Source organism: Mesocricetus auratus, unplaced genomic scaffold (assembly GCF_017639785.1).
Source record: "Mesocricetus auratus isolate SY011 unplaced genomic scaffold, BCM_Maur_2.0 Super-Scaffold_2245, whole genome shotgun sequence".
NCBI classification, from domain to species: Eukaryota; Metazoa; Chordata; class Mammalia; order Rodentia; family Cricetidae; genus Mesocricetus; species Mesocricetus auratus.
Window position 1 is genome coordinate 51619753 of NW_024429180.1, and position 70853 is coordinate 51690605.

General features: G+C 47.4%; 2 protein-coding genes and 1 pseudogene across 5 annotated transcripts; all 3 read left to right on the forward strand.

Annotated features, from left to right (window-relative positions):
• The first annotated feature begins 8069 nt into the window (after positions 1 to 8069).
• On the forward strand, positions 8070 to 9926 carry Synb (syncytin b). Its single transcript, NM_001305226.1, has one exon. It carries the CDS (start codon positions 8070 to 8072, stop codon positions 9924 to 9926), a length of 1857 nt encoding a protein of 618 aa, NP_001292155.1.
• An 8803-nt stretch (positions 9927 to 18729) lies between these two features.
• Slc25a37 (solute carrier family 25 member 37) lies at positions 18730 to 56347 on the forward strand. Of its 4 annotated transcripts, none has more exons than XM_005071019.4 (4): positions 18730 to 19123; positions 48791 to 49019; positions 50678 to 50734; positions 52950 to 56347. In XM_005071019.4, the coding sequence occupies exons 1-4, from the start codon at positions 18917 to 18919 to the stop codon at positions 53468 to 53470; spliced, it is 1014 nt and encodes a 337-aa protein (XP_005071076.1). In that variant the 5' UTR covers positions 18730 to 18916; the 3' UTR covers positions 53471 to 56347. The 4 variants fall into 4 exon arrangements, with proteins under 4 accessions (XP_005071076.1, XP_040593879.1, XP_040593910.1 ...); XM_040737945.1 differs by lacking the exon at positions 18730 to 19123 and adding an exon at positions 19224 to 19409; XM_040737976.1 differs by lacking the exon at positions 18730 to 19123 and adding an exon at positions 41567 to 41599.
• On the forward strand, positions 19255 to 41529 carry LOC110341022 (annotated as a pseudogene).
• Positions 56348 to 70853: the final 14506 nt, after the last annotated feature.

Below are 70853 nucleotides of genomic sequence, written 5' to 3' on the forward strand. Positions count from 1 at the left end.
TAATGGCAGCAATAAATATATCTTATCGGCCTCAGAGTTGATTACAGAGGTGAGAATATCGACCATGCGGGAGTGGCTCACATCTATTTCAGCATTCGGGAAGCTGAAGCAGGAGGGTGACAGCAAGTTTGAAGCCACCCTGGATTATGTAGTGAACTCAAGGCTGACTTGGGATACATAAATTAAGATCTTGATTGAAACAAAACAAAACAAGAACCAAAATACTACAAGACAAAAGAAAGAGTGAGCGTGTGAAGGAGCTGGAGCCCACACCTGAAGCTTGGTATCAACAACGTCTTTTGTACTCCAAGACAAGTTCCTTTACTTTGGGTCTCTTTTGCTGGCCTGTAAAATGGGATACAGAAAGTAGATTATGTTCTAGGTCTCATCCAGGTCCTTGGTTTTGTAACTCCATGTTATCCTAAGAGAAGTGGCCTCTTAATCACCTTTTGTAATAGAGACTTTGGAAGAATTAAATATGGTCTCCTTCTGTCTTGTTTCTCCATAATCTATTCAGAGCCTCCAAACCTGAGTTACAGCATTCTTTTTCATCTACAAACCATGGATGCCTACAATACTAAAGGCCATTGTAAAGGAATGTGGAACTCTTTCTCAAATAAATTCTTATTGAGTTAGGAATATTTCTTGCCATCTCTGTGTATGTCCCTACGGAGCTGAGCATGTACCCGGAGTGGTAAGACATACCTGAAATATACTATAGAGTGGAAGGTGTCAAGGGTAGGGGGATAGACAGGGTGGTATGTCAGGGCTTATGTCCCTACTGAGAGGTCAGAGAAGCTCCATGGAAGATGCACCATGTGCCTGGCATTGGGGGCTGCATATTAGCTACAGATGTGATGGGTAGAGGTATGTGTGTGTGGGGGGTGGGTTCCTTCTAGTATGTGTGTGTGTGTGGGTTCCTTCTAGTATGTGTGTGTGTGTGGTTCCTTCTAATATGTGTGTGTATGTAGGGGTTCCTTCTAGTATGTGTGTGTGTGGGGTTCCTTCTAGTATGTGTGTGTATGTAGGGGTTCCTTCTAGTATGTTGGGGGGTTCCTTCTAGTAAGATGTCAAGAGGTATAGGAAGATGGTGGGAGATTAAAGAACAAAGAGTGGCTAGGATTATGGTGACTTGTGTCCTGGTTTTCTCGGGACACTCAATTATCCTTTCTGTCCTGAAGTGATGAAGATGTCTTTTTCCTATCTCCAAGAGTGACCCATTTTGGGCAATGAGTTCCAGAGTCAGTGTGACTCTAGGGGTGCTGTTGTGGAAGCAACAGACACATCTGGCTGACTCAGGAAGAATAGGGAAGTTCTAAGTTTGCCAGCCTTAGATTAAAAAAAAAAAACCATGGAAAATGGTGTTGGAAGAAGTTGGTGCCCAGGCCTGTAATCACGATACTTGGAAGGCTGAGATAGGAAGACTGCAGGTCAAGATTTGCCTGAACCACAGAATAAATTCAAGGTCAGTCCGGGTAATGTAGTAAGACTCCATCTCAAAATGAAATCTAAAAAGGGTTCTGGGGATTTAGCTTAGACTATTTGCCTGCTAGGTGCTAGGTACTAGGTTCAGTTCTTAGTATTCAAAAGGGAAACATGATTGTGGAGAAAGGTGATCAATTTAGTCTGAAAACAGTTGTAGTGGGCTTTGCCCCACTGAGCCCAACCCCAGATTAGCATTATTATTTTTCTTTTTTTGAAAAGGGGATAAGGTTAGAAGTTAGGACTAGAGCCCAAGATCCTTGGATTCTTGTTGTAACCCACTGTGCAAAGCTGACTCATGTCCCTCCAGATTCATACCCACCTATGAGTGTGACTTTATTGTCTCTTCAGGTATTTTCATGGATGATGAGGTCATAGTAAGATAGGGTAGGCCGTAAGTCCAGTGTGCCAGGTACATATATAAGAAGAGCTAGAAAAGTCACAGGAGGTAGGCACTGGAAAGATGTGCTCATGAGCTGCAGTGTTTTCCTTGGCCACACTATTTGGTTAAACATTAAAAAAAACTCTCCCATTTTGTTTAAACAATTCCCCAAACCCAAATGAGTTGGCTTATGTAATTAGGTTCTTACCCTCCCACCATCTTTATGTCATGGCTGCCATTGATGTTTTTACATCCCCTGACAATTTTTTATTTAATCCATCACTCACCTTATGCCTTAGCTGCCCTTACATGGGATGAAAAATTAGTCCCTCTCTCCTGTTCCCCCTTCTGTCCTGTAACTACCCCAACCTGTAAGCAGAGAGGGCACTCACTCTCTGGTTGCCTTGAGACCCCAACACTAGGCAGAGTGTTTTCTGGGGACTGTGTTCCCACTCAGCATCATGACTGTCTCTCACCAAGCAGAACCACTGGGCAGCAGGGTAGCCACTTCCCTTTGTCCTGCTTCTTGCTGAGCAAGACCCCTTTTCACTCCTCCTCTCACTCCTCAGTCACGGCTAGTCATCCTCTAAAATGCCTAGTCACTCGCCTTTGGCACTTTTACTCACACAGCTATCAACCCTGTGACTAAATGGTTCTATGAAGTCAAAATGTCTCATGTCATACTGTATTATTGTCCTGGCTGAAGTATTCCCTTGACCATGGCTGCTGCTGGCCAGAGGCAAGTGTGCTTGGCCATCAGATTCAAAAGAACCTTGAACTTTTCCTCCAGCCCTGTGGGAAACGGGCCAGGGTTCTCTATCAGCCTCTGTTGGCCTCTGCTCCTGGTGGGAAACGGGCCAGGGTTCTCTATCAGCCTCTGTTGGCCTCTGCTCCTCCATTCAGGTCCTTCTGCCGGTCCAGTTAGTCAGTTCTCTCACTAGTTTCCTAAGTCTGATCCCGTTCTTCCCAAACGAGCACCTGGTTTGCCTTTTTCCTTGGACTTAAATTCTGAAGACGGGACTTCTTGCCTGTGCCTGACCCACCTCTAGCGACAGCACCCTGGCCCTGCCGCTCTCCTCCTTCCAACCCAGCCAGACCTCTGAGGACACCATCCCCCACAGGCCTGGCACTAACGGTTAACCCACTAACCTCTCCTCCTTGTACCTAGGCTCCTGCCTTCCCTCCCTCACACCTGTTCTCCTTCCACAGCTCCTCCTGGCCAAGTTTGCTCCCTTCTTCTGCTCTGTGAGGTGGCCCTTGCTGAAGGCCTGCCCAGTGCTTGTCCATATTCCCTTTTATGTCCCTGATCTACTGCAAACATGTTTGAACTCCTTTGCCTCCAACTCAGTGCCTGTTTCAAAGAATGTCAATATCTTACGCAGTCCTTTGGCTGAACCTGACATGGCATTTGTTCCTTTGACCGCCCCCCCTTTCTTAGGAGGACAGGGAGTGTATCTGGATGGCAACTCATGTACACACCAACAGTCTTCATGGCCAGGCTAGGGATTATAACCCCGTTGGTGCTGTGGCAATTCCAGCCATCCACTCCAATCATCATGCAGTTCAGATGGGTTCCCAGATGGCTACATGACACAGGCTGGAATGGAAAAGGTGCCTTTAAGGCAGGCAATTATGACAAAAATCAAAGAGATTACTCAACAAGCTGCTTACCTGAAACCATGACCCAATACACTGCTCTGACCCCTGACCCCTGACACCCATGATGGGAGATCCTATCTCCACCTTCATTTTATCTCTCTGCCAGTACCTGCATTAGGAAAAAACTTCAACTATTAGAGGAATGCCCCTCATACCCCTCAAAGAGACTTTACAAAATAGCCTCTAAGGTCTTTCATAACAGAGAGGAGAATCTTAAACTCAAACACTCAAAAGAGATCAAGCAGAATGCCAAATGCTGGCAGCAGCCTTACGCCAGGATCCATTGCAGGGTAGCTCAAATAGGGGAGTGACACCATCCACACTCAGGGCTAGACCACCCAGGGTCACAGAGCAAGGACCTGCTGCAGCCTACAACGCTGCTGGCTCCTGCTCCCCTGAGGGAGAAACAGACAACAGTTCCGGTCAAGTCCCAATCACCAGACTCAAGCTTGGTGAGTTTGCTGGGATGGACAACAGTTGACTGCTGACTAGGCCTGGGGAGGTACTGCTCCCACCGACACCTTCTCTTGATCCAGGGAAATGCTGTCTGTAACTGGTAAGGTTATTTATCTTTTATCTGATAAAAGAGGGAATTGTTTGGTTTTACCAGAATTTTCTTGATCTGTATGGGTCACCCCTTCCTCTATGATGGGGGTGAAAATCATTCCAACCTTACCTAAATGACTGTGTAACCTTTTGGGTCATCCCCTTCCCTGTTCCCAGTTGTCTGATCACTCTCCTGGGACATGACATTCTTATGTTTCCATCACAAAGTCCTTCCAAAGCAATTCCCTTCCTACCTACTACTTTGTTATCAGTTCTTACTGGGTCCCAGGACACCTTCGTAACTCTTCATTCTCCACTCATCCTGTGGCCTGGGATACTGCCTACCACACTCCTGCTACCTTCAACCCTCCATACTGATTAGAGGCCCCCTTTGTTTTTGTTTGTTTTGTTGCATGCCAAGCCCAATACCCTCTTTTCCCTACTGGCCTCAAGGAACTTAAACCTATAATTATCTGAGTCCTTAAAGCCTACATTTTAGAACTTAGGAATTCTCTCCACTGCACGCCTATTCTGGCAGTCTGAAAGCCAGATAGATGGTTCTTATCATCACCTAGTCCAAGACTTGCCTGATTAACCAAATTGAAAATTTCTCTTCCCCTGGTGATCCTCAATCTTTAGACCAATCTATCCCTCATTCCTCCTTCCACCTGTCAGTTCTCTGTCCTGGATTTCACAGACACATTACTCTTTCTCTCCACCTGTTTTTCTGCAGTTATGTAGACAGACCCTGTCACCCAAATGTCCACCAAGCTAACCCTGACAGCCCCTTCCCCAAGGATTCCATAAGATCCTTCATTTCTTTGTTCTGAAAATCTTCTTCATGATCTGCAAAGCCTCAAACTCCTACCTGCACTCTTCTCCAGGGTGTAGAAACATTCTCCTCGGCAGCTCCTCTTATGACCTGTCTCCACAATACATCTCCACCTTCCTTAATTTCCTGGCTGACCAGGGATGCCCAGAGTCTTCTCCAAGGTAGCCTACTTTGGCCTCACCCTACCCCCTTTCTTCCTGTGGCATACTCAAAACTGCAAATCTACAACCCAGGACATACTCCCTCTGTCAGAAAACAAAACAAGACAGCAGCAACAACAAAACTAAATGGGATCTTCTCTCCTTTCTGAGCCTAGTGGGTCAGTTACTTTTTTTATATGGATCTCCCACTTTGGGGTCTTATCCAAACCAATTTATCAAACTGCTTGTAGTACTCCCTCAGAACCTCTGGACCTTTTCCAACCTATCTGACCTGCTCTCTCCAAGCTTAAGGAGACTCTGACTACTTCTACACTCCTTCCAACATTTTGTTCTGTCTGTACACTCCTCTCATAACTTAGCCTTAGGTCTCCTTTGTCAATTTTATGGGGAAACACCCCCAAGTAGTAGCCTGACGGACTAAACACACCTCAATGGCATAGGTTTGGCCCTTTTGCTTAAAGACCCTCAGAGATTCCTGTCTTGATGATGCAAGCCCTCAAACTCATTTTCTAACTCATTATTCATTAGGGTCTCTGCCTGCAACAGTCTCCTTAGGATCATAAGTCACTGCTTTTTTCTTTCCCTTTCACATTATATAGACACATACATTCTTTTATCTCTCCACAGCCCCAATCACCTTTCAAAGATATGAAACTTTTAATCCAACCACCTTCCTTCATGAAGACTTCACAGAGTCAAAGGACTCCAACTCTTACATTGATCTCCTTGACTCTTTTTTTTCTTTTTCTTTCTTTTTTTTTCTTTTTTGGTTTTATGAGACAGGGTTTCTCTATATTGTTTTGGAGGCTGTCGGTCCAGCCTGTCCTCGAACTCACAGAGATCTGCCTACCTCTGCCTCCCGAGTGCTGGGTTCAAAAGTGTGCGCCACCACCGCCCGGCCTCCTTGACTCTTTGCTTCCCACTTTCAGCCATTTGTCATGCGCTCCCATTGCTGAGGCCTCTAATTAGCTCATTGGTGAGAGCCCTTTCTTTATATAATACATTTTTATCAATTCTTTGGGAATTTCACATCATGCACACCAACCCCACTCAACTTCCAGCCCCTCCTTGTCCTCCCTTCACTCCTGTAACATCACCCACCCCAAAATAAAAAACAACGGAAAACAAATTAAAAGAACACCTTGCTGGTGGGAGCTCTTTTTTAAGGATTCGTTTTTTTAGTATTTGTAATTATGTGTAGGTGTGTGTGTCTGCATGTGTGTATGGTATATATACATGTGGGTACAGGTGCCTGTAGAGGCCTGAGGCATTAGGTTCTCCTAGAGATGGAGTTACAGATGGTTATGAGGCACCTCATGTGGGTTCTGGAAACCAAACTCTGGGCCTCTGGAAGAACAGCAAGTGCTCTTAGCAACTGAGGTCCTCTCCAACACCACGGGAGGAGCTGTCTTAAAGAATCCCATCAAGCTTCAGGCTATGACACTGCCGCAGATGATGCTATTAAAATAGTTCTATCTCTACCCTTCCCTTCCCGCCACCTCACAGCAAGCAGTACTCTTTGCTCTTCCCTGGCCCTCACATTAGCAGGAAACCAAAGGCTAAGGCTAACATCTACATCAATTCCAAATATGCACACCACATTCTAATTCTCATGCCGCAATTTCGCAAGAGAGAGAGGCTTTTACACATCACAGAGCACCCCTATCATTGACAACCAAGTCCTTCAGGATGCCTTCCTGCCCCTGACAGCAGCAGTCATCCAATGCACTGGCCTCCAAGGCATTTCTGATCAGATAGCCAAAGGCAACTCTTGAAGCGGACACCCTCAGCAAACAGGTAACACTGGTCTCCGCCTCAAGTACTCCCAGTCCTCTGGAGTCTACTCGCACAGAGCCTGTCTTTTCTTTTATTTGCTTTTGTCTTTCAGGTCCTTGTCCCTTTTCAACCTGTCCACCCCCCCCCGTGTGTGTGTTTGTGTGTGTGTGTGTGTGTGTTGGGAATATCAAGCTATCCTCAAAGATTCTTGAGATTCCCATTGTCCCCTTTCCTGTTCAAGAGTGGGCCCCCCTTTCCACCCTACATGATCACTCCCATGCGGGACATCAACCTCTGCCCACCTTGCTCAAGACTTATCTCCACTCTACACCTTGCCCCACCACGCCCCCTTCCTCCCTCGCCAAGGCCCAGGACATTTCCTGGGACAGAAGTAGCAGATAGACTTCACTCACCATGTTGCCTTCTTGGTGACAGCAACTTTCCCCAGTAAGTCTAAGAGGACACAAGAGGTTGCTCAGATCCTTCAAATCACTCCTTGCCTTGGCCTGCCTTCATCTCTGCTATCTGATGATGGAGCCATTTTTTATTTCTATGAAACACTTGGCTCCCTCCTTTGGCACCAGATACTCTTTTCATGTTCTCTATAGACCTCAGTCCTCAGGAAAGGTGAGCCTCGGCAATGTTCTTCTCAAATAACACTTAGCTCGTGATTGTGGTCAAACTGTCCTGACAGCTCCTCTACCTGTTTTTCTCCTTCATTTTCAACTTCTCCCCCAGAAAAGTCCCTTAACCCCAGCCGCTTGGGATTCCAGTACTGCGGGCCTACCACTACCTTCTCTCCAGCACCTCATTCGCCTTTCTGGATGTGAACTGCTTTACGTCTAACCAACCACATTCTGCAGGCATTTGCCTCACAAATACGTTCCTGAACTCCCATCCATCCTGAGTCTTCTGGTCAGGGACCTCACCAGGTAATTGTGACCACCAACGGCAGCATAGGTCGAGGCCATCTCTCACTGGCTACACCACTCTGAGCTAGAAAGAGCTCTAGGTCCTAACTTTAAAACTCTTAGTCCTTCTGGTGACCTTCCCCCTATTTATTTATACCTCTTCTCTCATAGGTCTGACCTCTCAACACCTGCACGGCCTGGAGCCGTGGGGACTTACCAGTCACCTTTGAACACCCTGATCGAACTTGTTTCAGGACTCAAGAATCCACAGGACCAACATCTCTGCATCCCACACTACTGCCGTCCACTCCCAAAGCACCATGGCATGCTTTTGGGTCCTCTGTTTTGTCCTTTTCCCCTACTCCTGGTCCTATCCCGAAAGCTGGATGCCACTTATAAACCTTACCCACCACATCCTACGTGATGCCAACTCCTCCCTTTTTTCCAACTGCTGGGTCTGCTTGTCCACCCAAACCCAGCGCTCTCTAGCGGTCCCTGCTCCTCTGTCCACTTGGACAGACTCACCCATGAAGCTTCACCTCACCTACTCAGTCAAGCCCTTTCCTGGCTCCTCTCCAATCACCGACATCGAGAGACGCCTCCAACTCTTCCATCCACTGACGGCCTCCTATTCTTTCCACAACCCTGAACGACGGGCCATTGCTTTTCTTCAGCTCGTCAGCTCAACAGGCATATTCCCCATCATTACCCGGCTCACCTCTGTGATATACCCTGAGAAGGACCACTTCTTCGAAACCGCCCAACGCCCTTTATGGGGACCACTCTTCACTGAGACTCTCCTCACGTCACAGGCTCCTCTCTGCATATCCCGCTTCTTCAAGGTCTCGGCTTATGCCACCTTTGTAGGCACCCTCTCTGCCTCTCTCTGCAACTATACCCTTCATATAGCACCTTCCACTAGTCATGAAAACCTAGATCTGTCCACCATCCATCCATTCAAACAGGCAATGAAAAGACCAGATGCCAAGTGGAAAAATCCACTCCGCTTTTCGGGACCCCCCTCCCTCATCTCCACAAAACCTTCTTACTATGCCTGCTCAACAGACATGAAACACTGTCACACCTCCCCAGCCACTCCCTGGATGCGCTGTCCTCTCTCTCCCTCGGGTACCTGCTACAATGTTACACTATTTGAATCAGGCAATTTAACCCACCCTGTTACTGTGTCAGTGAACCCTACCTACTTCAAGATCAAACTCCAGGGACAGAGGGACCCCTATCCACGCTCCCACTACCAGCCCCTCACAGGAGCTGCCCTATCTGGACAATATTCTGTCTGGGAAAATGAGGTCACTATTCACGAAAACTGGGCTGTTACTTCAAACATATTCTCACACCTTCTTACCTTCTCATACGCCTTCTGTCTCAACTCTTCAGGAGTTTTCTTTCTCTGTGGAACATCAACTTATGTCTGTCTCCCCGCCAATTGGTCTGGGGTCTGCACCCTTGTCTTCCAATACCCAGACATTGAACTCCTCCCCAATAACCAAACGGTGCTCGTCCCCCTTTTCGCTTCAGTTCTTTCCTCAACCTCAGCTTCTCGCCCCAAGCGGTCCCCTCACCTCCTCCCCTTCCTTGCAGGCCTGGGTATCTCTTCTGCCCTTGGAACCGGCATAGCTGGCTTGGCCTCCTCGATTTTTTATTTTCAACGGCTTTCTAAGGCTCTTTCGGATACCCTGGATGAAATAGCTGCCTCTATCACTACCCTCCAGAACCAAATAGACTCGCTCGCAGGTGTTGTTCTTCAGAACCGCAGAGCTCTGGACCTCATCACTGCCGAGAGAGGGGGCACCTGTCTCTTCCTCCAGGAAGAGTGCTGCTTCTATGTAAACCAGTCTGGAATAGTCCGAGATGCGGCAAGGAAACTCCGAGAACGGGCGTCAGAACTTGGCCAACATTCTGACTCTTGGGGACAGTGGCCAGACCCTGGATACTGGCTTCCATGGCTGACTCCCTTCCTGGGACCTCTTCTGTTTGTTTTCTTCCTACTGATGTTTGGGTCTTGCCTTCTTAACTGCCTAACCCGTTTTGTGTCACAGAGACTTGGCTCCTTTGTGCAGGACACCACCAACAGGCATATGGACAGAATTCTGCAAAATTTCCAATATAAAAGACTTCCCCAAGACCCCCCAGATGAAGTCACCACTCCTATGTAACAGGAAGAAATTGTGAGAGGCCAACTATGCCATCCTGTCTACCCAGTGAACAGAAACGAAGTCAGGAGTGTTAGTCATGGCCACAGTGTTTTGTATCAATGACCATTCCAGAAACTCAAGTAATTTGGCCTTCAGAACTAAAACTACTTATTTTTCCAGATCCAAGCCCTTTCTGCCTTACTCCAAGCCCTTACTCCCTCCCGGAGATGTGGACATGAGAAATAGTTCTCTATCACCTGATATTCTTAACTCCACCACTCAACTTAGCTTCTACATTATTCCTAGAAATGGCCAAGTGGAGGCCAAAGAAGGAACCTTTTCAACGCCCCGGTCTATAAATGGAGAGTAGACTTTCTAGTTTCTTATTCTAGAGATCTCTGTTCCCAAGGTCTGTTGTGTCATGGAGTGGCTTGTTCCCCTGTCTATTCGCTTTCTGATCTCACACTAAGAACATCAAGGTGGCAGGGAGTTTCCAACAGTTGGAAGGGGCTAGCAAGGCCCTTCTTTTCTGCTTTCAGAGAGAGTAAGACACTGTAGTCCCCTCAACCTTGGACTTTACCCTTCATAAGATAATAAACTTCTCTTGTTTCAAGCTGTTTCCCCTAGAAGCATTTTGACATAGCAGGCCCAAGACCCTAATCAACTCTGAGCTGTAGGTGTGGTAGAATATTCGGGTGGGGCTGCCTGGGAGTACATGGCCCAGGCCTGGAGAGCAGAGGTTGGGGTAGGATGCAAACTGAGCTGGACTTGGTAAGTGGGATGGGCAAGAGGACCACAGGGAAGGGAGGGAAGAAGGACAGAACCCAGAGAGGAGCGAGGAGTAGAGTGGGCGGGATGCAAGAGTGGAAAGCAAGGGAGGAATTCCACAGGTGGCACCTAGAAGTCCATGCTGGGGATGTCACCAGAGTTGTTGGGGGCAGAGTTGGGGCCCTAGCAGTACTAACAAACTAGGTCTGGCCAGCTGTCCTCAATAGGCCTATTTTCATCACAATAATGGTGAAAAGCAGAAAAAGACTTATTCAATGTGGCCCCCTCCCTCCCCAAGTCCATGTTCTGGGTCCTGACATGAGCTTTAGGTTTAAATAGAAAGCAAGAGGTATACATAACTAAACAGTCTTGTGGTTACAGTCTCACTTGTCACCTTGTCCCAGTTTGTCTCTTCTGCTAGGTGGCCTGACACATTGCCATAGCTGTGTGACATCTCTTCCCAAGAGGCAGATTTCTCCTAGCTGGCACCCAGGCCACAGCCATTCTTTTATCAGGAGTGAGACTTCTGGGGAGATCCAATTTCTTAAGAATCCTTTCAACAATCTGATAGGAAAATGAAGAGGTATAGCCCCCCCCCTTTAGAATACATTCACTCCTCCCAGGACAGTGACAGGAGCTGGGGGTCAGGACCTGACTTGGAATTGAAGTCATCAGTGAACCTTCTAAGACTGGGAACCCACAGAAAATTGCAGGGGTTAAACATGTTACTATGCAGGGTTTTGAAAAGTGTGCCATAAAGGAGGGAGGCAGAGGAGGTAACCCACCTTTCCAGAACTTCGGCAAGGAAGACGGGGATTGGCAGCAGTTTAAAGTGTGAAGCTGGGAAGAGAGACTTTACTAGGTAAAGGAGGCACCAGTATATTGGTGGAGACGGGCTGGGAGGGGGAAATATGGGTGCCAGCTGACATGGTGGACAGCTAGGGTGGCCTGTGGTCCACCATGCAGAGGCACATGCAGGACTTGTTGCAGGCATGGTGCATTCACCGCTTTGTGTCCTGTGCCACCAGCACGGTGCTGACATCCCCTTTGACCACTCTGGGCCTTTAGTCTGCTAGAAGCTTGGCTGTGGAGTGAGAGGAAGGCCCACAGTGGTGCAGAAATATTGGTCCCAGCTGGTGTCTTCAGGTTATGCAGCATGGGGCAGGCATCTCCAGGACCACCTCTCAGCACTTGGGCCTGGCTGATGTCATGTGTCATGGTGACTTGTGGACTTGAGTGGCTAAGGCAGGAGAAGGGGCAGACTCTTGAGAGGTAGAGTAGGTTAACAGGTCCCCTCAGTCTGCTCCGACCCTTACCCAACACCATCTGTGATCAAAGGAAGCCTGGTAAACGGAGGCAGTTCTGTCCCGTCCTGTGTTCCCCACCCCAACCCCAACCCCGGCTTCATTTTGTCTGTTTCTTTTTCTGTGTCTTGGGGAAACTTATCCCCGAGGATGAGTCACAGGTCAAGTATCTGTAAATAGCTCTGTCCTTGGAAAAGCAAGGGATTCTGGGATTATAGGGACAGATATGTGCTGTTGTGAGGGACTGTGTATGTTCAGAGGAATCTACCAATGTGTTCCACTCAGTGTGTGGCTAAGTATCCATGGGTGTGGTCTACAGAGGAAGCAGGCCACTTCAGAGGTCAGCGCCGCATTGTCAGTAAACCAGAGCTGGCACAGGTCTCTGAGCCAAAATGAGAGGCTGAGCACCCTGCATACTCAGCGACTTCCTCTTTCTGAGCTAAGCTTGGCTTCCAGTTGGCCTGGGGCAGATGGCATGCTGACTTCTTCAGGCCTCCAATGGTCAGGAACTTTATGCAAGACTCCAGAAGAATTGTCACTGTGTATCTCCTAGCCTGACCCTGGAGTGAATATCTACTCAGCAGCTAGTCTTCTGATTCTGGGTTCCTGCCTTTCAAAGAAAGAGCTGCTTCCTCTGTGCAGGGTGTGTCTAAAACACAGGGTTCTAGGGCTGGAATGTGGACCTTGTTCCAACAGGCCTTCCTCCAAAAGTGGAGATGCAGGGCTGGCTGCTGGATTCCCATGTCTCCCACCACTGGGCCCTTCTACTGCTATGCATAGTATTGGTGGAGGTGTGCATAGCAGACTTCAGGCTAGGTCTCTGAGGATAACACTCAGATGCACATAGCCAAGATGGTTTCTCAAGAGACCAGCTAACTCTCACATCACTGAAGGTGACGGATCAGGAGGTCATATATGAAGCTATCCTGAAGGGCTTGGGAGGCTGCCATCATCACTCCTGGCTTCAAAGTCTCTCAACAACCATGTGTCTGGTGAACAGACACTGCAGTGCTACTGCAGAGAGAAGCCACTGTCCTCCCCGACACCCCTACCCCAAGTGTCTGCAGCCTTCTCAGGGAGCAGGAGACGGCAAGCAGCAGAAGATGGCTCTGGTTGCACTTCTGCCTTCCAGATCTCTCCAGCTCATCTACTGGTAGACCAGCACATCTAGACAGCTAGATGCAAGGGTATCTTAAGAGATGTGGCCACTGCAATTCAGTGAGTATAAGACATACATGGGTACATAGTCCATCGTATAGAGAGGGAGAAAGAAATACTGAGCACTTAGAATAAATGCCCCACAGATTTGCAGTTGGGCCTGATTGAATTCTTTTCATATTTTGATTTTTAATATTTACTTTTTGTGTGAATTTCATATATAAGTGCTCTAGTTACACAATTTCCCCCTCCTCCTCCTCCTCCATCTCTTTCAGCCTCTTCTCTCCCTCCAACTCCTCTTGTTTTCCCACACTCCTTCTCAAATTCATGGCCTCTTATTTTTTTAAAAAAGATTTATTTATGTGACATATATATATATGTATGTATGTATGTATGTATGTATCTGGAACAAGGCTCTGGAACAAGGCTGGCGGGAAGGCTGCACCCTACATATGGCTGTGAGCAGTGAGATTGAATTTCCACGTATAATGAAAAGAGCTTAAAAGGCATTTTAGAAAAAAAGAACGGAGAGAAGCACAGCTTCTTGGTAGCAGCATTTTCTCAGGTGGGCTCTGTTTTGCTAGTGACAAGCAGAGACTCATGAGGCTCACTGAAGGGAGTTTTCCTGACTCAACATTAAAACAAAACAAAACAAAAAACCCAGCAAGGTTCTTTTAAGAGGCTCTGCTAACAACTGAATGGTGTGCACGAGTATCTGGCAGTGGCAGTGGCAGTGACCACATCTCCAAGCCAGCACCATGCTGATGGATGTCAGCATAGACTGAGGCAATAAGCTGGAGTCAAACTTACACCCGCCATGTTGGAAAGCCAGCGGCTATTTCCGCTTTAATTTTAGCGATGTTCTTTAGCCTATGTAAGACACATAGCCAGAAAAACATACAGTTTTACAGTAAAGTCAGATTCAGATGAAGAAAAACATAAGTAGACTTGGGAGAGTAAAAGAAACAGGATTTGGAAAAAATAAAAATAAAGTAGCTGGGTGTGGTGGCATGCCTTTAATCTCAGCTCTGGGAAGGAAAATATAAACAAAGAGAGTAGCTGGGTATAGTGGCACATGCCTTTAATCCCAGCACTCCTGAGGCAGAGGCAGGTAGATTTCCAAAGAGATACCCTGTCTCAGAGAAAAAAATAAATAAAAGTAAAAGAAATAGAGTAATATAAGCCATGTAAAGATGGAAAATACACAGAAAGTCTGGATACTGTATGCTATTGTGTTTTCCAGTTGTTCAGTGGCTAAGGAAGAAATATACTTATAAATGCTGCTGAATTAATCCAACTTATATATTTCAAAAATGCTTTGACCTCTAACTTTAAATATAAGGACTGGTTGCTTGGGAAAAGAGTTTTTGTTTATGTTTCCACAGAAAATGCAAAGCTGTGGATTCCTTCCAGGCTTCTGTGGTTTGATGAACCACGACCCCCGGAAGCAGTGCAGCTAAGATGATGCAGCCTTACAGACCCCGAAAATAAGGACTTATACAGGTTTCTGAGTTTTGTCATGATCCCCATGGTATGAATAGTGAGTGCCCCCATCCAGCAGAAAGCAGTTTGGAATGAGTGACGTTTAAATTCCCATATTGTTTATAAATCTTTGTTTTCATTTAAATGGGGTTGCTTATAATTGGTTAATGATCACAGCCAATCTCTTTTTAATGATAAAAGGGGAATTATGTTATGGAAATGAATACTTAGTATGGATATGGTTTTATCATTTATTGATACAAATTCAAGGTCATTTTGTGATATGTGTATTTCTCCTCTTGATTAAGTATTGTGCTTATACTGATTATAGATAGTTACTTATAATAGTCAGAACTTATAGTTAGGTTAGTTAGGTTTTCTAGATATACAGAGATATATTTGAGATAGATAGTCTTCGGACCTTTGAAAGACCTTCAGAAAATGGCATTTAAAATGGTTTAGTGTTTTTCTTGACAATGAAAAATGTCTGTTCCTGGTACATCAATTATGTCTGAGAGAAAGATGGGCATCGAAGAAACTTGTTATGGAGTTTGCTTTCAACATGGCAAGATTAGTCTTTTGGGCAAGAAACTGTTCTTGCCTAGACTGTTTGACTGTTGCTGTATAAACTGGACATGCAGGATCCACAGGAAAGTGACTGCTGAACTCAAACAGTACTTCAGGGTTCCTGATTCATGGAAGAGTCTACAAGACTTTCTGCATGACACAGAAAAATGAATGACAGACTGCCAATGCAGATGGACTGTTTGAAATTTCCTGCTTTGCTGAGAAGTCTTCTGGACACATTGTGGCCTTATGGGTTTAAGATGGATGCCCCAATGTTACAGAGGAACTTTGGGTGGCTGTCCAGGTAGTGAGATGTCTCTGTCAATCCTAGTGTTTATATATTATCCTTCTGTGATCTTTGATGGAGTTGAAGGCAGATAGTTATCATCATATTTTCCTTAGTTATGATAAAAGATTAGCTACATATAAGACTTGAGACTCATACAGATAGGATAGATGATAAAATACTTTCTTTAAATCTTACTAAATGTTAATGAACAAAATATTGTAACTATATTCTTACTTGATAACTGTTTTGTTATATATACTTTGTTAAAGTTAAAACCTCTCTTTTATTTAGACAGAAAAGAGATGATGGGAGATGCCATTCTGTAAATCTGCCTCTAATTGGTTGTTGAATAAAGCACTGTTGGCCAGTAGGGAAGCAAGATAGGTGGGACTAGGAGTCGAGGAGGAGTCTGGGAAAGAGAAACACATGGAGTCATGATGTAGCTGCCATAGGAATAAGAGGTCCGGACCCCTTTCTCTGGTAAGAGAAATACTTAGATTAACAATTATGGGGTAAATACTTAAGTCAGAGATAGCCAGTAAGAAACCAAGCCAATGACCAACAGCTTCATAATTAATATGGACTCCTGTATGCTCGTTTGGGACTGATGCGGCTCTGGAACAAGGCTGGCAGGAAGGCTGTACTCTACACACAACCTGCTGAGTTCATTTAGTGTTGCTCATATGTATTTAGGGTTAACCTCTTTGGGACTGATAGCCTATTGGGGGCTCATCCCGGGAGACGACTGCTTCTCCCTCTCTTAGCAACCATTAATTGCTTGTAGTTCCTCATCTAGGGCTGGAACCTTGGGAGAATTCCCCCATCCGTGTTGTCATGTCAATAGGTGGTGTCATTTTTCAGGTCTTGTTTAGGCAACCATATTGTTGCAGTTTCCTAGGTGTTACTTCCCTGTCTTACCGAAGACACTGTTGCCGGGAGGTGGTGGTATATGCCTTTGATCCCAGAATTTGGGAGACAGAGGCAGGTGGATCTCTGAGTTCAAGGCTAGCCTGGTCTACAGAATGAGTTCCAGGACAGTCAGGGCGATACGGAGAAACCCTGTCTCAAAAAACCAAAATCAAACAAACAACAAAACAAAAACTAAGAAAAAAAAACTCTCTCCCAGCAGATGTCCTGGTCCTCTGGTTCTAATAATCTTTCTGTCTCCTCTCCCTCCATGTCCTGTGAGCCTTAGGTATAGGGACGGTGTTGTAGATGTATCAGTTGGGGTTGGGTACCTCATGGTCGGTTGTTCTTTGCAATTTGACAAGCTGTGGTTTTCTGTAATGGTCTCCATCTGCTTCAAAGAGAAACTTCTTTGATGAGTGGTGAGCGTTACACAGTAGTGAATTTTTAAAGAAAAAAATTAAAAATCTTTTGACTCTGAGGATTACAGTCATATTCCCATTTGCAAGAATCTCTTTTTAAAAAAATCCCCAATAATATTCTTAGTCACTGGTAAGCTGAATTCCTTCCATCAATGCCACTGTTGCAAATTTCAAAGTTTCCCATTTCCCATTCATTGGGTGGTATAAGAATCCTTTCATTTTTCAATCACAGAAATAACATTAGCAGAAATCTGAGAAACAAGTCACAAGTCATTTCACTTTTATTTCTGTGCACATTTTGGGAGTGTAATGGCCACAGAACTGTGCTTTGCTTTCTTTTTTTACCCAACAGTATCTGAATCATTTCCTTTTTGATTGCCTAACAGAGCCACGGTTTTTAGGGGCTGTGTAATATTTCTCTAATACACATCATCACTTCTTCATTTCCCCTCCTACTGAATATTTAGATGGCTTCTAGAAATGATGCTTTCAAAAGCTTTATGTGTGTCTCAGGCCTCTATGTCTCAAATCCAGAAGTGAGACAGGGGGGTCATATGTATTGGCTGAAGGAACCCATTTTTATGTATATGTGACAGGGTCTCACACTGAACTCAGGCTGGTCTGGAACTCACGATATAGCACAAACCGGCCTCAGACTAGTGGCAATCCGCCTTGCCTCATACTCTTAATCGCTGGGATACACCCTGTGAGTGTCAACAACTTCTGATCACCAGTTCTTAAACACTATCGTTGTCCAAAGCCAAGCCACCTTTGTTAAACAGTAATCTGGTAACTGCTTTCCTAGTCTTGGGATTCACCTGAAAGCTACTAGGACAGCTACCCAGGACTGGAAAATAGTGCCCTTGACCTTGACACCTTTATTGTCTTCTTTTAGTGTGCCCATCACTGAATCTCAGGATCCCTGAGAGCTGCTTGCTAGTGGCTGACCTGAAGCCTGGCAGGCCCAGTATGGACAGGGTCTCCCCAACCCTTGAATATCTCATTGCTCTGTCTTGTTGCCCAGAAGTTTTCTCTAGATAAGTGAGGGAGGCCCAGGCTCTTCAGATTAGCCCTCAACCCTGGAATATGTCCTACTGAATGTAAGGATGGAGTCTTCCAGAAGCAGACAGACCTCTGCTTTTTTATTTCTACTCTTAATGGAAGTAGGCAATGGGAGTAGGATGGAGCGAGGCAATATTAAAATAGTAAAGCATCCTGGGCTCCGATTCACTGAAGGAGCCGGAGAGGTGGCTTTAAAAGAACAGTCTTAAAAGACTGGCAGACTTTGTTGCAAAGCTTTATTCAGTCACTTGTGCACTCTAGCTTAATATCATCAGCTAAGGACCTTACAAATACAAAGAAAATGACCCAGCGATGGGTTCTGTTATCTTGGTCAATCCAGGATAGGGTGGACTTGGATCTTCAAAAGAACAGGAGGAACACACTTAGCCTTTTGTTATTTTCAGAAGAGAAACAACACTGCCCAATCCATGAAGCTCTCTCCAAGCAAAGTTGACTAGAAGGGGAAACCTTGAGTGTTAACTGTTCACTCCTGGAATGTGCCTTAGTGGAACTCCAAAGGTGCACCCACTGATAGCGTCCACCCATCATGCTTCATGATTTACATTGCTAGTAACTATCCTCCCCTCCTACCAGATCCCGGGTCTTAGGAATGCTAAAGCTGGGTGAACAGTGTCTGCAAGACCACCGGTTCCGGGAGCAGCCCCTGCTCCTTATCTTGTAGCTCTGGGCTGACTCTCCCCAGGGATACAATTGTCCTTTGCAGATGGTCACTAACCTCTAGGTAGCACAACTTCCCGGGACACCCCAACGTAGGCTCTCGCCCCCATCCGGTTGCTTGGAAATGTGCAGCGGGCTGCGACGTCACACAGGGAGGAGGGTGCCAACTGCCGGGCGCACCAATAACACGGCCACTGCCGGCCTCTTCTTCTCCAGCCATTGGTGCTTCGGGCCGCTCGGCTCCACCCCAGCCCGCCATGGCGTCAGCCGTCGCAACCCGGGGGGAGGAGGTTCCCACTTTAAGAAGTGAAGTTTTCCTCCCCCTCCCCCTTCTGCCCACCTCCTGCTGCCTCCCGCGCCCCGCGGGGGCTGCGGATGGAGCTCCGCCGCGGCGTGGGGAGCCAGGCTGCGGGCCGGAGGATGGATGGGGACTGCCGCGATGGCGGCTGCGGCAGTAAGGACGCCGGGTCGGAGGACTATGAGAACCTACCGACCAGCGCCTCGGTGTCCACCCACATGACAGCAGGAGCGATGGCTGGGATTCTGGAGCACTCCATGATGTACCCGTTGGACTCCGTGAAGGTGAGGCACGCGAGGACTGTGGGGGAAAGGAGCCGAGAGTAGCCGAGCGCGTGCGTGTTTGCATCCCGCGCAGCGCTAGTCCCAGGGCAGCGCGGCGAAGCCAAGCTGCGGGTCCCTTGGGGCGCGGCGACATGCCAGGGATCTCGCCCCGATTGGGCGCGTGCAGCCCTGGCTCCGGGAAGCGCCGCATCGCTCCTTCCGAGATGCCTTGGTGGAGTGTTGCAGATCCTGCCAGGAAGCCCCGCACTTTGGTCCACGCCGCGCCGCGGTTGCGGGGTTCAAAGTGGTAAGCACTCCGTGCACAGCGGTGGCTGTGGCCCTGCGCTGTCCGACCGCGTGGGCGCTGCACGTGCGCGGCTTCCTAGCAAGCTGGTGGCCGGGAAGCGCCTCGGAGAAACGCACCCCCCCAACCCCCTTACCGGCCGCGCGCCCTCTGGCCCCGGCGCGGCGCCCGCTGCTCTGGGGTAGTTTAGGGGCTGGGGAGGAGCCAGCGCATATCCCCAGGCTCAGGACAGTTCTTTGGGGATACTGGATCGGTGATACACCATGTGACGCCTCCTTTCCCACCCAATTCTCCTGGGAGTCAGTGGGACCTACAGGGTCGTTTGCTGTGCTTTGCTTGCTGTGAAGCGGACCTGCAAGCTGGTATTCTATGGTTATGGGTTGTGTAATAGGTTTCCAGTCTGACCCGGCCACTTCCCCCTGGTAGTTTCCCATGCGCTTCTGTCAAGAGGCGGCTTGAACAGGTGAGATTCAGACTGTGAGCTGCCAGTGCTGGGGACTGGAGAGGGCCCGCGGGAGATAGAGGAAGTAATACCAGTACCGACTTTTAGGGCTGGAACTCATCTAACACGTGGGGGGGGGGCACCCCTGGGAGTTAACATGAATAAACTGAGGCCCAAGGGAGGGGAGCAGAGGAGTCTTAGCCCCTTGAATTCTGGGCTGCGCCTCCAGTATGCTTCGTGGAACTTGGGGACCTCACTAAGTGGCAGTTGTTTTTTAAGGCAGGGGACCAGGTATGCACACACAAAATAGTACCTTATTGCTGATGTGGGCCACACCCGAGCAGGTGTGAATATCTGGGTTTTCTCAGAGCTGGCAGTCAATGGCTGGACAGGCCAAGTCCAGTGAGAACAGACACTGGGCATAAGGCAAGGCCTGTCTTCCAGCTCGCTGCCAGACATGAGTCATCATTTCTGTCCCTCCTCTGTCCTCGTGGGGAATCATGCAGTCCTCCTCGCTTGCCACTGTTGAGGAACGAGTGAGGGAAACTTAGCTTTGTAAATCACCTCAGAAAGACCCAGCACACATAGTATGTCAAGGGCCATGGCGTTAGTATAGGAAAGAACAGATCAAATGTAGTGACATTTCTGCGGCGTAATGTGTCTTGGTTAGAGCCAGGGGAAAGTTAGGAGTTGATAATTTGAGCAGACCCATGGACCTGGAGATGACATTCCATCAAAGGAACCCTTCCACCCGTGAGACCTGGTACCTCCTTGCCATGAATTCTGGTTCAAGGATCACTTTAGCTTTGAAGGTTAAACAATTTTTGATGCCTTTTGATTTATTTGACAGTCAAGGCATTTGTCTCCTCTGTGTAAGTAATGCGCCTTGTGTTTAGTTCTCCCATGCTTTTCCAGTCTGTTTTGATTCAGACTTCACCTGTGTGCTTAGTCTTTCCAAAAAGTTCCCATCTGTGGATGGACAACGTGTGTGTGTGTGTGTGTGTGTGTGTGTGTGTGTGTGTGTGTGTGTGTGTGTGTGTGTAGCTATCTTGATTGTTTTAAGTATTCACTTTATGGGGCTTGCTTAAAAAAGGAAGTTTTTTGTTGCCAGTCAGCAAGTTCTAGGTCTGAGATTTTGATCCTGGCTTTGGTTAGCTCTCAGACCCACAGGCTTGGGTGTGAAGTTTCTTTTGTGTTCCCGTACAACTTTCTTTGGGTGGCAAGGATTTCTTTCTGTCTCTGTCTCTGTCTCTCATTTTCAGCCATGACCAAAAATCACCACAGTTGTCTGTGGCTTGCCGGAGGTGGCAGGGACACAACCGTGCCCCAGTCATGGGAATGTTTGATGTGGAGAAGACAGAAGCTGCGTCCCTCTTAAATATTTTGGATGATGAAGACTGAGTAATTGAGTCAGGAGGCCTGGGTTGGCTTGGCAGCCCTTCAGCTCACTTGCTCTCTGCCTCAGTGTGCCTACATTTTGTTGTGGTGAAAACAGGCACTCCCTTCACCTTTAACCCATCCCCCTTTCTATGGCACACCTATTGTCCTTCCATGTTAATTATTGCAACTGAAACCAAATGCATGTAAATCATATCTTGGGAAGAAAAAAACAAGGTTTTCTTTGATTTTTGAAAAGGCATTCATTTTTTTTCCACTTGGAGCTTGTCATAGGTAAATATGATTGTTGAATCAGCCTGCTTTTTCAGATTTGCTATCCTAGGATGTGTGAGCTGTGGAACCCTGGGCAGGTCCTTTGTAGGTCTAAGTCTGCTGAGCTCTCTGGTTTTGTGGTCTTAAGTACAGTAAGAGGACTTACGGATGTTTACTGTTCTAATACTGAAGTTGCTTTTTCATGAGATTCTGTCACCTCCCAATGCTACTTTAATGTCCAGTGTTTTTCAAACTGTGGGTTTTGATCCGCTAGTGGGCTGAGCATTTGACAGACAGACTGGTGACAGTATTGTCTATAAGTATAAGCAGGTATGGCTTTGGCAGGAAGAAACCCTGTTGAAGTTCTGTTTGGGTCATGGTTCCCCAGAGCCTGTGAAAAAGCTGGACAGGCCAGATAGTACATGCGTTGGTTCCTAACACTTAGAAACTGAGACAGGAGGATAGAGAATTTGAGGTTAGCCTGAGTGAGTTCAAGGCTAGCCTGAGCTACCTAGCACAACTCCATTTCCAAACTAAGTGTGAGCATCATAGGATCTGATGGTCCTTAATTTCTCTCTGATTCCCCAGCAGCAATAGCCCGAGGTTATTTAAGTTCCTACTGGGAAGACTTGCATCAGTTTTTCCAAACTTTTCTTCCCTTAGTCTTCACAGCCTGTGGTAGATGCTGATGCTTCATTTAAAGATAGACTGGTGGTACCGCTGAGTGTCCCCATGACTGTAGCAACCAGCAGAGGGACCCAGGATGCCTGGGTGTCTGCAGGCTCTTGTCCAAATGTGGCTTCTCTCTAATCTGGGCTTGGCAGGAACCTTTAACTGGTGGCAAGTGGAATGGTGGCTTGGACTGGCCTATGAGGTGGACGGACGAAAGAGCCCATGGTCAGAAGTGCTCAAGACTGTAGGGCGAATGCCAGGTGGGTGGAGGAGGAAATTCCATCCAGATTAGGCAGAGACCACGAAAGTCAGCTTGGTAAGCACAGGGAAGAAAGGAAACAGGAAAGATTTGAAGTGGGGGAACCTCCGCTGACCCTTTCACAGACCTGCTTGTCGAGAAAGCACTGCTCTAACTCTTCCTGGGTGAGCCCTCTGTCCGCCATGAGCGGGTAACAGTTCTCCAGGTGGTCCTTGTGGGCATCTTGTGGGGGATGGCCTTGGCATGGCCACCACTTGGCCTGCCTTCTGGGACATCCCACAGCCCTTGAGTTTTTTTCTGGTTGACTGGCAGAGAGTGCTAGCGGCTGCCAGAGCCCACCTCCCACTTCCTCATGCTTTAGAACACAGTGTAGGACAGGTGATACCAGTTCAACTTCTAGAGGCCATGAAATCCCAAATCACGCTATTCCCAGGAGCAAAATGATAGTGTTTCCCCTCTCTACCCGTGTCTGCCCTTCCCTGCCCTTCACTGAGAGGCACGTTTGGACAGGTGTGTTATAAGCAGACATGGAGTCAAAAAAGGGTTCTCTTCAACTACATTTCTTCCCTTCTTTTCACGACACCCCAGTGCATGCTGGTGACCGACTGTATCTCCTGTTGCAACTTGACCCCCACACATTCATTTCCTCTGTTCAGGAATGGAGAGGGACAGACTGGGTGGGACTCAAAGGTTGGAGGATAGCACCCAGAACAATAGTGAGTTGTGGAGGGGACTCAGCATTAAAAAGAAAATAAGTTACTTACTTTTAAATTGATTTTAAAAACTGAATCATTAACTTTAATTGGTTAATTAATTTATATAGACACAGTATGTAGCCCTGCGTGGCCTGGGACTCACTGTATAGATCAGGCTGGCCTAAAACCCACAGAGATCAGCTTGACTGCCTCCTGAGTGCTGGGACTAAAGGTGTGCACCACCATGCCTGGTGTCTTAGTTCGGGTTATTGCTATGACCGAACACCATGGCCAAAGAAACTTGGGGAGGAAAGGGTTTATTTGACTTACACTTCCACAGCACTGTTCATCCATCGAAGGAAGTCAGGACAGGAACTCAAACAGGACTGGAACCTGGAGGCAGGAGCTGATGCAGATGCCATGGAGGGTGCTGCTTATTGGCTTGCACAGCCTGCTTTCTTATCCAACTCAAGACCACCAGCCCAGGGATGGCACCACCCACCATGAGTTGGGCCCTCCCCCATCAGTCACTGAGTAAGAAAATGCCTTACAGTTGGATCTTACGGAGGCATGTTCTCAATTGAGGTTTCCTCCCTTCAGATAACTACAGCTTGTGTCAAGTTGACATAAGATTGGCCAACGCCTGTCCACTCTAGCTTTTTAATATGGAGCGGTGCTTGAGGTTTTTTTATTTTTTATTACTGTGCCTGGGTATGATGTGTGAATGTGGGCATGGCCATGGTGGGGTGCACATGTGGAGGTCAGGGGACAACTTTGTGAAGTCAGGTCTCTTCCCTCCACTTTTGTGTGGGCTTAGGGGATGGAACTTGCATTGGCAAGCACTTTACCTGCTGAGTCATCTTGTCTTCTGTGCATTTAGAGTTTAATGGGGATGTGTGTGTGTGTGTGTGTGTGTGTGTGTGTGTGTGTGTGTGTGTGTACACTAATTGACTGTGTTTCTTTAGTCACAGAGGGGCAAGTGTTCAGAGCTTGAGGGATGTGCTCTGCAAATGTTTTACTGGTTTTTGTTGGCTAAGTCTTTGCCACCTTGACCACTGTTAGTGTTCAGGTATCTGTACTGGCCTGTCCTTGGGGTTCTGACAGGACACACCCTCAGCTGCAGCCACTGAGAGCACCCCCTGTGCAGATTCACTATGTTCTTTTTTAAAGGGGCCCTGCTCACCTCCTAGCCTCCCGTTTTTCACTCTCTTTCCCTCTCTCTTTTTTTCCCTCTCTCCCTCTCTTCCTCTGTCTTTCCTTTCTCCTCTCTCCTGCTGCTCCTGTCTCTGGAGACTGGTCCTCCCCTTCCCTTTCCCCTTTGTATGATCTCTTTCCCTAATAAAAAACTCCTCTGATTGAACCCTGTCTCTTGCGAGCCACTTTTCTTAAATTACAACAACCACCTTCTCTTGGAAGAGCCTTTTTGTCTCTTTTGCAGTGACCTACCTCAGGCCTCTAATCTCATTTTGTTTTGCCTTGGGCTTGTGTGTGTGTGTGTGTGTGCATGTATGTATGTATTTAAAGATTTTTAAATGTATTTATGTGTATATTACTGTGTAAATATGTGCACACGAGTTTAAGTGCCCATGGAACCTAGAGGTATCAGCTCCTCTGGAGTCGGAATTAGGGGTGGTTGTGAGCCACCTGTCATGGATGCTGGGAAGCAAACTCTTGTCCTCTGCAGGTCATCTCTCCAGAACCCTTCCTCCCACCTTTTCTTTTGAGACAAGGTCCAGACTGACATGAAACTCACCTGGGATAGCCTCAAACCCATGCCAATCCTGCCTTTGAGTGCTGAGATGTGATCCACCAGGTCGACTGGACTTTTGCCTTTTGGTTGCCAATGACTGCCTTCCCTCAATCATTGGATGACTTATCTGCCCCTCCCCCTTCTCTCCCCTCTCCTCCCCATATGAAGCCAGTAGGGAAGCCTTTCTGGAACCCCACTGCTTCCCATTCTTTTCCCATGCCCCATCTCACTCTTTCCTTTTGGGGCATTGCTTTTTGTAATCTGAAGCAGTCTGGCCCCCATTGGTGCTGCCCAGGGACACAGCACTGCAGCCCTGTGGTTTGGCCTTGCTATTTCCTGCTCTGTCTTGAACTCCCAAGGCTCACCAAGCTGACCTTTTCTGTCCTCGGAGTTCACAGCCTTGGGTTGCCTGAGTGGAGGGGGAGCCATGATTTCCGTCTTGCTTTCTCTTTCCTGCCACTGGGTCCTGTGGGAATGTCTGGTTGCCATCTTCCCTTGTCACCCAATGCTGCTACCTCCTGTCCTCATAGAAGTCTGTCTCTGTTCCTAGTGGTGGGGAAGCAGGGACCTTTCACCGATTTTCCTGGCAGTGGGCCCCAGTTCTCACCTGTGCAATCTTGAAGTAGTTTCTTAGCCTCTAGGCCAGTTTCCCACTTGTAGAAAGAAGACTTTGCTCTCTTGGGTGATCAGAGGGTGAGGTCCTTAAGATGCTCAGGACAGCAATCGATACAAGGGGAATGTTCTCCAAGAGTGAGTCTGCTTCTTCCCCCTCCCCTTCATGAATGTGGCTGTAGTCACTGTCCCTTCTCCAAGGATTTGGACAGTTGGCAATCTGCTTCTCTCCAGATCTCTACGGACAGGCACAGTTAGGCCTGACAGTGCAGGCCCCTGTGCCCAGTGTGTGTGTGTGTGTGTGTGTGTGTGTGTGTGTGTATGCATGTATGCATGTATGCATGTATGCACGTGCTTGTGAATCTCATTGGCCTGGAACTTGCTGATTCAGCTAGGCCCCAAGGATTGGCCTGCTTCTGTCTTCCCAGCTCTGGAATTACAAATACACCACTATGTCCAGCCTGTGCTCTCGAACATGCTCTCTCTCTTTCCCTCCCAACCAGCGATTTATTTATTGGTTGGTTGGTTGGTTGACTAATTGAGACAAGGTCTCAGTGTGTAGTCCTGGCTTCCCTGGAACTCAGATATAGACCAAACCAGTCTCTAATTTACAGAGATCAGCCCGCCTCTGCCCCCGAGAGCTGGGATTAAAGGCGTGGGTTCTCAGGATCAAATTCAGGCTCTCACGTTTGCCTGGCAAATGCTTTGCCAGCTAAGCAGTCTCCCTAGTCCCATTCTCCCATTCTTCACACCCTGGAGGTCACCGGCTGTCACCTCCATGGGTCCTGGTTCTGACCCAGAACCTTCCCACGTCGTCATGTCTTTCTTCATCCATTACTGCGGCTGCTGCCCCGCCCTCCGTTTCTTTGCTCTTGCCTCTTTACACTTAGTTCTGGAAAGCTGCCAGCCTGCCGGGCAGCCGAGCCCTTGGGTGCTTCAACACTGACTGCCTCCATTGGCACCCTGTGGGCCCCAAGCCCCGTCAACTGCTTCTGACCACCACTGCCTCTGCTTTCCTCATGGCCACAAGCTACGTCTCTTCTTAGTTTACGGAGAAACCTGGACCCCAGACGGGCTCATCTTCCAGTCAGTGCCCTTCAAGCTTTCTTGCTTTCCAACCACCGTTGTAAGGGAACAGCTATCTCTTGTTTGTAGAGCAGCCGTTCTCAACCTTCCTAATGCTGTGACCCTTTTAATACAGTTCCTCATGTTGCGGTGACCTCCAACCATAAAAATTATTTCATTGCTCCTTCACAACTATAATTGTGCTGCTGTTGTGAATCATAATGTAAGTATCTGATATGCAGGATATCTGATGTGTGACCCTTGTGCAAGGGTCTTTCTATCCCAAAGGGGTCACAGCCCACAGGTTGAGAACCGCTGCTCTGGGGGAAGTTGGCAGTGGCAGGGAGGTGTGATGTTCATGAACCATTCGTACCACAGGACTCAGTCCCGACTCTACACCTGGGGCACGTGACTTAACCTCCTATCACCTCAGGTCCTTTCCCTGCACACTGGGGAACATTATTAACCCCAGATGCATCTTGTGAGGTTACTGAAAGAAAAAAATATGACAATGTATGCCACGTCCCCTGCCTGGTGAGGCTCTCAGTAAATGGTACATGAGATGGTCATCTTTCGTCTTCCTTGGGTGACCCATTGCAGGGCCTTTAACCCCTCCTCCTTCACGCAGTGGCTCCGCCGTAGCATATCTGCAGGTCAGAGCCAGCCCTGTTGCCTAAAATAAGCAGGCCCATCCTAAACTTTTCACCTGGGCCCTGTGAACCCCAAAGCGCTGCCCTCCTGTTTTCTCTTGTAAACAAACAGCCCTGGCTGTCGCTTTTCCTCTCAAATAACCAGTGTTGTGAGAGGGCCGTTGTCCTGTGACCTCCTCTTCATCACCTTCCAATTTCTGCACCTGGTTTGTGTTTTGGGAAAATGTCTTGTAGTCCAGGATAGCTTTAAACTCGCTTCGTGGCCAAGGATGATCATTGAACTCCTGATCCTTCTGCCGAAACTACCTGAAGGCTGGGATCACAGGCCCCATGCATGGCTCCCTAGGCTTTTTACCCACCACTCTTTGGATACTGTTAGTGGTCTTGTGTGTTGCAGCTGGCTCCCTCCTGGGCCTTGGGTACTTGCCCTGCACACCCCAGTCTCCTATGCCCAGAGGGAGTGTTTGGGTCTTAGTTTTCACCTGGCCTGCTAACTCCCCAATCCCTGTCTCTCCTCATCTCCAGTCCAGGCTCTCAGGAGCTGAAGCCCCGACTGGTCTCAAAGACATCTTGTGTCTCTTCTTGGTGACCCCTGCATCCACCCCAGGACACAGCATGTCTGGACATCATGACCTGGTGGCTTAGCCTCCCTTTTCCTCACCTCAGTGCCCCTCTGAGAGCCCAACTCCTTGGTGTGACATCTCCAGCTTCTTCCTGGCTGCTGCTTGTAGAAATGGAAGACTTGAGTATCTCTGAGTCTAAGGTCTCTTTATGTGCTTCTCCCTCCCTGCTGCCATGCTTTAGGGTGTTTGAACTTGCCAATGGGCCTTGGCTTCCTGGACTCCCTCCCGCTCCTGTCTTTTGGTTTTTCTCTATGGTGTTTTCTCCTTCTAACACACATTAGCATTTGCTTGCTTTTAGTGTTTAGATTTTATTTGCACTTACAGTGTTCTTTCTTACTTGATAGGAGAATATCAGCTTCCAGTAGGCAGGGCTGTGTTCTGTTGATCTCTGCATTTCCTTGACCTGAAACAAGAGAGTAGGTGCTAGAAGCCATTTGGTGAATGAATTTCTGCAGAGGCCACCCTTCATAACTGCTCCTTGGCAACTGGCTTCAGAGCCCTCAAGGTTTATCCATCTGAAATCAGAAGTGTGACAGCGCTAGATGCTTGCCACATCTAGTGAGACACCACGACCAGGATTCTGGGCACCACAGTTTTCAATAGGGAAGGTTCTACATCGGGACTGCCTGTAACGTGTAGCCTTCCTTGCCAGCCACCTAGGCCCTGCCACAGTTGCAGTCCCCAAATAAAACATAGGATGGTATATTAATTATGAAGCTGTTGGCCATTTGCTTGGTTTCTTACTGGCTATCTCTGACTTTACCCCATAATTGTTAATCTAAGTATTTCTCTTACTGGAGAAAGGGGTCCGGACCTTTTACTCCTCTGGAGGCTACATCGTGACTCTCCGTGTCTCTCCTTCCCAGAATCCTCCTCAACTCCTAGTCCCACTTATCTTGCTTCCCTATTGGCCAACAGTGCTTTATTCAACAACCAATAAGAGACAGATTTACAGAATGGCATCTCCCATCAACTGCCCATAGTATTTATGATAGTCAAACTGAGATCCCACTATAAGGGTAGGGTTGGCTCCCTGACATGGGACATCTAGCTTGTTTTCATGGTGCCAGACCCTGGGGGGAGGTGAGGAGCAAGCAGCCCTGCCTTCCCGCACTTCATACCCAGTAACCCAAAGGAAGTACTTTCACTTGGGCTGGAAGGATGAGGTGGGAGTTGTCAGGTTTTGGGGTGGCTAGACTGCTGCTTGTTTTGAAGGTCTGGGGTTTAGAGCAGTGTTTCCTGGCCTCCTCTGGGGACACTGTTGAAGAGAGACCGTGATGGTCAGCCCAGACTGCTACCACCCTGCAATCTTTAGTCATTCTAGAAGCTCACACTGGTTCACAGAGGCGCCTTTGATAATATCCCTCCAACGTGCTTGTAATCCCAGACAGCCCAGGATACTGTAGCTTAGTCACCCAGGGGCCACAGCCTTAAACCAGTGTCTTCTTTGCAGAGAAAACAAAATGTGTTGAAACTGGGAGAAATCCCAGCCTGCTTGAGGCAGCAGTTGCATAATAAGTTTAGGAAATGTCTGTCCTCTGGTCAAGCCTAGCCTCTGTTGCCCATGACACTTCCTGTGTCTGATGAGCTCCTGGGTCCATCAGCTCTGGCTGGGCAGAGCCTAGTTCCAGCACCCTGAGGTCTGGTTGTCCACATAGTGGATGGTGTATGCTGTAGCTGAAGGAAGCCCCTGATCCTGCATTTCTGTGTGCAAGGTGTTTTTATCCCCTGGGATGGCCGGGAAGGGTGTTCTGAGATGTACTTGTGGGCAGGGCCGCAGAAGAGGTGTGTGCATGTCTTGCTTATGCTCAGGTTGAAACCATCAAACCAGGGACAGCCTTAAGTATTTAATTCTTGGTCATGCCATTAACCAGCTTCAGTGTCGGGAAAGTCATGTCTCTGAGCTGTGTTAGAATTCTGTTGTCCACTAGGGCTGCAGGCTTCTCATTTGAAATTGGGAAGAGTGGCCACGCTTGGCCTGTCTTCCATTTGGTCCACCTGCATCTTAGACAATAATGCCGCCAGTTTTTTTTTTTTTTTTTCTCTTTACTTGAAATGGGCTTTCATCATTGTTGCACAGGCTGGCCTCTGACTCTTAATCTTCCTGACTCTTACGCTTCCCAAAGTGCTGAGTTTACATATTATCCTACCATGCAGAGAACACAGTTTTTTCTATCTTTTCCTCCTTCCCTCCCCTCCCCTCCCCTCCCTCCCTCCCCCCCTTCTTCTCTTTCCCTCTTCCCTCCCTTCTCTCTCCTTCTAGCATGGGTTTTGGTGTCATGGCATCAGAGGTCAGAGGAGAACTTGGGGTGCTGATCCTTAGCTCCCCTCTTGTTGAGACAATGTGTCTTCTCTTGTTCACCACTGTGCACACCGGGTTAGCTGGCCCAGAAGCTTCCCGAGGTTGTCCTGTCTCCACCCCTCATCTTGCAATAGAAGCTCTGAGATTACAGACAGTACTGTGCCTGCCTTTATGTGGGATCTGGGGATTAAAACTCAGGTTCTCACTTGCATGACAAGTAGCTTTGTAACCGAGCCTCCTCCTTAGCCTGGGAGCACAGCTTTAAAACTGCGTAGGCTGCATATTGTTAAACCGGGTTCTTAGGGAAAGAAAGGGGGGTAAAGCTAGCTAGTCCCAAGTTCACATAGGATAGTGGGAGTCCCTGTGGCTGTGGCCCCTTATCCCATTGAGTCCTCAACTGCCTGCTGCTGTCTTCACCTGGGACACAGGAAAGAGGAGATGACCATCAGGATGCAGGGGCCTGTTGCTTGGAGGCCCTTGATGGACTTACCATTGCACACCCTTGTTCTGATTTTGAGAGTCTGCCCCTGGAGCACTGAACAAATGAGTCTGGGAGTGTCTTGGGGCGCGTTACCCCTAGATCTGCTGGCTCATAGAGTGTGTACTGTCCTGATATCTGTGCTTGCTGATCTGTGTAGAAATAGGTACCATTGTCTCAGGTTTCCCTGGCCTCCCTTTCTTCATTTTTCTTTTTGCTGGTCCTTGGCATCAGGAACTGAATGTAGGGATGAGTGCTGCCTTGTGGGACACAAGACTTACTTTCACAGCCTCTGATTCAGCCATGGCCTGAGTGCAGGGTGCTCTCTGTGGGGACATGTCAAGGTGGTTAGGGGTGTCACCAGGGTGTCTGGTACCTAGATTAAAAGTGCTGGGTGATGGTAGATGATTAGTTTCAAGGAATTGGACCCAAAGGGATGCTCCTGCTTCTGCTGCTGCTGCTGGTGGTGGCGGCGGGGTGTGTGTGTGTGTGTGTGTGTGTGTGTGTGTCTGTCTGTCTGTCCTGTGCATGGGTGTGCAAGTGAGCTGGGTACACTCAATGAAGAAGGGAGAGGTGGATTTCTATAGTTACCATCTCTGGGTTTTGGTTGCTCCTGTAGTCTCCAGTCTGTTGCCTCTCTAATTCATGCTAATGCCCTTCCTGGGAACACTTCAGGGCTTTATGCCCTGGCTACCATCAAGCAGCTGTGCTCTTTGTGAGATGGATGCCTCACGCATGGGGTATGATACCCAAGATGCATATTACATTAATTCCTTGAATGGAGATGGACCATCCTCAGGGACCCTGAACCTCAAAGGAAGGAAGGGGTTTGTGAGGCCCTGTGCCGGTTCAGTTGTATCTCAGTATGTGTCCAGGCCTGAAGAAGTTGTGGGTGTTAGAACAGAGATTGATGTGTCTTGTTCTGGTAAGTGGTAGCAGATGCCTTAGACACCAGCACACCCTGGGGATCTCCCGATGATCTTCGTGGTCTGGGTCCTGATCCTTGGTGAGAACACTTTGGTGTTTAGGGGGTCCCTGTAGTGCAAGCTCAGCACTCCCCCTCAGTTCCCTGTTGGGAACTTCATGTTGGCTTGCTGAGATCAGCCTGTCCCAGAGGTGAAAACATTTACTGCCCCGAGCAGGGGAAGGTGGAAACAAAAGGTAGGAGAAAGGAAATGCCACTGGGTTGGAGGAGGCTTTGCTTTTCAGAACTGGGCCTGAATTAGTGAAAGCAGAAGTGGCCACGCAGTTTAAGGTTTGCCTAAGGGACCCTTACCGCCCCAGTTGGGGGGAACAGAGAAGCTTGAGAAGGGACAGTTGCGATGCTAGGAGGAGCCAAGGAGCCTGGGGCTTGTTTTGGAGGCTGAAACTCCTATGTGGTTCCTTGTCCTCTGGGAAGGTGAAGGTGTGGCTGTGCACACTTCCCTGTTAGTGCTCTTTCTGAAGCTGGGTGAGTCTAGGGCACGAGGGCTCTCTGTGCCTGCTGTCCAGTCCTGGGTTAGAGAGAGACACCCAAAATGCACACTTGATGGAAACTGAGTCCCATTTCTCCTGGAGGCAAATCCAACAACATGTGCATGGACCTACTGACCACACCCCATGTGGCTATGGAGTGCCCTGGCACAGAAGGCCGTGGTTACTCAATTTGTTTTCGGGTGGTTCTGGTTGGGGACGGATTCTTTCTGTGCCTAGCCAGTGCTGGGTAGTTAGTTACTCAGAAGAAACAATGCAAGAAAAGGTTTAGGCTGATTGAAGTAGAGCCCACAAATGTACCCAAGTGTAAGGTGGGGGGCGTCTCTCTCCCTGGGTCTCTCCCTCCCTCTCCCCTTCTTGTGCATGTTTGTGGTATGCATGTATTATACATATACATGTTTGCACATGTATGGGCACATATTTGTATACCAGATCCAGGTGTGTGTGTGTGTGTGTGTGTGTGTGTGTGTTTGTGTGTGTTTTCGAGACAGGTTTCTCTGTATTGTTTTGGAGGCTGTCCCAGAACTTGCTCTGTAGACCAGGCTGGCCTCGAACTCACAGAGATCCGCCTGCCTCTGCCTCCCGAGTCTGGGATTAAAGGTGTGCGCCATCAATGTGCACCACCAACACCCGGCTTCCAGGTGTGTTTTTAATGGAGGCTTGAGCTGGATGTCAGGTGTCTCAGTTACTCTCCTTACATATTGATACATTGAGGCAGGGTCTCTCATTTGGCCCTTCCCCCTCGAGCCTACTGATTGATTGATCTAGGCCAGCCAGCCAGTTTGCTCGAGGGAGTGGCTGCCTCTCCTTTCATGTGCTGAGATTATAGGTGGGCCACCAGATCTGTCCAGCATTTACATAAGGTTCTGGGGATCTGAACTCGGGTGCTGGTACTTGGGCAGCAAGCACTTTGTGGAATCACTTCCCCTGGAGCACCTGAAGCTGTACATCAAACTATTTTTCCCCCTTTGATCTCACAGCTTTTCCAGAAACATCTGAGTTCTGAGCACTTGTGCATGCTGGGAAGGGAGAAGGGTTCAAGGAACTCTCTTCCAGAATTATTGAAGATTGACAAATGCATCTTAGAGGCCTGAAGATGCCAGCTGAGCAATGGCCTTTAATTATAAATAGAGCAACCCTCACAGTCTGGGAGTTGGATTAAGTCTTAACTACTTGTTTACTTCTGGCTGACCCTTTCAAGTTTTGGATTGGAATTGGAGAAGTTGATTTTTACGAGACAGGGTTTCTCTGTGTTGTTTTCTAGGCTGTCGGTCCAGCCCAGCCTCGAGCTCACAGAGATCTGCCTGCCTCTGCCTCCCGAGTGCTGGGATTAAAGGCGTGCGCCACCACCGCCCGGCATGCGCCGAAAATTCAGTGTGCTACTATGGGGTGCATGGCACCATGACTACAGGTAGTGGTGGGCTCTGTTGACCCTCAAATGTAGGGTTCCTCAGGCTTGTGAGCAGGCCCCTGTCAATAAGGTGACACGTCTCAGGCCTTGCTCTTTGTATTTTATGACAATGACTTCCTAAGAAAGTTTCTGAAATTCTCTTTCAGTCCCTGGAAATCAAAAGTTGCTGCAAAGATAGGCTGTCCCCAGAAACTGCTATGCAATTGAGCAAGAGAAGGAACCAGGAAGTCCAGGGGAGTTGGGAGTTGTTTTTTTTTTTTTCCTTCAATCTCAGAGGCAGGGACCCCAAGCAGAAGAAGTGATGCCATCATGTTTACTTGTAGTGCAAGGTGACCGGAGGTATACTGACTGCACAGCAAGTGTGACTCAAACTCACGGCCTCTCTGTTCCTCGGGACAGTGTGACTTGTAGGTGTCTGTTTAGACTCATTAATGTAGACTCCCAGCCAGACTAATTCTGCCTTGAGAAGAAAGCTGGGAGGGAGGATTGCTTGCAGTGCATTCTGGGAGAGGAGCCAACTGCTTATGTCCCATTTTTGGGGGCCTGCCTTGTCCCGGAATTCCAAAGTGCCTGCCTCAAAACAATAGTTTATTTTGTCGCAATCACCAGCAGCCCTTCAAGACTGCAGACCCTTCTTCATTCAGGCAGCTCCAGAATGTTGAATGACTCCAGCCCCACCCTGGAACCTAGGGGAGAATGCCCCAGAAGTTTCTGGAGGGCTCTGTTTATAGCACTCTGACTCTTGCCTGCTGGAGACCTTTCACAAGTTCATCACCAGGAAGCTGAGTCATTCAGGGGTCAACTGGCACGATCACAGGTCACCCAGTGCTGCCAGCAGCACAGATAGGGTTGTGCTGGGCATTTGGGGGGAGCAGCTTAGGCATGACAAAGAGGATGAGCTCAAGCCCCACCCTTAGCATCGCCCTTCTGGGGGTGCCGTGGGGTGGCGGGTGCACATCCTGGGGATTTCACAGCAAAGAACCATTTCCTACCATTCACTCTATTTCTTTCCTTCTCTGAATCCAAGGCCAAGGTCAGAGCCAAACAGAAACACAGTGCAGAGGATAAAATGCCTTCCTGTGTCTTCATGCTTGGGGTCCAGCTCAAGCTCTCCATCCTTGGGCTGTGCTCCTAGGCTCCTCTCCCCACACTTAGCAGGTTTAGGGGACAGCAGTTCCTCCAGTCACATCCCCATTCCACAGTCCGTGTGTATGTCATTTTTCCCTGCTGGTTTCTCTGCAACCTGGACTCAGCCTCGTTCCTTCTTTCCAGGGGGAAGGTTTTAGTTAGCCTAGGCTCACCCATGATGGAAGCTTTCTGCCGTATTTGTATCCAGAGAAAACTTAACTTTGTCTGGCCCCAAAGTGTCGGGAATAAATGGTACATGTCACACAGCTTCAGCTTAACAAGCAAGCTCCAGAGACTGAAACCCAAATCTTCAGATTGACCCTGTGGGTGTCCTTTCCTGAGGCCTTTGGATGTCACACATAGGGTTTCCCACCTGGTGTCACCTTTTTGGATAACCGGTAGAAGGTACATGAAGTAAGGTCACCGGCCCACGTAGCCATGCCTGGCCTGATTGCGCATGGGTCCCTCTGTGCTGTAGAGATGATTTAATAGTAGAGTTTGAGCGAATTCTGGCCTCGGGAATTTATCCCCAGATCTTGGACCTCTAGCACCCCCTGAACTCCAGGGCTCGACTTTGTTGGTGCTCATGGTCTTGGCCACTTTCCTGTGTGCTGGGCCCCAGACTCTGGACGCACCTCGATTCCTAGTAGATGGTCTGGGAGTGCTTAAGGCTGTGCTTTGTGCATGTGGGTGAAGCCCGCCTGGCCCCTGACTCCTTGGCCATTGTTACAATGTTTCAGTGAACAACAGTGGATGAGTCTCACAGGAGACAGCCACACTGATGCATCACCTGATATAATTATAAGTAGAGGAATGAGCAAGCGAAGCCTGGCGACAGGATTGCAGTGAATGCTGCTTTCTTCCCGTCTAATTGGGCTAAATCACTGGGCTCTGTGAAGGGCGTGGGAGCCGGCCTTGCAGGAGCTGGCAGGGCCACACCCGATTTGGAGGCATGCAGGGGTCGCCTGTCTCCCAATCCCACGTGGGTTTCAGCTGCGCTGCATCCACCGAGTCCTGGGCTTCCCTCCCTTCCTTGGTATCAGTGCCAAGGGCTGTGTCTTAGGGCCACAGGCCTTGTCACCTGCCTGGTCGCTCACACCAACACACAGCTGGTTCTCGTCAGTGCCTCTGAGCCTGCACGGCTGAGGTGTGTTCTGGGAGGGCGTCTTTCGGGTGGCACACGCTGGGGAAGAAGTTGCTGCGTCACCCAGCCAGGCTGGCCTAGGGAAGCAGCAGGACTCAGGTTGTGTGGCCTGAGCGTCTTGTCTTTCTCTCCAGAGGCCTGGGAGGACTTGGCTGGCCTTTCAGATGCTTCCTCCAAATGCTCCTGGGCTAGCAACAGTGCTGTGTGTGTCTGTGTGTGTGTGTGTGTGGGGGGTGATGGGGAAGGTGTGGGGAGGGGGCTGACACTGCAGAGACCCTGGCCAGACGGATGGATAAAGGCTGGCTCCTGGAGGGCAGGCCTGCAGGGCAATTCTGAACCCACGCTCTTGAGATACATCCTTGCAGCAAACTGTAGGTTAAATCTTTTTGAAATTGAGGCTAAATATACATAAGATATGTTGTTTGGCCCTTTTAAAGCCTCTCTCTCTCTCTCTCTCTCTCTCTCTCTCTCTGTGTGTGTGTGTGTGTGTCTTCATGTGTAGGGTGCATGCGTGGGAAGGCCAGAGTTCAATCTTGAATGTTTTCCTCATGAGCTGCCATCTTTTTTGTTTTTAATTTTTAAGTTACATTGATTTATTTTGTATGTATAAATAATATATATTAAATATTTGAGTGTTTTGTCTACCTATATGTCTATATACCACATGCATGCTTGGTGCCCACAGAGTTCAGAAGAGGGCATTGGATATCCTGGAACTGGAGTGGCAGATAAATGTAAGCCCCTGTGTGGATCAGCAAATGCTCCTAACTGCCGAGCCCCTGATCCTGACTTTTAGAAAGGGTCTCTTTTTACCCAGAACTTCAGAGGTGTTGAATACTTCTCCTTTGTGATGTAACCAGACTCAGAAATCTTTTCATCTCGCAAAGCTAAAACCCACCCCTTAAATAATAAGCTCCTGTTCCCCCACCTGCCAGGCCTCAGCATCCTTCATCCTGCTTCCTGTCTCTTTGAAAGCCATTCCTTTAAGTGCCCGGTGTAACCAGAATCATGCTATATCTGCCCCTTTGCAATTGGCTTATTTCAGTCACCATAATGTCCTCCAGGTCCATCCATAAATGGAGCATGTGTCAGGATTTTCGCCCTTTTTAAAGCTAGATAGTATTTCATCATATGGTTAAGCTCACATTATCTTTGCCTGTGATGGACAACTGGACTCTTTCTACCCATCAGACACCTCGAGACCCTGCTCTCATTTCTCCTAGGTGTATCCCCACAAGTGTAATTTCTGGATCCTTGGAAATTCTGCTTTTAACTTTTAGAAGAACTGCGTGGGTTTCCTTTTAACATCCCTGCAATAATAAATAGGGTGTTTGAATGAGATTGGCTCCCATAGGCTCATGTATTTGAACGTTAGGTCTCCTGTTGATGGAACTGTTTGGGGGAGGATCAGGAGATGTAGTCCTGTTGTGGAAGAGGTGTGTCACCGGGGGTGTGACTTGAGGTGTCAAAGACCCTCATCAGGTCCAGTCTCTCTCTCTGCCTCTATCTTGAGGATAAGATGTAAGGGTTTCAGGTACTGCTCCAGCGCCATGTCCCCCCACCATGCCCCCACCATGATGATCTACCCTCTGAAACTGTAAGCAAGTCCTTAACTAAATGCTGCTTCTTCTAAGTTGCCTTGGTCATGGTGTGTTTTCACAGCACTAGAGCAGTAACTAAGACAAGTGCAACAAAGGTTCAGGTTTTTCCTGGCTTTCCGCTACTCTCCACCTTTGGTTCTTTTTCTGACAGTGTCTCTCTATACACCCCTGACTAACCTTGAGCTTATATGCTTCCTCCCAAGAACTGGGATTTTAGGTGTGCATGGGTTTAAAAATTAAAAAAAAAATACAGGTATTTTAAAGCTGCAAATAAGTCCAGTGTACATCAATGTCGGAGACTTACCTCCTTCAACTAAACCCTCCTACACTGATGCACCTTCCTTTATCGATGGTGCTACCAGTGAGATGGATTCTGATGTTTGGCATCCTGAATGTCTCCTTAGAGACAGTGTTAGGCCCCTTTTGTTCATTGAGCCTGTGTTTGTAGTTGTACTAGCTTGTGAACAGAGCACTAGGAATCCACCTGTCAAGCTTCTGTGCTGGTGGGCTACAAGAGAGGTGACATGATTGTTCAGTGTCCTTGTGGTGGTCACACTGCACAGGAGTCTGGGTCTCTGACATTTTGGAGGACCATCTGTTTGGCTAAGTGAGTCCCACCGTGTCAGCATTTGCACTGGGTGTACATGCCTAGAGAAATCTCAGGGGCCAGAGCACCTGCATCCCGATGTCTGTGGTCTGTGGGGCGGTCCAGGTCCTCCAGGACCACAGGGGGCATGGGCAGGGGAGGGAGGCCCCCCATGCTTAGTCCTGCAGCTGACCTAACCGGTCTGCCACACTTCCCCTTACTCCAAAAGGCATTGAGCAGTCTCAGGGTGTCTTGGTACTCAAGGACCCTCTCCAGTCCTGGGCTGGAACTTTAGTACCCAGTAAAGGTGAGCCAGGTGAGCTAGCTTCCGGGAGCACTTTTGTTTGTTGCTTTTTTAGCCCATGTAAACTGATATTAGTGACAGCTCCCTATCCCCCACGCTGCTTAGCTGTCCAAGTTCCCTTTGTTACATAACCAGGATTAATTTAAGCAGCTCTATCCCTTCATTCAGAAATGACAGGGAAGAGGAGTGGCTGTAGAAGTGTTGGTGCCCCTCATGGGCCAGCCTGGGCAAATCCCCTCATTCCTTTGGGCCTTAGTTTTCACTCTGTTGAGTGGGGTGGCAGAATGAATGGTACCTCAGGTGTGTTGGAGTCTGCTGGCAAAAGTGTTTATGGATGAATTTGCTCTCACCCTGGGCAGATGTTTAAGGACACCCTTCTCCAAGGAAGGAGTGTCAAAGAAGGAATTAGCACAAATGACAGTTTCTAGAAATCTGTGTGGTTTTTGTTTGTTTGTTTGTTTTTTGTTTTTTGTTTTTCCAGACAGTTTCTCTCTGTAACCTTGGCTGTCCTGGAACTCACTCTGTAGACCAGACTGGCCTCAAACTCACAGAAATCCACCTGCCTCTGCCTCCCAAGGCTGGGATTAAAGGTGTGTGCCACTACCACCTGGCTGGGGAATCCGTGTTTTTTTTTCCCAAAACAAAAACCAAACCAGGAACATTAGGGCTTTACTCCTCTAGCCTTTCTAGAAGATAGTGCTGTGAGGAACCCCACACAGACAAGGAAACATGCCCAGGAGATAAGTCATTACCTGAGGCTACACTTGGAGGAAGAAGCCTTAGCCTGAGGTGCCTCTCTGGAGGCTGCCCTGGCAGCCAGGGGCCCTTGGGTCTGTAGTCATCAGGAAATGGAGTTGGCCTAGCCTCGAGCTCCTTTGGTCAGAGAGGATAGGAAATTAAAGCCATGTCCTGGAGCTCCCACCCAAAGCCTGTTGTGTGTTTTATTGTCGTCCTGTTTCGTAGTCTCCTGTGATTCTGTTCAAACCTGCCATGAAGTCATGTGTGCCAAACATCTAGTCCTTCAGCAGCCAGCTAGGAGAATGAATACTCCTTCAGGCTAGGGGAAGCTAGTCCTGATGGTGGATCCTGGCGAGAATCCAGGCATCCAAATTCACAGAGGCTTTCCCTCTCCCAGGTAGGGAACACTGTAGCCTCTCTACAAGTAACTGCAGCAGAGGCAAACCCTTATTGAACACTCTGTCACTGGACTAGCCGACCAACGTACTTCCATTTCCTTGTTCCTCCATCTTGCAAGCCGAAGGTCAGAGGTTAAGTAATCTGCCAAGCTGCAAAGTTGAATTAGGAGTTTGGCAACTAGGTGGTAGAGTACTGGGCCCGGTGGATGGGTGATTCCCCACATGAGTCTCCCCCTTGGAGAAAGGAAAGGCTGGAGGCTGGGACTAGCCCTAGGAGGAGCTTGTCTCCCCAGGGAGATCTCCTCAGTTCTGACAATGTCAGACCACCTTGCAGGAGAGACCAGAGCTCAGGCAGTAATTGGCACTTAAGCCTAGAACTGCTTAACTCTATTCTTCCTCTTCCTTCTGTGTAATTGGGGATTCCCAATACCTTGGGCTGCACTGTCTCTACAGTCTGACAGTGAAAGGGAGGGGCAGGGGAGGCTCCTTAGGATGTCTCCATGCCTGGCAGGGACAGTTACAAGATCATCTGCCCAGGAATCACCTCAGGTCTGAGGCCTCTCCTGACCCTGTCTCTTCTGTCCCGTCCTGTCCCGTCCCGTCCATCCCATCATCTGTATGGCACTGAGATGTCTATTAGTATAGTGTCCCCAGGCAGAATGAATCCTTGAGAGCATTGGCTGCCTTGGAGACGCCTTGTGTGGATGGTTGAAGTGGACTTCCACCACACTCTGAGACTGGGTATTCCAGCAAAAGAGAGTTGGAGGAGTGGCAGAGAGCGAGGTCCCTGACCAGCTCTGTGTTAACTTTCCTTCATAACAGAGCAAAGAGGGAGGCCCATGGGGGGCAGAACTTGGAAGGCAAATGAACACTTTCAAGGTAGCCCCACCATGGCAGACACCCATTGCTGGCAGAGCCCCTTGCTTATCTTCCTGGATTCGTCTTCTTTCCTGCACACAGAAGGAACCTGCTCAGGAGGGGTTGATAGGTCCCTGTGGTGCTTGCTCTTGTGTTAAATTTGTTCTTCATTGAGGCATGCCAAGCTTACCTATGCTTTGTGAAAATAACATGCTGTTTCTCCAGTTTGTCTTGACATCTTGTCCTTACTTGTGAATGGAGTGTTTACAAGCCATTCAACTCCTCAAGACTGGCTGAGTCAGTGAGAGGCCTCAGAAGTTCACTTTATGAGCAGGGAGTTGAACTGTGTCTCTTGAAAGTACATTTTGAATATCCTGTTTAAAAACAAGGTTGAAATTGAACTGTTGCCCTTTGGATCACAGCACCCGGCAAGATGGGCAAGTGTTGGGGGTCTCCAGACTGCCAGCGAGTTCTGCAGTCACCAGTGGAATCCGAAGTTGCACGATAAACAGTATAAGAAAGTCCACTTGGGCACAGCCCTGAAGGCCAATCTTTTTAAATGTACTCCTCATACAAAAGGAGTTGTGATGGAAAAAGTAGGGGTTGAAGTCAAACAGCCAAATTCTGCTATCAGGAGGAACCTGGTCAGCTCATCAAAAATGGCAAGATCACAGTGTTTGTGCCCAGTGATGGCTGCTTGAATGTCATTGAAGAGGAGAACCATGAAGTTTGGTTGCAGGATTTCGTCCAAATGGTCACACTGTAGGTATTCCCAGAGTCCTCTTTAAGGCTGTTAAAGTAGCCAGCTTGTTTCTTTTGGGCCTGTTCAAAGGCAAGAAGGAAAGATCAAGAACATACATTTTGACAACAGAAACACAGTGATAAGTCTACACATTCTTAAAACAAAACAAAGCAAAAACCAAAAGAAATTGAACTGCTATTACAGCACAGTTGAGAAACAGGTCCTTCAAGGGGGAGGCTGAGACAAGGGCTCTGACCTACTGGATGGATCGATGCCCCTGATACGGGAATAGGTCAGTTACCATGGGAGTGGGTAGGGAAGGGCCTGATAAAAGAGTATTTGACTGGATTTACTGTGTTGCATGTGTTTGCCCTTCTGCCTTCCACAATGCAGGGGTCCTCCCCAAATACTGGGATATGCACTTGGATTTCCAGGACTGTATGTATCCCTGTGACCCCCCAAACACCCTACTCTTAAAGCCAGTCGAAGGTGTTCTGTTATAGCAGGGGAAGACGGGCTGAGGTAAATACTGATTCAGCTCCATGTTTCCATCCCTGCAGATAATCTTCCTGCCCCTGAACTCCGTGGGTACGTGGCCCAAATTCTTTTTCGGTATGTTGATTCAGCACTATGTCTAGTTCGGTTGGAGACAGTGGCCATGAAGTCTTTGGGGCAGTGGCTCAGTACTTGACCTGTGAGGACACTGGTGCAGGCCATGCAGAGACGGAGCCCACTAAGGGCTGCCTGGACCGGAGCTTGGGGGGAACTTGGGTGACTTTGACAGTGTTGTTCTCCCATTCCCCAGCACTGGGCACAAAGGAGACAGCTGCATGTGACTCAGTGTGATCCTAGAAACAGTGCATGCTGGGGGCAGGCAGGATATGGAGTGATTTGGAGCATTCCTGGAACCGTATATAGCCTGTCTCTCTACCATGGTTTCCTCATTTATAAAATGAGGAAAGCTGGCCGTTCCTTTTCTTGTTTTTATTATAGTATTTTCGGTAAGCAGAGATAAGGGCGTAGAGTCTGCCACACGGTCTACCAGTGACAGAAGCAGGGCTAGAGCCTCTGTTCTGAGTGGGAAGGAGTGACCTGTGTCTCAGGTTTCCCTTCTGTCTCCCAGTAAGGTCAGTGCTGCACCCACAAGATCCCAGCCCTGCTATCTGGTATCCTGGGAATTCGCCCCATCTGAAGGGTAGAGACTGTTTAATCTTTGGGGTGTGCCTCACACAGGATGTTCTGAGAGTGTCCTGAGTAAACTGGACTTGGGCCAGGCATGGATTCTTTTATCCCTCCCTGATGGCTGTAGGACCTTCTGGAGAAAGGGTAGAGCCCAGGTCTAGCTCCTGGGGGCAGGGATGGGAACTGTATCCTGGGAGCCATTTGGCATGCTGTGAGCTGCTGCCCTAGGTAGAGGAGTAATGCTACAGTGCCCACAGCTTTGGATAGAGCAGCCAGCCTGTCTGGGGACCCCGAAGGGAGGGTTTCTGTCGTATGTAGGTGCTGCCTTCTGATACAGGGAGCCCATCTGTGGAGCTAAATGTGTGTCATTTCCTGCTGTCTGTCCTGTCTCTGTTACCCGCAGCATATAGCCATGCATGGGAAGTCACCTGATAGAATTACAGATTCACTGGCTCAGTTCTGGCCCTCCTCTCCATGGTCTGGTCCTAACCTGCGTGTCTCATGCAGATGCCCCTGTAATGTTCCAGTCATTTCTCTGAAGTGTTGGTCAGTGCTCCTCCTTCCCCCATACCTTCCTGAGGGACATCCCTGCACATCATATCATGTCCCAGTCACATGTTTTCCAGATAGCTCTGCATGTCCGTATGGTCCTATTTCCTCAAATACCCCCGGCATATCGGTGCGCCCCAGTAGCTGGTTCATTGTCCCCTTACCATCCATGACTGGGCTTGCCTTATATTTTTCTCAGAGTAACATAGTCAAGAAAATTAAATAGTATAGAAAGAACTGCAGTGACAGTTCTGTTCTGACAGCTTGATGCCCTGTCCCTTTTCCTAGTTGAATCTTTGAGTGCCCCCTTTCTGGCCACCACGGAGGTGTGAGTCTTTGTACTTTGATGCACCCCTGTATGGCCATAGGAGGAGAAGCAGGCTGGGTTCTGTGGCTTCTTCACACAGCCTGAGGAACTTTGTTATTCTCACCAAGGTGGAATTCCATCCAACACATGATAGGGTTTGTCCCCAGAAACAGCAAGTGTCTTGGCTGGGGCCTAGCTTAGTTAGTAGAGTATTTGCCCAGCGTGCACAAGGAAGGCCCTCCCTGGTTTCATGGCTGGCACAGCAAACAAAACTAGCAGTACCGCCAAAAGCATTGGGCCTTGCTGGTTTCAAGGTTGTTCCTACAGGGTAAGTGGCAGGTGTGAGGACCCTTCGTAGCCATAGGCAGCTAGGAAGGCAGGACTATGGAGCAAGGAACGTAATGTTTCTGAAAATGGGACTCCCCAAGGGTCGTGAATGGAGAGAGGGTAGAACTTTTGTGGACTGTGTCTGAACATACTTTCTCTCCACTGCTTCCTAACACTCGGCCATCTGAAGACATTCACGGACTCTGTGGTATCAGCCTCCCGCAGGCCAGTTCTCCTAGCTGGTACTGCAGAACAGCCTTTCCTCTTGTTCCTAACTCTAAGTGCTCAGCAGGGCATTTCAGCAAGCCTGGGAAGTCTGTGTTTAGAATCCATGTTCTGGAATGTGTGTGCACTCTTCACCTTTTGAGAAGGCAGTAGTGACAGTCTGGGGGCAGTCATTTTCCTCTTTTTAAATAGACACCAATGCATCTTTATTTTCGTACGTCTGGATAGGCAAGTCTGTTCTGTGTATGTGTGGTTTCTAAGTTGGATGGTATAAAACCGAAGCACGGGGCATGAAGCATACTGACTCGTGTGAAAATGCGGTAATTCAGTTCTTTGTGTGCTAATTTTGAAAGTTAATTTAAAAAAAAAAAAGAGCCAAGCCTGAGTTGGGAGTTCAGAGTTTATGGGTAAACTTGGGTGTGTGCAGAGCATTGTGGATGTTACAGTTTCATCCTTGCTTAGTGGGTGTGTGAAAATGGTGGCTGCTTACACAGGAATTCTGAAGACAAAAGGGTCAGGTTCTAATTTAGCCATGTTGGTGAGTTAGGGATGCTGGTGAGTTAGGGTGCTGGTAGAATTAGAGGTACTGGTGGTTTAGTGGTGTTAGGGTGTTGGGTTAGGGGTGTTTGTGGGTTAGAAGTGCTGGTATCTTAGGATATCTGTTAGGGTTTTGGTGTGTCGGTGACATGAGTAGTTTGAGGCATCGGTTGAGTATTGAGGGCTTCATTGCATGTTTTGGGATTCCCAGTCTGTAGTATGTACCCGTCAAAGATTTTGGAAGAAGGGACATGGCTCTCCAAGGCCTGGGTGAGTATAGCTTTGCTTCAGAAGACATTGCTTCCCACAGGACACTTGGCCAGAGGAGCCTCTTCCTGCTGGCCTTGGGCTGTGATCTGTAGTGGGGTGAGTCATGGGGAGATCTCAACTTGGGAGTGAGCTCCTGGGCCATCCTCTGTGCAGTGGGCGGCTGTTGGTGGAAGCTGGCCTTGTGTGTCTGCAGAGCAGCCTCAGCTCCCAGTGTTGAGGGATCACAGTACAGTGCTTGAGCTGGGCAGGTGCGTGCGTCTGTGCGTGCGAGATTGGGTCTAGTAACAAGTTTCTGCTGCTTGCTTTCTGCTGCTTGCTGTTGGACAGCTAATGTGGAACTTACCAGTCTAACTTTGTATTCCCAAGTCAGCCCTGGCAGTGGAGGCTACAGCTGTCTGGCAGCTTTCTAGCCTTTCCTGGGTGCCTTCCCTTACTTCCTTTCTTTGGGAGCTCTCCGGAACACAGGTTGTTGGGTATTCTCAGCTCAGCTTTGGTCCCTAGAGAAGTTGTGTGTGTATATAATCACACCGGGGCCTGGGAGCCTGTTCCCTAGCTGTATCCCCACTGTTATTAGCTTTCACATTATTTTCTGATCCTGGAAATGCTGCGTGTACCTTGAACCCGGGAAGGTCTGCTCTCCACCCTCTTTTGAGAAATGTGAGATGGGAGATTGAAAGTCACCAGCTTCTCTCGGGCAGAGTCAGTGGTTTGGTGATGACACACTGGTGCCTGGGCTGGGCCAGCGTCCCAGCCCAGATCTCCCCAAAAGGGAGAGATATGAGGTCTCCCTTCCAGGTTTTTCTACCTGTTTTTTGGGGCTGGACCCAACTTCCTTACTCTCCATGGATCAGGTGATGGGGAAGGTGTTTATGGGTTCCTGGTTTTCTATCTAAAGACAGGGCTGAGCGAGCTCCACAGGCTCATTGCCTCTGGTTATATGATCTACTAGCTCACCTGAGACAGCGTACACATTTTCCACTCTCCCTCCTCCCCTGGGTAAGAGAACAGCCTACCAGTTTTGTCCTAGGGAGGGTTTGGGAAAGAGGGAGTCCCTCGCTTAAGCTCTCTGGAAGCTTATAGAAGGAGCCTGGTCCGTGCATGTGTCATTCCCTGAAATTCCTCTTACAACTCAAGCTCCTGGTTCCCAAGGTGCCACACTCTTGAGTGACAGCTAGGCCAGAGCCACATCGCACTTTGCTGTTTGCTGCCCCCTTGAGAGTGAAGAGCAGTCGTGCAGGAGGAGGCGGGAGAAAGCTCAGTGCAGAAGAGGCTGCACCTGCTGTGGGCTCCTCCCTGTTGTCTCCAGACTGCTCCCTGCTGACCATCCTGTCCTCTGTCCTTCCTTTATAGGGGCTGCCCCAGGGTCTCTGACACATGCAGACTCCCTGTATTTCCTGCCTCAGAGGTTTGCCTGTTGGCTCCAGCTGTGTTTTCACAAGTGTGCTTGGCCAAGTATAACTGCTTATTAAATGAGGAAAACCGCTTGTGCTGCCAAAGACACATGTTTAGGAAATGCCTGGTTAAAACTAACTAAACAGGTTTCTTTCCTGAAGGCCTTCCCAGAGCCTACCACATGCTGATGTGTGTCATGAAATTCTAAGGAGTAGGAATTACAGCCCAAACATGGAGACTGTGTAAAGAAAGGCAGCGAGGTCCACTGCAGGAGCTGAACTCCAGATGGGCTGACGAGACTTGCTGGAGAAAGGCACTTGCTGCAGCGCCTTGTGGGCTGAGTGTGAGCCCCACCGCCCACTTGATAGAAGGAGAGTTAATCCCTAAAAGTTTGCTCTCCCCTTCACATGTGCACCAGGGCACGTGCTTGCTCGCACACATACATGGATGTACACAAATAGATGTAAAATGATGGTGATGATGAAACTCAGACAGGCAAATCCTTTGTCTGGTTAGTGTGTGTGTGTGTGTGTGTGTGTGTGTGTGTGTGTGTGCATGGCTCTGCATCATATTCGTGTAACCTCATTTGTTCTTTTCCTTCATTCTTCTCATATCTTATTGTAGGGTTTTTTAAATTTTTGTTTTTGTTTCTTTGTTTTTCGAGACAGGGTTTCTTTGTGGCTTTGGAGGCTGTCCCAGAACTTCCACCTGGCCTTCTAAGTAGACTTGAGCTTTGGATCTTCATTTCACAGCTCCCTGAGTAGCTGGGATTACAGACCCCTACCACTAGGCCTTTGCCCCCCACCCCCTACTCTTTCTATCTATTAAGCATTAAAAATGCACTTTTTTTTAAGGAAATGGTTACGGATGTAACTGTTGTTGTTGGGTTTTGGCAAAAATGTGTCCATGTTCTTTGCGATTTTAGGGGCCAGAAAGTTCTGGAACCTGAAAATGGCCCTAATTTAGACTGATGCTTTTTACAGTGTTCATCTGGGGATGGGTGGTGGGGCTGTTTGGAGGAGTGGAAGGGAAGTACCACAGTGGAACCCTTTGCTTGTTTTCAGTTTATACATTAGGTGTTATATATGGTTTTGCTTGGGAATTAAAGGATACTCCCTACAAAGGTTGAAGATTCCCCTCTTCTAGGCTGGGGTTGGGGGCGTGTGGAGGAAGGAGAGAAGAAAGGAATGAGTGTCCACTATTTGGCAAGTGTTTTGAATATCTCTTACTGATGTTGTAAGCAGGACTCTCCGGAGAAAAAGGCCGAGAAGGATATGTGCACAGACCTCTGTCTCTCTCTGTAGAGATTTGTTTTAAGGAACTGGTCCACGTCACAGTAGGGGCTGCACATTCCTAACCTGCAGGGCAGGCCAGCAGGCTGGACAGCTACCAACATCACACAAGTGACCTGCTTTAGTTAGAGACAACGGACTTTAATTGTTAACCTTATCTAAACAAAACAAAACAGAACAAATATTAGAGGATCATCTAGAGTACACCGATGTTTGATCAGGTATTTGGGTATCTCAGCCTAGCCAGGTTGAAATAACAAAATTAACCTGTCTGGAGGCCAACAGAGCCAGGGAAGCCATGGCCTCTCCTCACGAAGACCATTCTGCACCCAGGAAATATAAGAGCAAGGCCTAACTTATTGACTGTTGCTTCACAAAAACATAGTGTAAAAGATACTTAGAGGTGACGGTATGGGTGAGGCCCAGAGGATCTGGGGAGATTTCCTAGTAGTGCCTGAGAAATAATTGTCAGGACACAGAGGTTCAGATGTAGAAGGGTACAAAAGACCTGGGAACCAGAGTAGACCAGAAGAAGGCTGCTGGGAACCAGAATAGACCACAAGGGTGTTGGGAACCGGAGTAGACCAGAAGAAGGCTGCTGGGAACCAGAATAGACCACAAGGGTGTTGGGAACCGGAGTAGACCAGAAGAAGGCTGCTGGGAACCAGAATAGACCACAAGGGTGTTGGGAACCGGAGTAGACCAGAAGAAGGCTGCTGGGAACCAGAGTAAACCAGAAGGATGCTGATAACTCAGTTGGCTTTCTTGAGATAAGCAGCTGCAACCAGATGTACATCATAATTCAGAAAAGTGTGCACCTGTATTAAACACATGCAGACCATTAGATCTTGTCATTAGTCCCTGAAGAGTACACGCTAATAACTTCCTATATCATTTCCTTTTGGTGGTGGTGGCAGGTTTTAATTGCTAGTTGTTTTTTTATTGTTGGTTATTTGTTTGGCTTTGTGGAGACTCCTGTAGCGTAGGCTGGCCTTGGACTTGCTATGTAGATGAGTGTGACCTTGAACTCCTGATTCTTATATCCTGAGTGCTAAGATTGCAAGCATGGCCACCAAACATGGTTTATGTGTGTGGTGCTGGGGCTCAAACCCAAAGCTTTGTGCATGAGAGGTAAACATTCTACCAGTGGAGCCACATGTTGTGGCCTGTATATGGCGCTTTCATTACATCAGGGAACAGATGTAGGTTGAAGTACCACTGCATTTTTACACAAGTTTAAATGTTCGTGAATTTTGGTATTCTTAGGAGGAAAGGGGAGCAAGAGTCTGAGCTCATTAAGGGTTTTCAAAGGCATTGTTTCAATGCTTGCTCATAATAAATATGGGTTTTCATTGGTTAATGGCTCTAACAGAAGCCACCCATGGCAGCTGACCGATGGCAGGACTCAGTAGGGAGCTTATTCATATTCTGCTACCTATGCCCCCATCTTTGCTTGACTTTTCTGGAAGCTCTGAAGGCTTCTCAGATGCAAGTCTGTGGAAAATTTATGGGGGCGAGAGCACTTTTCATATTTTTCCCCTCTCACCAAGTCATGAGAACCAACCTCCTTTTCTTCTATTCTCTTAGAATCTTGGTTGTGAGCCTCGCCTTTAATGGCTGAGCCATCTCTCCAGCCCTCCTTCTATTCTCTGGGTTGTCTTTCCCCCCTTGTCATTCTACATATCGACGCCCCTGCTCATACCTGTTTTCTGTCTCCCGCAGACACGAATGCAGAGTTTGAACCCAGATCCCAAAGCCAAGTACACAAGCATCTATGGCGCCCTCAAGAAGATCATTCAAACGGAAGGCTTCTGGAGGCCCCTGAAGGGCCTGAACGTGATGATAGCTGGTGCAGGGCCCGCCCACGCCATGTATTTTGCCTGCTACGAAAACATGAAAAGGACTTTAAATGACGTTTTCAGCCACCAAGGAAACAGCCATCTAGCTAATGGTATTTTGAAAGCATTTGTCCGGAGCTAGGAAGCTCCTCTCTTCAGTGCTTGCTCCCTGGGCCTTCCTCCCCAGGACCCAGCAGCCTTCTGCTTCCTTCAGCGGCTTGTTCAGAAACAGAGAACTCTAGGGTCACGCGAATGCACGCACATAGACACACACACATAGACACACACACATGCACTCTTCCACATGTTTTATTCATTCCCTCTTTCTCTGGGGGATGCTGGTGGTAGAGGTGTTTGTATTTATTGTTCTATGAGCCTTTTTTTTTGTCTTACAAAAACCACTCAACACAATTAATAATCAGTCATAGGAAAAAATTCTCTTGAATGCTGGATGCAAAACAAACCACAGAAAAGGACAGCTTCTTTGAGACTATTTAAAAAAACTGGTACAACAGGTCTCTCCAGCACCAGGATCTAACTAAGCTTGGAAAGGTCAAGACGTTTTTTGCTGACAGAGGACTCGTGCCACTGCGGAAGGCCTTCCCCGCTTTAAGCTGCAGGAGATTCGGGCCTTTGACCCCCCACAGCCTCCTCCGTGTGTCTGAGTCGTATCTTTCTGCAAGCCAGGGCCGAACTAGTCTCCTGTCGTTGATCCAGGGAGGACGGGTGGATGGGGATTGGGCATTTGTGGGCAATGTGTATTTAAGGCGGGAGCCAATCAACCAGGCCTGGTGGTGGCATGGGGTGGGAGTTTAATGGGCTTTTCAGTGGGTGGGAAGGGACTTTGGGTAGTAGAGCGACGTAAGATAGGAGTGGGTGTGGTCAGCGGTAAAGCTCCCCCTTGCTTTTCGTTCTGCCCAGGACAGAATAGCACCCTTCCATCAGCCATTCTGAGAAACCAGAATATTCAGCCGCATTGCGGACACTCTCTGTCTTTTCAGCTGTGACCGTCACCAAGAGCTATGACGTCAAGCGTTACTTAATGGTTCTGTTCCTTCACGGAGGCAGTCTGCCCAGGGCTATCCCTGTGGCGTTGTGCTAAATGCTGTGGTCGCTGTCACCTTTCTGGGAATAATTAATTGCCTTTGTGTCTGTGTGTGCAGTAGGTAGGAGCCCCTAGGTGCCTTCCTGAGAGGTGACTTAGAGTCTGTCCCCCATCCCTCCCTGTGGTCATTGTAATTAGCAGGCACCTGCATTGTAGTGGAAGGCACTAGGAAGCCAGAAGCAGAAATTCCAGGTCCGGTTCAGACTTTCAAAGCCAGACTTTCAAAGGGAGACCTGAGATAAGGTTCAGTCACATGGCCTGTCCTAAGAGTGCTTGGACTTGGAGTAAGGCAGCCGGCCATATGCGTGATGTTGTCCCCTTCAGTAGCCTCAACTTCAGGGTATAGAGAGCTATCTGTACCCAAGGGCTCAAGATAAGAATTAGCATCTAGACAGTGGGAAATGCCTGGAGTGTGGTTTCTGGGCTCTAACCTTTCCCATGGTTGGCTTACAAGAAAGAAAAAGCCTCTGAGATATGTATAGCAGTGCTCCAGTCAGGAGTGCTCCATGTTGCTATTCAACATTTCTACAACCGCTCACCAGGGCTGAGCTGCTAGTCACTTTTGAGCCTTAGAAAGCTAAATCCAGAGTTCATCTGACTGTAAGTTCAAGGAACTTTCCAGAACACCAGGAGGCAGCAGTTGATTGTTCGGAGTTTGTTTTGCAGGGATAGCTGGGAGTATGGCCACCCTACTCCACGATGCAGTAATGAATCCGGCAGAAGGTAATGTCCCACGGCTCCCGGGAGGGACAGTGGGGGATAGGTGGAGAGGCCGGAGGAGCTGGGGGCAGGAAGCGGTCAAGGGCTGGCTTCATCAGAGCCTACAGGAAGAACACATTCTTTATACATTACTGGGGGGGGGGGGTGGTCTCAAGACAGCCAGGGAGCACCGAGGTTCCGGGTGCTTCCTGCTGTGGAAACAGCTAAGCAGAGCTGTCTGCCTCCTGGCACCCTAGGAGGAGTTAGAAACTACTCTTCAGGCCCTGCCCCATACCCGCTGCGGCAGAATACTCGGGGATCACTTTGCACAGTATTCACTCCTGTACAACCTGTGTGTTCAAGGGTGTGCACAACAAATATACGTACACATCTGATACTATTCATTGTTTTGCAGTCACAAGTTTAGAGGGAACGGTTCCGTCTCACTCATTGTTAGTTGTCCCCTCCTTGCTTTAATGTAGCATCTCACCATGCAACCCAGGATGCCCTGGAACTCTGGCTGAGACTCAGGCTAGCCCAAACTCCAAACCTTCCTGCCTCAGCCTCCTGAGCACTGGGGTTATTGGCCTGCATGCATCACCACACCCTGTCCCGCCTTTTTTTGTAATGATTATGGAAAATTTCAAGAAAAAGTGATTATGTAGAATTAACCCTGTGTACTTCTATAATTAACATGTAGCCATTTGGGGGGCTACCTTTTCTTACTCTTGTTTTTATTTGTGGGGTCTCCTTATAAAATAGGGTAGTATTTGAAACCCACTTGGTGCCTTTATGCATACTTAAAATCGTCTCTGGCTGACTCATAGGTTTCAGTACTGGGTAAGTAGGTGCTGTATGATGTCCCTTAGGGAATAATGCCAGAAAAAGGTCTGCATATGTTTGGTGCAAAACTTTCTTTCCTGTTATTTTGACATACAGTTACTTAAATCTGGATTCAGAATCACAATATAGAAGGACCGACTAACCGTATATCTTGGGATTCTTTCTCTTTTTACAAAAACTATTGATACAGGGACCTGGCAACAACAGTCACATGGTCAATGTTAACCAAGCAAAGAGCTTATTTAAACAGTATTTGTGTTTGCTTTTAAGACATAGCCCAGGCTGGCCTTGAAATCTCTGTTCCCCTGCCCCAGCCTTCAGGTTTCTGGGATTATAAGTAAATGTTACCATACCTGGATGTTTATATTTTAAAAAATTCTTTTTATGTGTATGGGTGTTTTGTTTGCATGCATTTATGTGTACCTGGTACCCACAGAAGCCAGAAGAGGGTATGGGATTCCCCTGGAACTGGAGTTACAGACAATTGTGAGCCTCTTTGTCAGTGCTGGGAATCAAATCAAACTTGAACCATGTCTTCAGACACACACACACACACACACACACACACACACACACACACTCTTTTCAATCATCTCCCTTCACCACTTAGTGTTACTCTTGCCTCTGTCAGGTCCCTATTTAAAGATGGAACACATCGTGTAGATGCCATTAAAATCCTAGGGAGCATTCTTCATTTTTCTCTGGGCTGTGAACTATTTGATTATTTTGTCTTAAAGTCAGGATCTGCACTCGGGGTTGTTACTCAGCTTGGACAGATATAGTTCTAGTGTTGTCCCAGGTGAGCCGTGATACAGATCAAAATCAGAGAAGTCAGGGATGCTCTTGTAGGTTAGTGTTTGTTTTGAGACACGAGCTGGCCTGGAACTTCCTGTGTAGACCAGGCTGGCCTTGAGCTCAAGCTCATAGGGATCCTCCAGTTTGTGCCTCCTAAATGCTGGAATGAAAGGCATGGGCCACCATGCTCAGCTCAGGGACACTCATAATAGATGGGGCAAGGACAGGCCAGGGAGAGGGAGATGTTGGTGGGGAGTGTGTAGAAGGCTAGGACCTTGGGGATCAGGTCATCTAATCTAGCCCGTAGTGAATGCCTGATTTGGGGGTGACCTCTCATTCAAACTCCAGACAGGAAATTCTTTGGAAGTACCCACTTTCCTGGCCCCCAGGGCCCTGGAGACAGAAATGAAAAGTTGAGGTGGACTGCCTGGAGCTGACCCTCCAGGGCTTCTTGGCTGGGGCTATGTGTGTGCTGTCTTGGTACCTGTCACCAGTGTGTGTTCTAACATGCTCGTTTCTCTTTATTGGTTGGCTTCCCATCTGGGACGGGGGCCAAACCAACCCACCTGCCTGCTGGTCACGCCTCCCGACCCGGACACAGTGGTGAAGCAGCGCTTACAGATGTACAACTCACAGTACCAGTCAGCCCTCAGTTGTATCCGGACGGTGTGGCGGACCGAGGGGTTGGGGGCCTTCTACAGGAGTTATACCACACAGCTGACCATGAACATACCCTTCCAGTCTATCCACTTCATCACCTACGAGTTTCTGCAGGAGAAGGTCAACCCACTGCGAAACTACAACCCACAGTCCCACATCATCTCAGGAGGCCTGGCCGGGGCGCTGGCTGCAGCTGCCACCACCCCACTGGATGTCTGCAAGACCCTCCTCAACACGCAGGAGAACATGGCGCTCTCCCTGGCCAATGTCAATGGCCGGTTGACGGGCATGGCCAATGCCTTCAGGACGGTCTACCAGCTCAACGGCCTTGCTGGCTACTTCAAAGGTATCCACGCTCGAATCATCTACCAGATGCCTTCCACCGCCATCTCCTGGTCCGTCTATGAGTTCTTCAAGTACTTCCTTACGAAGCGGCAGCTGGAGAATCGAACTCTGTACTAAAGGAACGGGCAGTGGGAAGTGGTCCCAGCATCTTTTGTTCCTGCCTCACCCCCAGGCCCTGTCCTGCAGGGTGCTCGCGCCGGGCCCTTCATTCCCTGCCTGGTGCCCTAGAAAGGGAGGACCAGCCCCCACTGCCCGGAAGGCTGTCTGTGGGAAAGTCCCAGGCGGTGGTAGGTGGGAAAAACTTGGGAAGGAGAGCGAGAAGTTGCTTTTTTCTCCTTTCTTGAGAGGAGTGTAGCTTTTCTGCATCCCCATGGGCTTCTCCTCCCTAGATGCTTAGATCACACCGCCGAGGAGAGCGGTGATACAGTAAAGAAGAGTTTATGTACATAAAAGTACCATTACCCAGTCTAAAATAGGTGGATAATGTTTATCCTTTATTTTTCTACATAGAGATTTTTGAAATTGTGTGTGCTTGTGTGTGTCCATAAATAGGATTAGAGTTGGGATGGTGTATCTGTATTTAAGAAATAAGAGGGTTGAATTCTTCCATCATGAGAAGTAAAACAAAACGGGAAAAAAGGCACCAAAGTAACCAGCTGGCTTTATGTGGCCTGAAATTATGTGTAGCGCCCTCCTGTGGGAGTTTAACTTGAATGTAAAATAATAAATACAAAGTTTATATTTTAATTTTTCTCTTTTCATGGGGGAAAAAGGTACGTTGGAAACAAGTCAAAATAATGATTTTTCCTCCCTCTGTGGACACGCCCACACATCCTGGTTGTCCGCACTGTCGGGTAGTGGCCCCGGTAGTATAAGAACAGCTGGCCTTAGTGTTCCCTGAGAGTGATGTGAACGTGTGCCTCCCTGAACAGCTCTTAGCACTGGACATGCCATCATTTGCTTAGCAAATCAGAGGCATTTCCCGCCTTTGTCTTAGGGCTAATTTCTGCAGTGACCTTGTTCTCGAGCACTTCAGCTAACTTGGTCGGTATGTGTTTTTATTAGTCACCTCTTAACCCATTTTCCCTGAAGTCTAGGAACTTTCGAAAATCATAGCTAGAATATTTCTGGCATTCATCTGTTCCAGCCCTGGGTCTTGGCCATCACAGCCTCTTACTGCACTGAGGCCAGCCCTCCAGCCCAGACTGCATTGCTGACACCAGTTAGGACCCTCTCTCTGCCTCTCCAAAGCCGCTCAGCAGCCTTGTCTCGGGTTATTTGAGAACCTATGTCTTCTCTGCTTTGTTTTCTGAAATAGAGTCAGATCATCCCTGAGATCACAAGCTTATGTCTTCTAGTCTGCCACTCTCATGGAGGTGACAGAATGGCTCAATTTCCTTCTTGCAGCTTGTCTGTGGATGAGCAGGGAACACACTGGTATTTTCATTTTGTTGGCCCTGGTCTCATTTGGAAGTCATGGCTAGCGTGCTCCCTCTCACTGGGGAGGCGAGGACCTTAAGTTCCTGTGATGGGTGCAGCTTCCTGGGAAAAAATTCAGCTTGTACTTGGAGAATTTTCATTTAGGGATTGTGGTGACATTTTGCTCACCACATGGGACCATACATCACCTGGAGCCCCTGGGCATAGGTTTTGTTTCTGTCCAGCAGCTGTGAGAAATCACATGAGGGTCAGCTGTCTTCCTTTTTCCGATCAGAAGGAGAGAGCCACCTCAAGTTCTTAGATGTGCTCCAGGAGGGCTTGGTGGCTGGCTGCTGACCTGTCATACCATAGGGTAACAGTTTCTGTGCTTCTTGGTGTCCTAGGATGGTTGGTGTCCTATTATCACGGAAATTGTCTCTACTCTCCTGCTAGTGTTGAGTAGTGTTAAATCCTGTAAATGGAGGGCAAATCAAATCGTAGAGGTTAAAATTTAAATCAAGTCCAAACCATTATTCCTGCCACATCCATTGGTCCATTTGGTGACTAATCCTGCTGCAAAACCAGTATTCCCTGTTGGGTTTTCGTTACAGCCATCTTCTGGAATAGCTTCTTTGGTCAGGGCCATGTAAGATGGAGAGGTAAGACCAGAACTTCAGAACTCTGTGACTTTGAAATCCAGGGGTCCAGTCCTAGCTGTCCCTCCCTTCGATGATCCGTAGGTCTTCGGGGAGGCGGCTTTTTAACCAGCCCAACACACCCAGTCACCATGGGCTGAGCAAGTGATGTATCTGAACAAGCTGTTAAAAAGTTGTGACTCATTGAACAAAAGTGTTTGACATTCCTGTGGGGTTAATTCCCCCCACCACCCTTAGCTCCAAAGTTGGTATTGTCCTCACCCCCATGCATATTACAGCCTGTGTGTTGATTGGGATTTTTGACATTGCAAAGTTCTAAATAGGGAAATGCTTCCTCCTGCCCAGTAACCAGGTTATTAAAGTCATTGACATCTTTGGAGTGGCATCCAAGGATGGACCATGCCACCTGAGTACACTGTTAATAGTTTAGCTGTGTGTGTTTTCATGTTCAGGCCACCCACTTAATAGATAAGTGTTAATTTATTATAGACTAAAACATTGATCTTTTAAAAATGGAATATTCTTAATTCATGGCTATTTTTAAATGGATTAAATATAGCTACTTTTATGTGTATTTGTGCACACAACCCCCCCCCTCCCGGTTTTACAGCCTCAATCTTCCAAATGTCTTCCCAAGGTTGTATCTCCAACACACTGCTATGCTAATAAGGTTTTATTTAACTTTATTTATGGGTAATGGTGTCTGTGAAAAATAGATGTGCCGCTGCCAGTCGCACAGTGTGTGGGATAAGAGTGGCCTGGTGTTATTTTCTGAATGTCTTAAAATGCTTGTGGTCAAGACTGGTTTTGCCTTGTGACTTCTGAGTATGTGAGCTACAGTGTGTTCCAATGTGAAGGTGTTTGCTGTGCTGCTACAGTTGTAACACTGGAGCTGGAGAAAATAAAGCATTGATTCTGAGAGTGTTGTGGACTCTCTGTGGGAACACAGAAGGGTCAGGAGAGTGGTCATAGAGGAGACCAATTGGCTGGGAATTATCACAATTGGATGCAGATCACCACATTGCCAGCAGAGGGCGCTCGTGTGCACCATGACAGCTGGAGACCCCCTTTTTAAAATTTCTGTGCATTGGTGTTTTGCATATAAATGTGTGTATACATACATACATACATACATACATACATACATGTATGAGGATGTTGGGTGCCCTGGAACTGGAGTTATAGACAATTGTGACTTGCCGTGTAGGTACTGGGAATTGAACCTGGGTCCTCTGGAAGGATACCCATTGCTCCTAACGGCTGAGCCATCCCGTCATCCCTACTTGCTTGCTTTGAACACTTGAAGGATTGCGACTTTTCTCTGAACATACCTTCGTGGAGAGTCAGTTGGGAATCTCTTACAGAGAAAGCCCCAATTGACCAGAGTCCACACTCCCAAACTGTCACAGCCAAAACCACAGAGTAGAACTTTCCCCAAGAGGAGCAAATAAGGAAGCCTGGAAGGGAACATGTTTGCTTTGAGAACTCTGGACTCTACCTAGAGTCAAGGCCATTGGTCTACTCTGTATGACTGCTGAGTCTCTGCCAAAGGGACAAAACTAGAAATGGAGGCTAAGCCTAGGGGCCAGCTGTGGACACAGGGTCCAGGTGGGCAAAGGTGTTGGGAATCAGCTTTCTGCCTTGTCCTCTATCCACAGCCAACCTTGAGCTACTCAAAGTTACCACATGTCTTGTACCTGCTGCGTTTTTGTATGGGTGGGTTCAGTATCTGCTTACTCATTCAACCCATTCTTCTTGCTTGCCTGGATAAACTGAGCCAGCAATTATATGCTAACTGCTGCCAACATAATTCACGCTGGAGCTGTGAGAAGCGTAAGATGTCCTACCCTCAGAGATCATGCAACCTCACAGAATACAAAGATAGCCAGGCCTGTCTGTGCGGGCCTGCCATCCCAGCTGCCTGGGAGGCAGGAGGTGACAAATTTAAGGCTAGCCTGCACTAAAGGGTGAGTTTAAAGCTACCTTGAGCAACTAAGACTGTCTCAAAAAGTTAAGAAGAAAAGTGGGAAGGGGTGTGTGTGCATGAGAGACATGACTCAGTTAAAGCCCTGACAGTTCTTGCAGAGGACGGGGTTCAGCTCCTAACACCGTGGTGGCTTACAGCCATCTTGAACTCCAGCTTCAGGGAGTTGAACGCCTCTATCCTCCATAGATATCTGCACTCACATGCGCACGCCTGTCTACACATACACACAATGGAAAATGATTTTTTTATTTTTTTGGTTTTTCGAGACAGGGTTTCTTTGTATTGTTTTGGACTCTGCCCTGGAACTCTCTCTGTAGACCAGGCTGGCCTCAAACTCACAGAGATCCGCCTGCCTCTGCCTCCTGAGTGCTGGGATTAAAGGCCTGCGCCACCAATGCCCGGCCTATTATTTTAAAGTTTTTTTTTTTTAAGTTTAAGGGGGACTAGGGTTAAGCGGAGTGGCAGACTGCTTGCCTAGCATGTACGGGAGATCCTGGCTTCAGTCCCTACCACCAAAAAGCAAGATTCAGACTTTCTTACTGGCACAGTTTAGTCCCCTTTCCCCAAGATGGCAGTGAGATTGCTATGGAAGTTACATGTAGTGCAGAACCTCTGTCTACTGAACATTCAGCCCAGCCTGAAGTGGCTAAGCTGCTCAGGCCTGGCTCCCCAGTGCTCATGGTGCATTTCTTCCTATGCAGGGACGTTAGATTGGACATCTTCAGTCTGCTCCAGTGGGACTGTATTCACCATAGAAACTAGTTTTACAGGTCTAGACCAGCTTTTCTGAGAGTCGGCAGTGCATCAGTCTGGCCTATAGCACGCGTTTGGTGTGTTAAGATTTGTGGAGAGGGATAATGCTTGTTTTCACCTTGGAAGCCTCTCCAGAACATCCTCAATTCCTGCCCCCAAAGCCCGCTGTCAGCGAAGGTCTTCTGATGTGACTTAGCAGGATAACTACTCTCCTGGGGAGATTTCCACGTTGATCCTTAGTGGGAGGGGGGGGGTTCTGTTAGATGAACATCTTGGGAGAATGTAGTAAACATGTAGCCTGCATTGGTTACTTTTTAATTTTAAAACAATGGGGGTGTGGGGGGGTGGGTATGTGCCTATGAGTACAGGTTCCTATGGAGTCCAGAAGAGACCATTGGATTCTCCTGCAGCTGGAATCCCAGGCAGCTGTGAGCCACCCAGTGTGGGTACTGGGAATCTAGGCCCCTCTGCAAGGGCAATGTGCATTCTTTCCCCACAGAGCCCTCCCTCTGTCCTTTCCACCCCTCCTCCTGTCCTTCCTCTCCGTCCTCCTCTCCTCTTTTCACTGTGGTAGAATACCTGTCTAAAGCAACTCTTTATGAGGGGAAGGTTTGTTTGGACTCAGGGTTTAGGGAGATGAGATCCATCATTGCAGGGGAGGCAAGGGTGTAGCAGAGGCTTGCTCACTTCTGAGAGGGAGGAAGGGAATGGGGCGTGGCGGGGAGATGATAAAGGAGAGCAGCTGGAACCCTTGGTGTAATCCCCCGCCCCGCTCCAGGTATGCTCCAACCCCCGAAGATCCCCAAAGACTCTGCCACCAGCAAAGAATGTCACCAGCTGAAAACCAAGTTTTCAAACACTTGAGCCTGTTGGCGACATTTCACATTCATACCATAATATTGCCCTTACAAGAAGTTTGAGCCTTAAGTAGCAGGTTATGGGGTGATGGTGAGGGTCTTTGGAAAAAGCCGTGGGACAGAAGTCACAGGATGAGTGGGGTGGGTGGGCATCCTAAGCAGTTTGGAGTCGTGGTGAAATTTCCCAGAAGGATGGCTAAGAGGTGGGTAAAGAAGACTGGTCCCGGATGTCAGGGACTGAAGTGTGGAACAAAGTTCACACTATGGAGATTTGAGGGTTGCGGCCACGGCCGAGAAACACTCCTGAGAGGAAGAAGGACCTTCCTGAAGGGACCAGCAGGTGGCAGCAGAGGAACTGAGCTCCAAGGCCCTCTCCTGGTCCTCTGTGCACTGGGAACACTTGGCCCTCCCTTTAGCTTGGCTCCTATTTCTCTGCCCTTTCCCAGGCCACTCACAGTTGGGCCCGACCTCTCTGTTCTCTTCACTGGCTGCAGGTGCCCTGTAAGCAGTGAGTCATAGCTAGTTGGGGAAGGTCTGGCATCTCCATTCTCTCCCACACTGACCTGCTCTTCCTGGAGGCAGTGTTCTCACATGGGCCATAGCACTCACACTCTTGTCTTGAGCCCCACATTAGAATGTCACAGATCTACTGGAGGTCTCCAAGATTTTAACTTGTCCCCCTCTCTTAAGAAAATGCCCACCATCTTGCTGAAGAGCAATGCTATTCCCTTGGATGCTTTTACTTGGGCGGACAGTCACACATACATGCATAAGACACATGTTTTGGCCATGGCCATTTGATGAAATATTGCAGTAACCCTCCCTTCCCTTGAGGGCACCAGTGTATAGCCTGGGATGAAACCATGTTCCAAACACTCTTTTTATTTTATGTAGCCCAGGCTGGCTCCCAACTCATGATCCTCCCCACTTTGATTCCTGAGTGCTGGGATTCCAGGCATGTACCACCGCCTGCTTTGAAAAACATTTGGTTTGAGAGAAATACATGTGGCTGTGGGAATGATTGTTTTAAAATTGCTTCATGTCCCATGTGTCCTGAGTAGGGTAGGGAGTCACAAGAACAGAAAAGGGCTTGGGGGGGGGGGATGGAGAAATGATTCAGGGAGAACCACAAAACTATTTTGTTCAAAAATGCCATAATGGTATCTAACACAAACATTGACTAAAAATACATCATTCTGATACATTTATTTTATGTGTATGAGTATTTTTGCCTGCATGTATATATGTACACCACTTATGTACCTGGTACCCTAAGAAGTTAGAAGAGAAAGTTGGGTTCTCTAGAACTGGAGTTATAGATGTTTCTGAACCACTGTATAGATGCTGGGAATCACCGGAGTCTTCTGCAAGAATAAGTGTTCCTAACAACTGAGCCATCTCTCCAGCCCCATATGCTGGGGGGAAGGGGGATCGGAAGTCCTCATTTGACCAGAAGTATTCATGAAAATGAAATCTAATATAACAATTTATAAAATGCAGATATGCAGATGATTCATCACCGTATTCTGCTGTCTTTGTTTAGCATTCTAAAAAAATTATTTTTTTCATTACAATGTTCTGAACTGTCCCAACCTCAGATGACTTCATATAGCCAAGTTACTGGATAATGGCTATTCCTCTGTCCCTGAGATGTTACACAATGAAGTTGTACTGCTCCTAATTTTCATGGCAACATTTGTAGTGTCCTCGTCTGCACAGATGAACAACACCAGCCCCCCTTTGTCAAAATCTGAACAGATGGGAGTGGCAGTGATGACTCATTCCACAGATAACATCGACAAGTTTAGGAGGCTTTGAAATGTGTGTGCATTAGGAATTGTGGCTGTAAGGGCCACATATTAGAGCAGAGACATATTTGAGGTTCTCTCTGGACTAGTACAAGTAGCATAGGGAATGCGGTTTTGTATTTGATTCCCAGCTCAATCCTGAATTTCGACTTCTGGCCACTAGGTGGTGTCTAATCTTCATTAATGCTGAAGTCCAGCCCCTCTTCTGATGTCGAACGACCTGGAAACCCACCCAAACCCACCTCTTCACTCTTCCCATGTCCTGTTTCACCATGTTTTTCCCCAAGGGTCAGCAATTTCAAAGAAACTTTGTTTAACATGTTTTTGTCAAGGAGACTTGCAATGGTATCTGTGGTAAGATACACGTGTACTGTCAGTGTTTTTAGTTCATCCTTGGTCATCCATCACATTCTCTTTCTTACAGCCTCGAGCAGAAACACACGACACTTTCACAGGTGCCTGTCATAGGCTGCACACTGGTTAGCTTGGGTGGGAAGTTCCAGAGGCGCCTGCTCAGAAGTTGACTTCCAGCTGGGTATACACAAGGTGCACACACAAGATGATCCTGGAGTCCAGCTGTCTAAGTTCAGTCCACTTGTGTTCCGTGTGTGGTCTCCAGATCCACAGGGGACTAACTTTTCTAAGATCGAATTATTTTGCAAGTGTGAATGAATATTCTGCATGTATGCATGCATGCATGCATGCCACGTACATACCGGCAGAGGTCAGAAGAGAGCATCAGATACCCTGGACTGGAGTTACAGATGGTTGTGAGCCATCATGTGCGTGCTGGGAACTGAACCCTGGTCTTCTGTGACAGCAGCAAGTGTTCTTAATGGCTGAGCTATCACACCAGCATCCCCTCCTCACCACACACACATCCCACACCATGAAGATTTAAGATGGATAGGTGCTTCCTGATGTTTTGCATGGTGATGCTACCACATGGAACTAAAATCAGCAATAAATGGATTGCATAGCTGAGAAAGGTTTTATGGGGAGGTTGGTGGCACTGGCTTAAAATAGTGGATGTACTTCAGTATCTCCAGGGCTGGGATCACAGGCAAGTGTCACCATGTCCTGCTGTGACCTATATGCTTTTGGAAAGGAAATTTTAGACAAGGAAATATAAACCAGGAAGTAGGGAGTATGAACAGCTTCTAAATATAAGCAGATCGACAAATGACAAAGCCTTATGTAATCATTGAGATAGGCAGATCTTTTTGGTGTGTACACCTGTGTGTGTATTTTCATAGGTTGTGTGTGTGTGTGTGTGTGTGTGTGTGTGTGTACACATATGTAAGCCAGTGGGCTGCCTCTGGTGGCGTTCTTCAGGTGTTGCAATGGCTGTTCTTGTTTGCCAACTTGACATACTTGGGATGAGGGACCTCTATCACACTGGCTTATTTGTAGACATGTTCCTACCTGCTAATTGATGGAGGAGAGCCCAGACCACTGTGGGTAGTGACATCCTGGGAAAGTGGTCTTGGGTTATAGGAAGCAGGTGAACTGAAGCAGGAGGCAAGGCAGTAAGCAGCCTTCCTCCCTGGTTTCTCTCTAACCTCTTACCTTTGATGAGGGATTGTAACCTGTACAATAAACCCTTTCCTCCCCAAGTTACTTTTGGTCATAGTATTTATCACAGCCACAGAAAGCAAGCTAGAACAATTGTTGTCCACAAGATCTTTCACTGGCCTCAAACTTGCCAAGTAAGCTAGGCTGGCCGGGCACTGAGCCTCTAGTATCTGGCGTGTAAAAGTGTTGCACCTTGCTTGGCCTTTTTGCACAGTTCTGTGACTTGAACTTCATAAGTCATCTCCTCAGTGCTCCCCCCACCCCAAATTAGCCAATCTTCTAACCAAATGTCAGGAGACAAAGTTGGGACCTTCTGCTATAACTGCAAGAGTTGTGACTTAGTAAAGATTCTGGGCTTTGTAGCCATGAGATGGGTCCGAATGGCCACTTTCTGATATAAGAGGTTTTGGACAAGTCATCATGAATTTCTCTGTTTATTTTCCCTCTGTGTGCCACAGGATGATAATTCCCAGCTCTAAAGCTTGTAGTGAAGATACTATGAACAACACAAGTACAACAGATGGACCACCGGCAGTAGAACTCTGACTGCCTTTTGATTCAAAGGTGTGGGGCCACGGTTGGTTGGAGCACGTTGAGCTGACGGCTGACTGGGCCTTGGAAAGGGTTCATTTCTGGGCTCCTGTGTGCAAGGTTGTTGTTTGCAATGTGCACGAGAGACTCAGCACTTAGCTTTACAGAGGGAAAGAGAAATATTTGAAAACCGAAAGGAAATAGCATGGTTTCAAACTGTGAAAACAAACAAAATTCCAAATTCATGAATATTTCACTTTAATGTGTCTGAAACATTTTGTCAACTTGGTAACCACTTCTAGTTATTACATGGCCAGATAGAAATTGTATTTCATGTGAGGCATGGGTAAATTTAAAAAATATTGGCTTGCCATGAGTTGAGAACTGCAAAGTAGGAGATCCATCGGCCTAAGAAGTTTTAAAAACCGATCCTATGTCTGGTTAAGATGAGATTATTTTGGTTCCCCGTACCTAGCCTTTTCCTTTAACTAGTGGGAAAATTAGACAGCTTAAGGTGAGCACTGGGCTATTCATGCTGCCATCACAAATTTATTTATAAGCAAAAGAAACTTACTTGGCACCATTCTGGAGCTAGGAAGCTCTGTCCAATATGCTAGAAGTCCAGAAAGAGAAACCTGGGGGAAGTGGATGCCGGTGAATGTGCGTACTCTGTTCCTTCTAAGTGAGTCGGTTGGTCCAACTAGGGGCATAAAGAGATGACTCCATGGTTAAGAGCACTTGCTACCCTTATGGAGGACAGAGGCTCAGTTCCCAGCATGCACATAGCGGTGACTCCTGCTCCATGGGATCAAACGCCCTCCTCTGGCCTCTTTGTACACTACACATCCATAGTGTACATACTTATAGGCAAAACACTCAAACACATAAAGTAAAAACAAAGGCATCTCCTAAAATTTTAATTAAAAGTTCAGTAGTCACTGGTCCCACCCCCCAAAAAAAGGAAGAAAGGAAATAAGCCTTAGTAGTATCTGTTGTTTTATGTTCTAACGATCCAGAAATTTCTTTTTACTTACTACATGCATGCTTCAAGTGTATTATTCCCTGCTGGAGTTACGGTTCCTTTCCCTTTTAGGGAAGCTGTGTTCTGTGGGTGGGATCCCGGTGGAGCCGTGGGGGCTGCTGGGTGGTAGAGGCAGCAAGAGGGGTAGAGAGCAGAGGCACATCAGCCAGACGAAGGCTCCCAGAGGCGGCTCTGACATCCAGAAATAACTTGGACATCCACCTGCCCCCAAAACACTTTGTGTTAATGTGGACTTAGGCTAGAGGGATTGGCAAGCCTGTGTGCGCATGCTTGTTTGTGGTTCAGGAAGGGTCTAGGTTGTTCCTTTACAAAAAGAGACTTCAAATTGTGGAAGAAACCACCCTGGGCTTGCTTTATAGGACACTCCCTGCACGTTTGTTATGCTGCGTGATTGGTGACAATGAGATTTGCATCCCTTGTTTTTTCAGGAAGTTACTGAGCAAAGTGAGGAACACCTTCCTAGGAGGGGCCAAGGCAGAAGTGTCTTCCAGTGTTTGGAGAACCACTGAACCTGAAACATAGTTTGGGGAAGCAGGGCCTGAGGAAATGTGTCCAGGATGTAGGGACTGGCCAGGTGGAGCACCTGAGCTAACTTGAGGCGTGAAAGAAGCCAAGAACAGGAGTGGAGCGTTTACTTGCTGTATTGAACAGGTGTCGTCTCCGACATACATCGCTAAGCACGGTGCCGAGACAAAAGCGACTTCCTCCTTCTTGTGGACCTCATATTTGCACTTGACATCTGGACAGTTCTAACGCTGGCAGGCTTAGAGCAAGGATGTGGCTGCCGTGATCTGGCTCACTGGGGCTCAGGCTGTGAACACAGTTTGGAAAATGACAGGGCTCTTGCTGCTGACTACTGTCAATGGTGGGTTTCTCCAGTTTCTACAGGGAAGTAGAACTACTGAATAACGCTGCAGTTCCTTTTCTTCCTGGCACAGATCTCACATGAAACAGACAAGGAAATCCCAATTCTCTGTTTATATAGATAACAGATGCATTGAATGTGCTGACCAGTTTGCTTTGCAAAAGTTCCCACCAAGACAGTCTCCTTCCCTGGAAGACTTTCTATGTTTGAGCTTAGGAGAATTCAGCGAACATTTGGCTTCCAAATATTGCATGTGTTGTTTTAAGAGATGAACACATTAAGTAGAAAGTTTAACATACTTTAAAATTTTTTATTTGCTTAAGAATAAGTCATTAGTTTGGTCTAAGCTCTGAATTTTGAGAATTAGATTAAGAGTTGTCTAATTACCACAATATCCAAGTCACAAAATTGTTGTCACCTCTCAAATTTCTAGTGTGCTGCCTTGGTGTTGCCAATTACTCCTGCCCTTAACTCTTAGCAAACTGTCCTAATTCTCTACGGACTTACCTTTTTCAGAATGCCATATGATATATAGGCTATTTTGGGCTAACTAATATGTCAGGTTTTTGTTGTTGTTGTTTTGAGACAGGGTTTCTCTGTATTGTTTTGGAGGCTGTCCTGGAACTCTCTCTGTAGACCAGCCTGGCCTCGAACTCACAGAGATCCTCTTGCCTCTGCCGCCCGAGTGCTGGGATTAAAGGCATGCGACACCAACATGTCAGGTTTTTAAATCCATCCTCTAATAAAGTCTCATTTATACCACCCCTGCTTTGGAATGATCATGAATAAAACTGATCTAATCATGTGCAAGTAAAATTGTGTGTTAATGCAAGTTTTCTTTTTATTTTACTTGTTTTTGTTTGTATTTTTGTGTTCCTGCTTGTCTGTATGTGCCCCATATACATGCAGTGTCTGTGCAGGTCAGAAGAAGACACTGGATTCCCTGGAACTGAAGCTACATGAGGTTGTGAGCCTGTAGGTTCTGGTCCTCTGCAAGAGCAGCAAGTGCTCTTAACTGCTAAGCCGTCTCTCCAGCCTCCAAGTTCTCCCTTCCTTCCTTCCTTCCTTCCTTCCTTCCTTCCTTCCTTCCTTCCTTCCTTCCTTCCTTCCTTCCTGCTTCCTTCCTTTCTCCCTCCCTCCCTTTCTTCCTCTTTCTCTCACTTTTTCTTTTAAATCACTGAATGTATTCACTGTACGTGACTGTGTTACATAAGAACATTGTCAGGCAAGTACATATTGTGTATTGAACACGTTCTCTCCCCTTTCCTTCCCATTTCCACTGCCCATTTCCCTCCACCCCGACAGTTTAGCTTCTAGTTTCATGTCATACATAATCACATGATTATGATTTTACCTATTTATACAAACAAGGAACCACATCTTAGAGAAAACATAGTTGTCATTCTGAGACTTACTTAGTTCACTTTATGTGATTATATCAGTTACATGCATTTTCTTGTAAACACAATGACTTTGTTCTGCTTTATGGCTGAAAACTTCCCATGTGGACACTGAGCCATTGAACTCCATGTCTATCTTCACTCCAGTACCATGCTGTCAGTCTAACTCAGACATCAGGTGTAGTGATGTTCCTGTGCTGTTTTTCTTGCTCAGAATTGCTTTGGCAATCTGGAGCCCTTTGTACTTCCATATGAATTTTAATATTCTTTGTTTCTTTAAAGAATGATGCTGGAATTTTGATGAGGATTGGATTGTATCTGATTTTGGTAGGATAGTCATTTTCATAATGTCAATTCTTCTGACCTATCTTCTCATTCATGCAAATATCCTCTCCTTCAGCATAAGAGGAATGCTTCTCAGTGTCCTCAGGCCTCAAGGGTACCTCCTGAGAAATTAGCAGTCATTCAAATTGATGTCTCATATATGTCATTTGCTATTTGTGTGACAATATCTCATATATATCATTTCCTATCTGTGTGATGATATCTCATATATATATCATTTCCTGTTTGTATGACTTTTAAATATTTTCTTCATATTTGGTTTTCATCAGTTTGATTACAGTTTGTTGGTTTTCACTGAGTTTGTGTTATTGAACTTCACTGAGACTTTTTTCATTTATTTAAATTAGAAACAAGCTTGTTTTACATGTCAATCCCAGTTCCCTCTCCCTCCCATCCTCCCCTGCCCTCCTCCCACTCCCTATCCCATCCCCTTTCTGCTCCCCAGGGAGGGTGAGGCCTTCCATGGGGGATCTACAAAGTCTGTCATATCATTTGGAGAAGTGCCTAGTCCCGTGCCCCCTCCCTCCATGTATCTAGGTTGAGAGAGTATCCCTCTATGTGGAATGGGCTCCCAAAGTCCATTCTGTATGCTAGGGATAAATACTAATCTACTACCAGAGACCCCATAGATTACTGAGGCCTCCTCACTGACACCCACATTCAGGGGGTCTGGATCCATCCTATGCTGATTTCCCAGCTATCAGTTATCTGGGGTCCATGAGCTCCCCCTTGTTCAGGTCAGCTGTTTCTGTGGGTTAAACCAGCCTGGTCTTGACCCCATCGCTTTCACTGAGACTTTTAAATTTATAAAATGCTATCTTTCAAAACGAAGTTTTCACCCTTATTTCTTGAAATTTTAGTTGTGTACAAGTCCCTCTTCTATTATTCTGTAATGCTAATGGCACAGATATTAGAACTGTTTTGAGGTGTGTGGGGGGCATAGAGAACCTCAGATATCATTCTCAGGAACACTGTCACCTCCTTTGAGGTGGGATCGCACCTTGACCTAGAGTTTACCAATTATGTCAGACTAGCTTGGCCCAAGAGTCTCAGGGATGATCTTGTTTCTACCACCCCTGTGCTGGGCTTACAAATGCCTGCCGCCATGACCATCATCTTTATGTGGATACTAGGGTTCAAACTATGGGTCTACTAGATGTTAGCACTTTTTATTTTATCCCACAACTTTTTTAGACATGATTTCCTTCTTTTGTATCTGTTCTTTCATTCTCAGACTGGGAACTTACTATTGATCTGTATCTGTTCATTTATTCTTTCCTTTTCCTTTGGCTTTTGATTTCTGATGTTGGCCATTGTGGAACACCCCTGTATCCTAGCCCTTGAGAAGTGGTGCAGGGAACACTGCAAGCCCAAGGCCACCTGGCACTGCATAGTCAAGACAGGGAGGGAGAAAGGGAAAAAGTGCGGGAGAGAACTAGTTTTATATTCTTGTTTCAGAGTTAGGTTATTATTCCAGCAGCTAAGACATAAGCAGCTAAAAGTTGGCATCTTGTAGTTGTCTCTTAAAAAATGGTGATCATGTCATTGTTGATATTTGGGTTACGTTAGGTAGTATCTTGAGTTCTTGGAACACTATTTTGTGAGAGCCTGAGTTGCATTAAAATCCTCTGGTGTTTAACAAGTGAAAGACCTGTATCGCAAGAACTTTGAGTCTTTAAAGAAATTAAGGAAGTCCTCAGAAAATGGAAAGATCTCCCATGTTCTTAGATAGGTAGGATCAATGTAGTAAAAATGGCAATCCTGCCAAAAGCAATCTACAGATTCAATGCAGTCCTCATTAAAATATCAGCACAATTCTTCACAGACCTTGAAAGAACAATAATCAATTTTGTATGGAAAAACAAAAGACCCAGGATAGGCAAAACAACCTTACTCAACAAAGCAACATCTGGAGGCAAGACCATCCCTGACCTCAAGCTCTATTATAGAGCTGTAGTCCTCAAAACAGTTTGGTATTGGCACAAAAATAGGCAGGTAGACAAATGGAATCAAATTGAACACCCTGATATTAACCCATACATGTATGAACATCTGATCTTCGACAAAGAAGCTAAAAATATACAATGGAAAAAAGAAAGCATTTTTAACAAATGGTGCTGGCATAACTGGATGCTGGCATGTAGAAGATATAGAATAGATCCATGTCTCTTGCCATGCACAAAACTTAAGTCTAAGTGGATCAAAGACCTCAACATAAATCCAGCCACACTGAGCCTCTTAGAAGAGAAAGTGAGTGGTACACTTGAACAAATTGGTACAGGAGACAGCTTCCTGAACATAACACCACTAGCACAGAGAGTGAGATCAACAATTAATAAATGGGACCTCCTGAAACTGAGAAGCTTCTGTAAAGCAAAGGACACAGTCAGCAAGACAAAAAGGCAGCCCAAAGAATGGGAAAAGATATTCACTAACCCCACATCTGACAGAGGGCTGATCTCCAAAATTTACAAAGAACTCAAGAAGCAAGTCTCCAAAACACCAAAGGATCCAATTAAAAAGTGGGCTACAGAACTAAATAGAGAATTCTCAATAAAGGAGTCTAAAATGACTGAGAAGCACTTGAGAAAGTGCTCAACATCCTTAGCCATCCGGGAAATGCAAATCAAAATAACTCTGAGATACCATCTTACTCCTGTCGGAATGACTAAAATCAAAAACACCAGCGACAATTTATGCTGGAGAGGTTGTGGATAAAGGGGACCACTCCTCCACTGCTGGTGGAAGTGCCAACTTGTACAGCCACTTTGGAAATCAGTATGGAGATTCCTCAGAAAAATGGAAATAAACCTACCACAAGACCCAGCAACTCCACTCTTAGTCATATATCCAAAAGATGCCCATTTATACAACAAGGATGTCTGTTCCACTATGTTCATAGCAGCATTATTTGTAATAGCCAGAACCTGGAAACAACCTAGATGCCCCTCAACCAAAGAGTGGATAGAGAAAATGTGGTACATTTACACAATGGAGTACTATTCAGCAGAAAAAAACAATGGAACCCTGAAATTTGCAGGCAAATGGATGGCACTAGAAGAAACCATCCTGAGTGAGGTAACCCAGTCACAAAAAGAGAAACATGGCATATACTCTCTCATATATGGATTTTAGACATAGATCTGGGGAGTGCCAGCCTACAATCCCATGGCCAGAGAGTCTGGGAAACAGAACCTTCATTCAATGGCTGATGGAAGCAGAGGCAGACTCCCACGGCTAAGTACTGAGCTGAACTCAAGAAATCCAGTGACAGAGAGGGAGGACTGATGAGCAAAGGGGTTAAGACTGGGCTGGTTTAACCCCCAGAAACAGCTGACCTGACAAGGGTTAGCTCTTGAATCCCAGACTGATGGCTGGGAAACCAGCATGGGACTGATCAAGACTCCCTGAATGTGGGTGTCAGTGAGGAGGCCTAGGTAATCTATTGAGCCTTGGGTAGTAGATCAGTATTTATCCCGGGTATACAAATCAACTTTGGGCACCCATCCAACAATGAGAGATGTACTCTCACCCTGGACTCTTAGGGGAGGGTCTAGGCCCTGCCCTGGATGAAATGACAGACTGTGGACATCCCCATGGAGGGCCTCACCCTCCCTGGGGAAATGAGGGGATATTGGAGGGGTTGGTGGAAGGGCATGGGAGGAGGGGAGGGAAAGGGAGAGGGACCTGGAATTGACACGTGAAGCAACCTTGTTTCTAATTTAAATTTAAATTTAAAAATAAAAAAAGAAAATAAAAAAAGAAAAATGCCAAAAAACCACACACACACACAAAGAAAAAAAAAAGAAAACATAGATGCAAAAAATATCTTAATAAAATACTAGCAGATTGAACCAAACAGCATGGTAAAAAACATTCCTCACGAATAAGTGGAATTTATTAGGGATGGAAGTATTGCTCAACATAGGTAAATCAATAAATGTAATGTATCACATTAACAATAGAAAGGACACAAGTCATACGATGATCTCAATAAATCCAGGAAAATATTAAAAAAATCCTCTGGTGTTGTTTGTTTTAGTGGGCAACCAATCTGACCGTATTCCTAGTCCAAGTTCTGTTCTTCTGTGGAGGAAGGGAATGTCCACTGAGTTTTCAAAGCCTTTATCATTCACTCTGAACATTTGCTCCTAGGCATGTACCCTGACTGTTCAGTCTGGGCTGTGGTCATTGGAGGTTTTAATCACAGTTCTGTCATCAAAATCTTTGTTGTACTTCCTTCTGAGCTCTGTTACACACTT

Excerpts from the sequence above, each read along its gene's own strand:
- Slc25a37 (XM_005071019.4), top strand. The coding sequence starts at position 18,917 with ATGGAGCTCCGCCGCGGCGTGGGGAGCCAGGCTGCGGGCCGGAGGATG. Across the intron at positions 19,124-48,790 it reads ACCCGTTGGACTCCGTGAAG|ACACGAATGCAGAGTTTGAA; the intron begins GTGAGGCACGCG and ends TGTCTCCCGCAG. Across the intron at positions 49,020-50,677 it reads AAACAGCCATCTAGCTAATG|GGATAGCTGGGAGTATGGCC; the intron begins GTATTTTGAAAG and ends TTTGTTTTGCAG.
- Synb (NM_001305226.1), top strand. The coding sequence starts at position 8,070 with ATGGCATGCTTTTGGGTCCTCTGTTTTGTCCTTTTCCCCTACTCCTGG.